This window comes from Zonotrichia leucophrys, chromosome Z (assembly GCF_028769735.1).
Source record: "Zonotrichia leucophrys gambelii isolate GWCS_2022_RI chromosome Z, RI_Zleu_2.0, whole genome shotgun sequence".
In the NCBI taxonomy this organism is placed as follows: Eukaryota; Metazoa; Chordata; class Aves; order Passeriformes; family Passerellidae; genus Zonotrichia; species Zonotrichia leucophrys.
Window position 1 is genome coordinate 2,151,332 of NC_088200.1, and position 66,916 is coordinate 2,218,247.

Consider the following 66,916-nt stretch of genomic DNA (forward strand, 5'->3'; position numbering starts at 1 on the left):
AAATTATTTCTTTCCAATAAGCAAACTCAGAGAACCACAGGATAGTTGGGGTTGGAATGGACTTTGAAGACCATCCAGTTCCAATGCCCTGCCTTGAACAGGGACACCTTCCACTAGCCCAGGTTACTCCAAGCCCTGTCCAACTTCAGTATCCAACTTAGAGTATTTTGTCTTATAGCCAGAGCACACATATTTTTTGTTAGCAGCATGATTAAGGGTGTTTTTCAGGCTCTCTGCTTTGACAGCTCTAGACCTCACACAAGAGGGTTGTAGGCACTGACCACCACTTAAATATTTTTGCCATTCACTTATAATGTTACCTTAAAAAGTACATGACTGTGGGATACAAGAGATGATGGAGAAGCTTAAGGCTGACCTCATGAAATTCCTTCCTTTAAACACAGTACACACAAAACAAATCTACCTTCCACCCAGTCGCCCCAGCCCTGCCTGCAGTTCACACTCTGTAGTTTATTAGCAGCTGGTTAAGCAGCACAGGAGGGGTTTGATGAGGTATAATGGTGATAAAAGCAATTGTTGCAGTCCTGCGAGCAGCTGTAGAGTGGTTTTGTTTGTTGTTTTGGGCTTTTTTTTGTTTTGGTTCTTTTTTTTTAAACGGCGGTGTTTGTGGAAGTCTGGGAGGGTTTATTTGGATGTTCAGATTTTTTTCTGTAGTTAACACAGCTGTGGGAACAGGCAGTGCTTATACAGACATACTGTGCATAGCACTAGAATACTAGAAAAGGTTGAAAACAGGTGGGGCTTTTTTCCCCTAACAAGCCTCAGTTTAGGGGGTAGGTTGCTTAGCACCTATAGGCTCGTTCCTTATCCTAATTAGAGCCTACTGGGGAAGACAAAAACCCCAGTGACTAATTCAGTGATTTTTCTGGGAGATAGTAGTATGCACTAGCTGCCTGGAGGAAGGTCTCCTCCTCCAATGGCTGATGCTGGGCCAAGTTTAAACACTAATGCAGAAAATGCCCAAGAGGAGAGCCTGGGAACTGATTCAGGAGCTGCAGCAGTAGATTTAGTGAGAAGGAGGAGGAGGAGGAGAAGAAGAAAGTGGCATTGCAGATGGAGGTCCAAGAAGAAGCAGAAGTTTCTGATCCCAGAAGAATTTCTGACATTTGAGGTAGGTTTCTTAAAAGTTTGGTGGAAAGAGAAATATTAGGAATGTTGAATTTTAGCAAAGATGACTTGGTAGCTGTGGAGTGTAAGCCTGAAGTTGATGTGTTTGTGAGAAGTTATGATAAAACAGTAGGATTTTGAAGAACTAGAAAAAATTTGAGGAGAACCAAAAGTCCTTTTCTTTTTTTTTTTTTTAAGGATAGGGCCCCAGAGATGTGTTGTAGAAAGGCTGTGAGGGAAAGGTGGAGGAAAACAAGATAGGATGGAGGAACACTTCAGTAAAATACTATGGAAAGCTACTATGTAAGCTCTTGTTATGCATGTGAGATAAATAAAAAATCTTACCCCCACAGATACTGGGGATAAGATGATTGTAATTGTTGAAAGATGTGGTTATGAAGTGATAAGTGAGTGTACATTAGAAAAGAGCTGCCTGGCTCTGATGTGAGCTTTAACACTGATGTCCTTCCTGGTGTGTTTGAATGAAGGAACACTTGAGGTTTTGTTAAAAGAACAAAAGAAGGCTTTGGTCTGGTCATGCTTTAATGATCTAAGGGAGTCTAACCTACAGCTTGCCCCTTTAGTCTGGTATTGAATTGGAGGGGAAAATAAGCATTCGATGGACTTAGGATTTGAACTCATGCAGTGGTGTGGCAGATGGCATGTTTTATTAGCCTGTTGATTCTGATTTTGACTAACAGAAGGGGTTTGAAATTAATGAAGTCCTTATGTTTAAGTCTTCAGGGAAAGGGGTGTCATAGCACCAAGCACAAAAGCTATTAGTGCAGAGGACTAGATATCTGTGCCTGTAGTGGAAAACTTCAGCACATTTAAGGGTTTATCTTGGAGTAAATAATACATAAAAAGGAAAGCATATCTCAACAAGCTGTTGCAAAATTACAACAAATTATGTTAGTTATTGAGTTCCTTGGTGTCCAGATCTTACAGCAGCATTAAATGCTCATAGGTAGTGTGTATGGCAGGTATCAGTATCCTGTAGAAAAGGTGAGCTGTTTGTTCCCAAAATTACCTGCCAGCACCGCTCCTCGCAGAGCCTGCTGCTGACATGGCCTGTCCCTTGGCCCGTAAGTTACTGTTGTAGTTGCTGCTCTGGATGTGTCAGTCGTGCAAAACTAGCTGCCTTTTGGTTAATGCAAGCAAATATGTTTTGCATTTCAGGCCTCTTTTTCTTTTCCAGTGTCTGCCTTCTTGTTTGGGTTGTGCTGGCTGCTTGCCTGTTTGTTGGCTGAGTCTTTCCTGTTTTTTATTGCAATAAATCGGTTGTTTGGTTTTACAGCCAAGTTGCTGATGAAACTGAATATTGTGAGTAGGTAATTATTGTGACTAGGTAATGATCTCTGGCTGCTTTTGAAAACAATATTCTCGGCTGCACCTCGATGTTTATTTTTCTGTAAATGTCTCAACATTTACATTCCTTACAGCAGGAAACCCATTATCCAGTTTTTGAAGCTTACTGCTGGTGACATTTTCCCGTCATTTTTTTATTATTAAAACGTGCTGCATCATCATTATAACACAAATTATGAGTGCTCTTGATTGGGTGGATAAACTGAGCTGTAAAATCACAAGCTTTCTATTTAATCCACTTCAATTGCAAACTGGAGTATGTTCTATTTATTTTATTCTATGATTTGCTGGTTTGGTTGGTTTTTCTTTTTTATTTTTGTTTGGTTGGTTTTTAATAGAACAACTTAGTTAAAGAGTGGAGTATTAATTCTGGAGGGGAAGAAACATGGCAGTGGTGCCCAGCGACTGAATGAAGAGCAGTGGCCACAACTGAAATACAGGAAATTTCACTTCAGCATGAAGAAGAACTTTATGTTGAAGGTGGCATAGCTCTGGTAAAGGGGTTCCGGTGAGTTCGGGGAGTGTCCCTCTGTGAGACATTTCACACCCACCTGGATTTCCTATGCTACCTGCTCTGTGTGACTCTGCCTTGTCACGGTTGTGGTCTAGGTGATCTCCAGAGATCATCTTTATTTTGTGATTCTGTGATCCTTCCGGGATCATTTCCAAAACCACTTGAATTCTTCACACCCTGGAGCTGCTGCAGGAGCACCGTGTAATTGGGGCCGGTACCTACTGGCCTGTGTGTATGCAGCTGGACTAGTTTTCCCTCTCAGTTCCCAGTCTGTACCACCGCAGTTTTCCCTCAGGGTTCCCAATGTGTCGGTACCCCTCTGAGCGTTCCCGGTGTGCCAGTACCACTCTAGCCCAGTTTCCCCTGAGGGTTCCCGGTGTGTCGGTACCCCTCTAGACCAGTTTCCCCTGAGGGTTCCCGGTGTGTCGGTATCACTGTAGCACAGTTTCCCCGCAGGGGTCTCGGTGTGTCAGTATCACTGTAGCCCACTTTCCCACCAGGGTTCCCGGTGTGTATCACTCTAGCCCAGTTTCCCCCCAGCGATCCTGTTGTGTCAGTATCACTGTAGCCCAGTTTCCCCTGAGGATTCCCGGTGTGTCTGTACCCCTCTAGCCCAGTTTCCCCTGAGGGTTCCCGGTGTGTCTGTATCCCTCTAGCCCAGTTTCCCCTCAGGTCCCCCCGCCCCTCCCTGCCGCCCTTCCCGCCGGACCGCCCTCCCCGTCACGTGCCGGGAGCGCGCTCCGGGTGCACGATGATGGTGGCGGTGGCGCCCGGCGGCGGGTAGAAAATGGCGGATTTCGAGGAGCTGCGGGTGAGGAGGAAGGCGGGAGAGAGGTGGCTGCGGGGCAAGATGTCGGTGCTGGGGGGCCCGCGCCATCCCCGGAGTGAGAGGGAGGGAGGAAGGGAAGGAGCGGGCCCGCCGCGACTTCCCGGGGGTCGGCGGGTCTGCCTGGGGAGACCCTCCCTGTCAGTGCCGGGTTCCCCATCCCCGCCGCGCGGGTTGTGCTGCTGCTGCCGCCGGGGAGGTTCTTCGCGCGCCTTCCGACATTTTAAAAGCCATCTCGGCGCTGCCGAGCGGCCCCAGGGCTCGAACGGCTCCTGCTGGGCCCCGCGCTCCGTGCGGCTGAAGGGAGGGCGGTGAATAACCGCTGGGCTGTTAAAAATGCTGATAGTTGTGGAATCTCTGGAAATCCGTGGACCGCTTTCCATCCGGGAAAGCTGTGCTTGCCCAGCGTGAAACCCAGAGCCTCTTTTCAGACTTGTTTTGTCTTCGGTTCATTATCTTTCATATTGTCGTGGTGGACTCTGTGTAGCAGAGTCGGTGTGGGTGTGTGCGTGCGTGTCCTTTCATTTTGTTAAGGTGTGTACACAAAGAGCTGACTGCATAGTTGGTGCTTTTCCTGCTATTTCCTGAACAATCCGCTGTTACCTTTGTGTGGAAGGAGGAGGTTGTCTTTCAGCAGCGTCCACAGCTGCAGAAGTGGAATTCTTCGTGGGAATTCTGCGTGCAGGCCGCTCTCCCGCACCTGGACTTTGTTACAGGAGGGATAAAAGCCAGTTAAATAGGAACCCCTGTGAGCTGGGCATTAGTGGAGAGGAAGAGCTGGTGTTGGTGAGACCAGTGCGAAATGTGCTGCAGCCGCCAGAGAATTTCCCGTGCTGAGGCTTCTTCCAGCACTAACACTGGTAGTGCAACTGACGAGCTCACTTATGAAAATATAGTGGAAAGGACTGAGTTTCTTTGTGTGAGGACAACAGTGCTCTGTCTCAGTTTTAGGTTTAGGAATTGTTGGCTTATTTTTTTGCACGTCAGCCTTGTGTTTTTGGGTTTTTTTCCCCCCCTTTAAATGTATTTGTGTTTACAGATTTTCTTGCTCGGTGTCCTTACCCATTCTCACCCTCATTCCAAGGTGTCTCAAAGGGTTTGGCTGAAGCCCTAGTGTAAACTTTGCACCAGTGGTGACTCTTCTTTTAGGTCTTCCTCTCCAGTCTTGAGGAGGAGTTATGATCTGTCTCTCCCAAAGCACTGGAATCGCTTATCTAGATATCCATAAGTATTGATAGTTTCCCTCAGGGCATTATGTTCCTGAATACCTTTAAAATTGACAGGAAACTTGAGGTGCATAGATAGATGTAATGCAGGAAGTATGGAGGGGAAAGGGAACTGTGTTTCAGACCGACTGCAGGGCTGCCCTTTCATCACTCAAGAAGTGCCACTAGTTTAAAAAAATAAATTCTGAAGACATATCTTTTGATATTCCCATTCATCTTATTTGTAAACTGGAGTGCTTGTGAGATGAATCTGTTAGCCTGCAGCTTCTCTAAATGTTCAGTATTGGTGTGATAATAATTCATGGCCTGTTGTGGGAAAGCTCTAGGTAATTTTTGGAAGAGAATGTTATTGTCTGCCTCATGTCTGCCAGGCCATGGCTGATTTTTTTCCTTTTTTCTTTTTGCATTTGAGGATGCATTTGAATGTGTCTGCTTGAATACTTGGTTTTGAGGCTTAAATTCTTTTTCAGACAACCAAATCCTCCTGCTTTTGACCGAAGATGAGAGAGATTCCCCTAACCCCAGTAGATTTTGTGAATTGACCTTTAGGTGTGATCTGAAATGGCTGCTTTATAGATTAACCTACTGAATGTTTTTATGGCAGTATTGTTTGCTGCTCTCTTGTTGATTGCAGTTTCCTGTAGTATATAATCTCTACCTGCTTTATAAAAGGCCACTTGGGCCATTTTGAGAGTGGAATTTATTTTAGTAATTGGTTAAGGACTGTCTAAAGGCAGGAGATCAGAGTTCTCTCTTAAACCCTGTTTCTTGAGGGAAACAAGCAGGCATAGCTGTGTTGGTGTGGGGGTTTTTTTGTGTGTTTTTTGGTTGGTTGGTTGGGGTTTTTTAGTTTTTTTTTTTTCTGGGCAAAGGAGGATTTTGATATTTGTTAGGACTATTGCTGGTATCCTCTGTATCTTCACAGAAAAACTTCTGTGGAGTTGGAACCCAAGAGTTCTAACTGAGAGGCTGTAGTGAAAGAAACCAGACTTCAGGAAACCTGCTGTTACATCAGGCCTTTTGAAAATCTTCAGTTTTGTTAAAGGATTTGCTACTTTTCAAGATATTGGTGAAAATGTCTGGTCTGAGGCTTACCCTTCTAGACCATGTGATTAAGCTTTTATTAGCTTGAAGTGTTTATTGATTTCTGTAGATTACTGGTTTCTGTAGGCTTTGGGAGTGGCTGAGAAGATGGGGAGAGCACCACAGTGTCTAGTTATAGTTTTGAGGTACCATTTCCAGAGCTGCTGTTCACAGATGTGTTTTTAAACCTGGCTCATACCTTTCTCCATAATGCCCTCTCCAGAGCAGCCCAGTAAATGATGAAGGAATTACTCAGGCACAGGTGGATGTGGAACAGAATCATCAGCCTGGTGTGGAGGCCAGAGATGACGAGCAGACACATTTTTGAGCAGAATTGGCCCAGAAGTGGGGAACTACAGCTCCTTCTGAGAGCCATCTGTGAGGCAACAATTGCAGCTCCCAGCAGATTCTGAACTCACCAGGATTTAGCTTGAAGCTTGTTGAATCTCAGCAAAATACTGCAGATAGGAGGATCAGTTACATATTATTTGGTATTCTTGGGTCCCCTGTGTTTCTGCTGGCGTCCTGACTCTAAAATTGAAACAAAAAATGTGGAGTGCATGCAGTCTTTGAAACAGACCTCTAGTTTAGGTGGCAGTATCAGTCTCACAGTTTGTGTTCAGTCACGTTTTGAAGTAATTTGTTAGTGTCATCTCTGTGGGGCAAAAAGAAGGCGCTTTATAGGCAAATGGCTCTGCCTGTGCCAAAACTAGTCTGTGACATTTGTGATCAGTTTCATAGCCATTCTGGAAAATAACTTGTGTTGTTGAGAAAAAATGGAAGAGTGCTAGTATATCCTTTCTGGCAGGAGAGATTGAACAAAATTTACTGGAAAATCACGTTTATAAATGCTGGAAGTAGGTCCCACTTTTACTTTTTGTTCTTGCACACCCAGTACTGAAGAGACATGATTCAAATGTTGTTTGGATACCATATTAAAATACAGAAGTTGAAGTCTCATACATTGGATCTCTTGTTCATGCCAGACTTGGTGCCTTTCCACTTCACTTGCTTTATTTTTCCAGTCTGGAAGAATGCTGTAAGTGACCGCCTCACATTTACCAGGTGAAGCAGTGCTTAGTGTTTAATTGCTAACAAGAAAATGCTGAGAGCTCTTTTCATGTGTCCTCCTCAAGGTCATTGACAAACACTGTTTTATTTTATCTGCGTTAAATGTAATTTTATTGTCTATGCTGACCAGTTTATGTTTTTGATGTAGAAATTAAATTCCACATCATGATCCCGGTTAAACTTAAGATGGTGAACAGAATGGATGTGAGAAGTTGCTGTTGGTGCTGTTATGATTCTTAGGCTGCAGTTAAGTTGAGTGTATTAAATAGCATAGATGCTGATAAAATACTCCTAATGGCCTTTGATAATTGGGTCAGAATTTCGTACCTGCACAAAGTTCTTGTGTGCCCCATAGTTTCACAGTCACTAAGGTTTGTTGAGACACCTTAAAAGTTTGTTTATGTAAAATCATTAACAATTAACTAATTGTGCTGAGATACAGTGCTGCGGAAAGGAAGGAGATAATGAGTTTTTGGATACTCTAAAAAAGAAGCTGCAGTGAAATGGCCAAACTTTGTTTTGAATGTCTTAAATATTTGTGTTTGTTTAACTTAGTATTTTTGCTGTTATTAAGTGCATGCAACTTTGGAGCTAATTCCTAATAAAGGAGCCAGGCTAGAGTCTGTGCAGAGGAAAATCTCCATAATACTGTGGATGTGGTGGTTATGATTTGCATTGACTCTGGTTTCCTTTAGAGCTGCTTTTGCTTTCCTGTACTACTGACACAGATTTCAATAATGGCATCTTCATTTTTCCCTGTGACTTGCATTTCTTTAGCTATGGTTATATCTGTTTGAGAAAACATTTCCACTCAGCAGAGAGGTCTTCAGCTGTCCCAGGACACAGGTTGTTTTTCCTCACCATCATTACCCATTTCTAGCCTGCTGTAAGTCAGCATGGATGCAGATCTGCTGCAAAAGATGTCACAAATGTACTGCTTTGCTGAATGTCCATGAAAGGGCTTAAAGTCAGGAGAGAGGATTTGTGGAACCTGTCCTTGGTGTGTCCCTTCTGTACAGAGCATCCAGGCACTTTGGGGATTATCTGGAAGGCAGTGGGGCTGAAGCAGAGCTCTTAGGGGCAAGCTGACCAGCCCTTCTGAGCAGGCTGGATTGCTTCTGGCCTGCAGGTGTCCAGTTGGCAGCTCAAGCAGGACTTGCCTTAAAGCCACAGTTGCTACTGCTTATTGGAGGGCATGTGTCAAGAATTAAACAAATTAAACAGGCATTTTCAGTTACCTTGCACCGATCTCTCTCTCTCTTTACATATATATATATAAAAAGAGAGAGCGATGTAGAGTGACAGTTAATATTGCAGGGGAGTGTGGAGAATCACACAGGTCTTGTTTGGAGAGATGTTTGATCCCTTACTTAGCTTTGAAACACGCCTGCCCCTTAATTTCAGTGGCATGTCAGCATTTCCTGGGCTCCTTAACATCATCCTCCCAGGGAAATTAATGCCATTCCAGATACACCTACGGCTTAATGCTGTAGAACAATGTTTCTGCTGATGAATCATGGTTGCTAAAGTTTAACTGTAAGAAACAAAAAAACCTATGAAGCTTCTTGTAACCTTCAAGTATGAATTTCAGGGGGGAAAAATTTCTGGAATACAGCAGTGCTTGAATTAGCCAGTCTGATTTCCTTAAATTTCTGTCAAACTACTTTGTGTTCATGGAGTAGTGTTAAAACTAAAATGGCTTTGGTTTTGTGTTAAAAAAGTGCTTTTTATTGGGCTGTGCAGCTGTAAAGAACTTCTCTTAAGAGAAAATGTCATCTACATGACACAACTTGAATGTCTAATCGTAACTGAGTGATGTGAAAAGCATATCAATAACAAGGCTGCAGTCTTCTGCAATATGCTGGAAAACCAAAAGAAAGTAACTTGATAAGGGTTTGTTGGAAGCAGTGTCTGCCTTGCACCGTAATTTTATAAATATTCTCAGACCTCAGACATAAGATCCCTATAAAACTTTATTGATGATAATGAATGTCCCGTCTATATTTGTAAATGGAGTAGGAAGATAAGTGCAGAATCATAGGTTTGGAATAGATGGGACCTTAAAGCTTCACTCCCATGGGCAGGGACAGCTCCCACTGTCCCAGGCTGCTCCAAGCCCCATCCAGCCTGGCCTGGGACACTGCCAGGGATCCAGGGGCAGCCACAGCTGCTCTGGGCACCCTGGGCCAGGGCCTGCCCACCCTCCCAGCCAGCAATTCCTCATTCCCAATGGGCCAAAATCTGTCCCTGCCCTCTGGCAGTGGGAGCCATTGCCTGGCTGCTGTCCCTGCCTGCCTTGTCCCCAGGGGCTGTGCAGCTCTCCTGGAGCCCCTGCAGGCCCTGGCAGATTTGTTTCATAAATGTGTTTGTTGTTGCCTTGAAGGAAAAGTAGAAACAGGTTTAGAAGGAAAGTGTTGTAAAAGCTATTGCTTAGATACTCCTCTAAACTTCGCTTTTTGCAAGTCGTCTTTCTAAAGCCTGTCTAAGATTTTAACATTGATGGACAAAACAGTGTATATTTTTCATACTTGAAAGCATTTTTAATGTGGGCGTTAATTTAAAATTTTGATGACTCTGGTATTGAAGCCAGGCTATGTCTTCTAGTAAAATGAAAATCCATCTTGTAACAAAGTGCTAGTTTGTGACTTTTTTTTGTATGAAATGTTAGCCATGTTGAGGCGTGACTGACTGCACATTTCACCTTGATTAACTTGCAGGAATGCACAGAAGGCAGCAGGCAGGGTAGTAGACAGTATTTTGCAATACATTCATGCTGTTTCCATAATCTCTGTGTAAAGGATTATTTTACTCATTTGCATTGTGATTATGGAACCCAGCGTCATGCTTTCTGCCTGCATCTGAAATAAAGGAGCTGGCGTTGCTATCAAGCTTATGCAGTTATCTACAGAAGCATGCAACATGAGGTTTTCTGTAAATTCATGAATACTAGTATTATCTTTTAACACAGTTTCTCTTTTATGTCATAACTATAAAGTTGTTACAGTATTTCAAGCCATTTTTTATGAATGTCGGAACACTTTCTTTTCATCACTGTTTGACAGAGTGCAAGGAAAAGTAGAAGGGGAGTCCAGGGTGGAAACTAATATTCTCAATCTTGTATTGTTTTGTTTTTGAGGGAAATTGCTGGGATGAAATTAAGGTAACATCTGCTGTTTGTCTCTTCAGAAGTTTGGGTGAGCCACTCAGTGGCTCCCATGACTTTTTGCTGGCTGCTGTGTCCATGGTGCATTTATAGACAGGGTGTTGGGGAAATACCTGTGTGAATGCCACTGTGTTATCTCTGCTCAGAACAGCTTCTTGATAGAAGAGTCGGTGGATCCAAATGGGCTGTCTGGAAATGTTGAAAATCAGGGGCTGAAATGCAGTAACCTTGTCTCATCAATGATGAGGAAAGGGTGTGCCAGATGAGGTTTCTGCTGCAGTGTTTTAGATGGTTATTTTGATTTGCATAAATAATGTGGCCCTTGAGAAGGCAGGTCCTGGCTACTTCTCCTGCTGTGTTTTAATGGCACAGGAAATAGCCAGTGACTTGGACTTGGGACTGCATGTGTCCAGACTTGGGTCATTGTGTGCCCAGCTGGACAAGGTGCCCATGGTGTCCCAGCCAGGCTGTGACACAGCCCCAGGGCAGGGCCTGTCCCTGTGCCGGCACTGCTGAGGCAGCTCCAGTGCTGGGGACAGCTCTGGGCCCTCAGCACAAGAGAGACACTGAGGGGCTGGAGCGTGTCCAGGGCAGGGAACGGAGCTGGGAAGGGGCTGGAGCCCCAGGAGAGGCCAGGGGAAGTTGGACTCTCCTCTCATGTAACAAGGGGTGGGACAAGATTAAATGGTCTCAACTTATTCTAGGGGAGGTCTAGATTTGATACTGGGAAAAATTTCTTGACCAAGGCTGTTGTCCTGCCTGCACAAGTTGCCCAGGGCAGTGGAGGAGTCCCCGTCTTGGAAAGATTTAAAAGCAATGTGGATGTGGCATTTAGGGACGTGGGTTAGAGGTGGCCTTGGCAGTGCTGGAGCAATGGTTGTTCATTATCTTGGAGTTTTTTTCCAACTTAAATGATTCTGTGATTTAAAGTTCAGTTTTCATCTGATACAGTTCACTGGTCTTAGTGCCAAAAGAATTTTCACAATATTAAAAAGAGAGTAGGGAACAGGCCAGGGACACAGGGACGATTTTGACTTTATTGGTGACTGACTCAGTGTATGGGCAAAAATTGTGTTAAAACTTCAGCTGAGATCAGATCTGTCAGAACATGAGTATTAACTCTCTGTAGTAAGGACTTGGGAGGTAAAGGCAAAACACTGTTTTGAGTTGTGTCTCTTTTGAAATCAACGCCCAAAGTCTTAGTAAGAGTCCAGATGCACTGCTGAACTGTTTTTAAAAATATGTGTGATCCCAGATGTCTGCTGTTTCATACCTTCTGTTAGCACCTTCATCTCCAGGGCTTGAGTCTGGAGTTGTCATGGTGCAGCAGCACAGATTGGAGACAGGTGTTCTTTCACCTTTAAAAACTTAATCTCCTTGCTATGATGAAGGGGTCCCTAAGAAATAGGAAGGAAGCTGGTTAGAAGTATTCTGGACAACTTTATACCTCTGAAATGGAGATATAAACTGCTCACAAAAATGAGAGATGATGCATCTGTGCAAAGTTAATTGTTGGTAGCAGTGGAGCACAAGATTGTTTCCTTTTGTACAGTGAGCTTTTTTTTTTTAATTTCTATTTTCACAAACAGTAGGATTCTGAGGATTGAACTGTTAAGTTAAAAAAATTAGTCTTCCAAAACTCACCCTGGTAACCAAGTAAATAGTATTATTTGTTTTGAAGACACCTTTGTGACGCTTGATGCCAGAATGTGATCTGAAAAGGAGAGGGAGTTTTTTGTGACATTTGAAGAATCAATTATGTTGTTTGTGTGTCATACTGTATGCCACAGTATGCAATACATAATGTAGCTTTTAACTGTCCTCCTTGCTGTGTGCATATCTTTCAGCAATGAAATCTGATATGCCTATCTCTCTTTGTGCTTGCTTTAACAGTGTCCAAAATAAAGGGAGTTTCACAATAAACTGTTCAGAAATTAAGAAATAAAATAATGAAGTGCTTAAAATGGGTTTGAAGACAGGTGATAATACTGATTCACTTGATTTTTTGTTTGGTATTTTGCTTCACAAAGTGAGACAGATTCTTTGTGGTACAGCTTGTGCTGTGAATTTAAGATTTTGTTGTTGCTATTGTTTGAGTGTGGAAACAAATCTTTCATGGGCAAATTCAACCTGCATCCTGGACGCTTTGTTTCTTCATTTTAAACTAACTGTGCTTTTGTGTTCTGTGAAGGTGTGGGCAGTACCCATGACCAAGTAACAAGTTGTCAGGTTAAGTGATGAAAGATGCCGCACCACACTCCTTGAAAAGGCCTCCTTGGGGTGCTGTGGGCTCACCTGTGCTTTCCTCTCTCTCCCTTTCAGAATATGGTATCAAGTTTTCGCGTCTCTGACCTGCAAGTGCTGCTGGGATTTGCTGGACGTAATAAAAGTGGTCGCAAACATGACCTCCTGATGAGGGCACTGCACTTACTGAAGAGCGGCTGCAGCCCAGCGGTTCAGATCAAAATCCGAGAGCTCTATAGGCGCCGGTACCCGAGGACCAATGAGGCGCTGTCGGATTTGTCGGCTATAAGACCTGCGGCGTCCGGCTTGGACAGCAGCTCCTCTCCGGTCGAGCCTGACTTGGCTGTCGCGGGCATTCACCCACTCCCTTCCACGTCAGTCACACCTCAGTCTCCGTCCTCACCTGTCAGTTCCGTGCTCCTCCAGGACACTAAGCCCCACTTTGAGATGCAGCAGCCATCTCCTCCGATTCCACCTGTTCACCCTGATGTTCAGCTGAAAAGCTTGCCTTTCTACGATGTGCTCGACGTGCTCATTAAACCCACGAGTCTAGGTAAGTGTTTAATACCTCTGCAGCTTGCTTAATTCATTAAATAAGCTTTGCTTCTAACAGTACTGAGCCCAGATTTCAGTGGGTTTTTGCAGCTGGGACAAAACGAAACTCCTTTCCTATCTTTACCTTTTCTTTTTCTTTACCATTTTTCCCAAAAGTGCAAAACCACACTTCAGAAAATAGTTTTCTGTTATAAAAGTAATATGATTAAAGACTTCTTTCTTTTGAATATTAAAGAGAAGAGCACGGTTATTCAGTTGGAAGGCACCTACTATGATCAACCAAGTGTCTAACCAAAAGTTAGACAATAATAGTTAAGGGCGTTATCCAAATTCCTCTTAAACAACGACAGCTGACAGCATTGACTGCTTTTCCTTGGGTTTGACCACTCTCTTTATAACAAAATGTTTCTTAATACCTAGTCTGAACGCCCACTTTTTTGGCTGAAAGATTTGGACCTGAAGTTTCTGCTTAGTGCAAATGAGGAACAATTTTGTGAGGAGTAATAGAAAAAGGATTTCAGGGTCAGTTATTTGCAAGTTGCAACAGGGTAGAGAGAATGAGTTCATTGGTTTGCTAGTTTACCCTTATCTCAGAGTTCTTCTGCAGGCTCTGAGATCTGGCACTGCAATAGACACTTTGTGCTGCATGTTCAGTGTTGTGCTCAGAGTAGTGAAGTTTGTCAGCCTGAAAGTTGTTGCAGTACTGTATGTTGTAATATGGAGTGGACATTGTCTTCCAAATAACCTGAAATCAGCTTCATCTTCCCCTCAGTCTTGAAAATTTTGAATTATTTGGAGCTACGTCTTCTGTCTTGAAATTCAGTCTTACCTTACATGTCAAAAAATGTTCCCTATTTAGTAACATATTTATAAAGTAAGTTTGCATCCTCTTAAACAATTTCGTTTCTTAACTGATCACAAAGTCATTTAGGCTGTGACTTGTAACCCAGTGAGATCATCTGCCATCCTCCAGTACCTAAAGCAGAAAACTTTATCAACAAACAGTAATTACAGTGCCTGTTGTCACTTCTCTTTGTGCATAGTGACACTCATTTTTCTTGTGCATTTGAGAGTTAAGTATCTAAATAGCAGCTAAATCACAGATCTAGGAGTATAGTCCACCTCACTGCTTCATGCTTGAGAAGGGATGAGTGTGGTATTCCTTTGCACTGAGAGCCCAGTCGTAAGTGTGGGGTTTAGTTTTAACCCACACTAAATTAAATAACAAAATACTTCTGCTGTCTTTTTTACTCAAGTATTATGCTTAAGTATTCTTATGTGCTCAAGTATTATTGTTAAATAACCAATGTGCTCTGTGGTGTGCGAGTGCATACATGCATTCTGTATCTCGAGGAACTTGGTGTGTGTTTGCTCCACCTAGATTCGTTTTAATGTTTGCCTTCTTCTTGTGTGGCTTTTTTCTGGGTATAGAAACCATCTCCCCTGAATGTCACAGTGCACAAGACAGTCCAGCTCTTCCAAATTTGACCGGTTTAGTTGTGTTAGTTTTTTTTTCATTTGTTGCTTAGATTAGGCATGCACAATTTAAAATAAGCAGCAGGGAGCTGCTGCTTATTTTAAATTGGACATGCCTAATCTGCCTTTATTTCAGGTCAAAATTTTTAACTTCTCGTCAATTTTAAAGGAAGTAAGAAAGTGACATGTGCCTACTGTGGACTTTAAATATGAAAATATTGCCAATTCCCATCACTGATAGAAATTTGTATTCAAAGATACAATGTGAACATTGTATTTCTTTATTTTTTTGTCAGATGCCACTAAAGGGTAACTCCAGACATGAAGTCTTAGATGGCTTCTCTGGCTTGAGGGGTTGTGGTCCATCACTTCTTCTCCCAAGACTTTGTTACCTGTAGCTGTTTGTGAATTTTCCAGCTGTCCATTAATAACTTCTGGTGCACATGTTCTTCCTGTGGTACCTTACAGTAGTTGTTGGCGTCTCTGTGGTATTCCTTTTGTCAGGTATCCAATTAAATACTTTGTTGTGTATTTGTTTGAACCTTCCTCCTTTGGGAGAAAGGATTGTAGCACAGTTTGTCAAGGTGCTTCAGTACTGAAGTGTAATGAGATATTAAACCATCTGAATGTAGTTTAATGAAAGATTTGTTCCATTGCTTTTTTTGTTAACAGTTACATGCAGTTCAACCATCATTTGGGTGACTTAATGCCTTGTTCCAGATCCTGTTTTAATCAACGGCTTTAATCACCATAGTTCAACTTCTTTTGTGTCTTTTTTTCTTCTTCTAGTACAGAGCAGTATTCAGAGGTTCCAGGAGAAGTTTTTTATCTTTGCTTTAACACCACAGCAGGTCAGAGAAATCTGTATTTCCAGGTAAGAAGTAAGAGTGTTGTAAAGTGTGGGTAAATCTCTACACAATTTCAGGAGAAAGTGTGAGGGTTTGGTTCACCATATGCATCTCTTATTCAGCTGATGCAGAATGATAATTCTCACTGAAGTTACTCTTGAGTGTATATCTCTTCTGTTTCCTTCAGGAACAACTGTGCACAGAATTTGTGTGCATTTTTGTGAAAACTGTACACTGTTAAAGAATTAACAATTACTCAGTTCCAAATAATGTCATTGTTCAGAGAGGTGGGAAGCTTCCCTCCATTTCTCCTGGCTGTAGGAATGGAAGCCTACTTTTCTGTTTTTTCCCAGGGTTGATGTTGTAAACTATGAAAATTCATGGGCGTGTTGTCATCCCTGGCAGCATCCTACTTGGCTGTTGCTATGAACTTTTGATGGAGGATGCTGATCCTGAAGTTCTGTGTAACTTGGGAGTAGTTAAACAGAAATGTCAGGTGTTCATAGCTCAATAAAACAAAAACAAGAGCAAAGTTTAATGATGCCGGGGCAGTTGTGTCAGTTGTTTCTCTGTATGGCTCTAATACAAGTCCTGCTAAGTGGGTACTTCTCTTTTTCTTTCTTGTTGTCACAGGGACTTTTTGCCTGGAGGCAGGAGAGATTACACAGTCCAAGTTCAGCTAAGGTACGTTTTGTGCAGTGTTCTCTGAAAACTTAATTGGCTGATGGATGTTTGTGGGGACACTTGAAAATGATGCTTTCTCTTTCTATGGATACAGGCTATGCCTAGCAGAGACAAGCTGCCCTCAAGAGGATAATTATCCTAATAGTTTGTGCATTAAAGTAAATGGGAAGCTGTTCCCATTGCCAGTAAGTATGTATGTATGTATTTGTGGCTTCTTGGTGACTTGTGGAGTGTGTATGTGTTTTTCTGTAGTGTTAGCTTGCCAAAACAGTCAAGCTGTTTGTTATCACTCAGATTTCTCTAATGTTAGGCATGGAGTTTGTACATTTGCTGTGTGAGATAGCCATTACTGCTGTTAATCATCTTACAGCCACTGCACGGACTAAATGTGATTATGCGCCCTACAGCAAACCTCGTCTTTTGCTGTTAATGTAACTAAATAATTCAAAAACAATCTGGTGTCTGCATGGAGAATCCTCCTCACACCTGCTCAGACTCGGTTTATTTGAGGGTGGTAGTCCTTGCTCTGTGGGCTGCCTGTATTTGTGAGAGACTTGAATTCCTTCTTGTTTTGAGGTAATGGCCTCAGCCGCTTGTGTGCCTCTTGTGCACTGCTCTGCGTCTGTCTGCTTAGAGCACAGTTTATTATGGGGATGAAGAACAGACACATTTTAGGGTTCCTAGCACATTGCTGATACTGTATCAGAACGCTGTTGGCAGTCACACTTCAGGAGTGTCTGATGTTGCAGAAATTAGTACGTAGCCACCACAGGGTCATCTGGAGCCTTGGGTATGGACAGAAAGGGAAAAGCTCTCTCATTCTCAAAACATTTCTGGAATGGGTTTCTCTGTTTCTTCTTTCAGTAGGGAAACTCTTGCACAACCCATTCAGAAATACTTCTTGAGGCTATAAAGTGTGGTAAAAGTCATGGAACAGAGGGGTTTTTCAGTAGGTTTGGAAAGTGGGTTTTTTCGGTGGATTTGGAAGGATACCATGTGGAGAGAGAAGGTGTGAAACCTCTTTTTCAGATTGTTTTTGGTGTCTTAGACGTATTGTCCTGTACCCTCCCTCCTCCCATATGCAGCTGTGACTGCTTTTTTCAAATTTTGCCTCTACTCAGCTTAAATGAGACTCCTTAGATTCTCTTCCTCCTATTTCAGTCTTCAGGTTATAAAAGGTTTCTTTCTCATGTTTTCTGATCAGTGTTTTTTGCAAATGCTGGTTGCCTTCCGTGTGATAACTTTGAGGGTTACAGCAAAAAAGAATTCAGTCTGATGTTGTCTTTTGGGCATCAGTGTCAGCTGATTCTCAGTCTTGTTAATATAGGTTACACCCTGCTGTGCTCTCCATTTTGTGTGTAAGGTGTCACAGTTGTAGCAGAAACTACTACTAATCTTGGATTATTACTTAGTTTGGAGACTTAAATCCTCTAGGTTCTTCCTGCACATGATAAGATGATTTTTTAATCTGTTCAGCTGAACCTTAGCTGCGAAAATGAATAAATCACTATTGCCTTGGCAACTTCCCCTCCTCATTCACTATGAGCTGAATGACAAATAGAGTCTCAGTCTGAGTGTTTCTGCAGACTTTTTTTGCTCTCTCTCTGCATCATTGGGCACTTCCTTTCTGTTGCAGGAAGTGTAAGGTAACTTCTTTGCCTCAAAGACCACTGTTTTCACTGCAGTAGTGTTAGTTAGTTAACTTCTGATGCCAGCTTTTTTTGCCCACCTGCACAGTGCATAAGTGAACTTCTGTCTTTGCCTGGTAGGGCAGTTCACACCTCTGCAGAAAAAACTATTCTGTAAATTGTTCTTGGTCTGTAAGTTATTCTTGGTCATCTCCTTGCTTGCAATCCTTACCAGAAGCTTCACAGCAATGCTGCCTGTGTGCCAGTACTGCATGGGATTGTGTGTATGTGAACATCATGTTTCCTTGTATCCTGCATTAGTGTCACTGGAAAAGCCAGATTAATGGGCAGTTATGCTTTCTCCTGATGAATTTCCTTGCTGTAGCAGATGATACCTGCCTTGGGTAGTGTGGTTCTTTGAAGAACCATGGAAGACTTCAAGAACCCAATAATATTGCCACTAGAGTTGGCAGCCTCCCTAAACAGTGCTAGGCCGTGCAGAAAGCTCCTAAAGGACAGGAAGAGAAGGTTCCAAATTGTTGTAGGAGTATGAGTGTGAATCTGTTCTCAAGAATAAACTCTGTGGAAGAAAACACTAAAAGCTTTGCTGAAGCAAATCATGCACTGCAGAGTCTGTCTCTGGAAAAAAATAAAAGGGAAATGTAAGAGAACTTGCATTCACTCTCTTCTGAAATAATGCTGTGTTTTAAATGTGAAATTGTCACCAGTTCCCATATGTCTGTTGCCTCTGTGTTTGGAATAAAGCCCTCGTGGCATATTGGGCTAGTGAGTAGAAAAGGCTGTTTATATATATAATATTTTTATATTTTTATTATTATTGTTTTTATTTCCAGACTTAGCATCTTTCAAAGTAACTCCTTCACCAAACACTAGGTTGTGAATTTGTATGTATTTCTCTGGTTAAAGAAATACTTTTTTTTTTTATTCAGCATATCCTTTCTGGGTGAGTTTTTTGTTTAAAACAGCACTGTCTGGAAATTAATCAGTACTGCCTGTGCAAGAGGCAGAGCTGCACTTGCTGGCATCCTTCATGTGCAGGATGAGTTTGAGATGAGTGGCTGCAGGCTGGCTGTGAGCTCAGAGCAGGGGTTCTCAGGGTGCCTCTGTCAGACTGGCTTGTTGTCATCATGACAGATGCAGGGTGAGAGGAATAAGCTGCAGGCTTATTGTGTGACGAGGGTGTTGGAACTGCATGATCTTTAAGGCCACTTCCATCCCAAACCCCTCTGATTCCATGATCTCTTAAATACAGCTGGTACTCCATGTGCAGTCCTTCTTCAGGGACCTTGGCAGGGGACAGGTGACACCTGTTGCTAATGGGGCCAGTAGCTAACGAGGCAAAGTAGCCACTGAGGTGATGTGGAGCTCTTGGAACAAGTTGTAATTGTTTCTTAATCAGTGAAGTGTTTTCAGTGTGTGAAACACTGAGTTTAGTCTTCATTACTTGCTCTGTTTGTCACTAAGGCTGTGACCTAGTGATGTTTCACTCTGTTCCAGTAGGGCATGGGGAGAAGGAGGACAGAACATCCACATGACCTTTTACTCTTCCAGTGAACTTACCTGGACCCAAACTGTGTTCTCTTTCACCTTTCCAGTGCTTCTGTAAAACCCTTTTAAAACAACAAATGCCTTACAATTGTGTTTGTCTCTGCTGATGTACTGTGAAAGTCTGATATTTCTCAGAATAAATGCTAGCTTTGCTCTCCAGCCTAGACAGCCTCTAAGTTTGCCTGCTTCTCATAAATCTGTTTGAAACTAACAAGTATGTGTCAGCAGTTTCAGAGTACACTGGGGAGACTGAGTAACACATCCATTGTCCTTTTTTCCCATAGGGATATGCTCCACCACCAAAAAATGGAATTGAACAGAAGCGACCTGGACGTCCCTTGAATATCACTTCTCTAGTTAGGCTGTCATCAGCAGTGCCAAACCAGATTTCTATCTCTTGGGCTTCTGAAATTGGAAAGGTAACTTGCATGTTCTGTAGGATGTGGGAAGTCATGTGAATAGCCTGTTTGAGCATTCCTGCTCCCCTGCTGCCTGGTGTGGCTGGCAAGTGTTTTTTGTTAGGTGCCTGAGCTTATTACCAGGAAACAAAGTTTGCTCTAGAGCTGTGGTAGTTTTCAGCAACACATATGAGATTTACATACAGATGGAAAGATTTTCTTACAGGGTTCACATTCAAAAGTCTGCTTTTATAGTTTGCCTGAAATGCATGTCAAAAATAACAAACTTTTTTTGTGATGTGAATAGTAAATCCCCCTGTAGATTTATTAAGGAAAGAGAAGGAGAGTGCTAGGAATTTTTGACTCCATCCTGGGTTTAAATAACTGTTGCAGCACCCTTTCAGCTGTTGTCAAGAACTATTTATTTCTTATCTGTGACTGTTTGTGTTAATTCTGGATGCAGTTATCAAAGTAGTTTTCTCTACAAGGTTTTATTCAAAATCAAATTCTCTAGACTAAAAATACCACATATTTCAAAGAGACTCCAGTATAAGCTTTTATATTAAAATTTTAAAAAGAAATAGGATTGAAAGGTAATGTTCAAAAAATAAATGAATGGCAGTGCTGACATCAAAGGATGATTTTCTAGAACCGGGATGGAGACGAAGATCTGAGCCATTGCTTCCCAGTCAGAGCACAGAATCTTAAAATGGCTCCAGTCCTGTGTGTGGTCTTGGCCTCTCATGCTGAGGCCTGCTAGCTTTCCTCCCTGTATTGCCAAAATATACTCTGATGGAAGCAGATGACTTGGAATGCTTGGACATCCTCCCCTTGGCCTGAGACGTGAAGTGAGTTCTGTGGTTTAGTGCTGATGCCCGAATTTGCTGCTTTTCATCACTCAAAGTGACACCCTGGGGTGCAGCCTGGGGTGTCACAAAAGGGCTTGTTGGCATGGACTGGGCTGATACTGGAGGGCTGCTGAGCCAAGGGGGCATAAACCCTGCAGTGCTGGGCAGACGTGAGCCTCTAGAATCCTCTCTGTAAGGCAACAGTTGGTCGTTCTTTAAGGAAAAAACAAAAATTGTAGGTTTCTTAGTGGCTTCATGTGCAATTAGAATGCTTTATCTGCTGCTCTAGGTAAGAGCTGGTTTTCCTATAGGTGGTAAAGGAGGAGCAGGGCTGTAGGAGTTGTTTGATGTTCCTGTGCAGTGCCCAGGCAGTGCAGGACCCATAGGAAGATGACTGACAGGCGGTGGAAATAAGAGGTCACGAGTTGTTCTTGTTACACAGATGAAACCATTATTATCCTGCAGCACTGGGGCTTGCAGACTTTTCATTAGTGACCTAGAAGTGGGAGTGAACAGTGAACAAAAGAAGCTGACAAGTGGTGTGAGTTAGGGAGGAGTAGAAAATGCTGGGGAACGGGGCCAGGCTCAGTGGAACAGACATGGTGTAACAAGGCTGGGCTTAGGAGTACAGAACAAGCTAAAGAAAAGGTACAAAGAAACTGGGGCAGCTCTGTACCATCTGAAGGTGTTGTTTGTACCATAAAGACCTTTTATCTTTTGTCACGTAATTCTTTGAGCTCCCCACTGACCCTGGAAAAAAGGGGACAATAAAGGAGACAAAATGTGAGAAATTCTTAAAAGATTACATGTATGAAATGTGTCACATATGTTCTTTCCTGCAGGAGAACTCCAGGAAAGAGTCTCTTGGTTGTGAAATTACCTTTTAGTTCAGTCATAACTGGAGTAGGATAATTAGACCTCACTGGCCAGAGAATTTTGGCAGAATGTTGGACCTCCACAGAATTGAAGTTGTCTGTCAATGCTCTTAATAATTACTAATGAAGCAAAAAGTCACATTTTTGTTTTAACTGTATGCTACAACTAGTGTGAATAGTAATCTGTTGTCATAGTGGGGGCATTATATGAAATCAACATTTCATCTTTAATCCTTCTTTTGTGTAGAATTACTCCATGTCTGTGTATCTGGTTCGCCAGCTCACCTCAGCTATGCTTTTGCAGAGGTTAAAAATGAAAGGTATCAGAAATCCTGATCATTCCAGAGCACTAAGTAAGTAATCAATTTGCCTGTCTATACTTTTGGAGGGTGATTAGTGGCGCTTTAAAACTAGAATTAGTAATACAGAAGAGATTGGCTGTTTTTTGAGAATAAAGCCCATGCCCGGGGTTTCACAGGTTCCCTTGGCTGTTGGTGAAGCATCACACTCTTTTTCAGTGGGAGTTTCTAGGAAGCATACCCAGAGATCCCATCTGAAATGTGGTTATGGGAATGCCACAAGCACTCCTTACTGTGCTGGGCTGTGAGGTGCAGCTAGACATCCTGAGTTCTTTTCACCTGTACCTCACTCACTCATAATGGTGTATTTATCTCTTGACATGTCGAGTTGAGTTTGCTCTGTGAACATCAGATGTTAAAACATTTGCTACTTGCTTATAAGTAATGAAACTGTTGTTTATGAACTACATTAATATTTTTAGATAGCTGAAAAAAAAAGTGCATGTACTACTGAATCAAGGTTAGCATTTGAAATAATGACCTCTGTGTATAACTTCTTTATTTATTTTAATAGTTAAAGAAAAACTAACTGCAGATCCTGATAGTGAGATTGCCACAACCAGTCTGCGGGTCTCTCTGATGTGTCCTGTAAGTATGGCTGGAAATTTCCAGATAACATTAATATTTTCATCTGTAGTGCAGAATTGGGCTGCTTTTCAAAGGCCTTGCTTTAGGTACTGTTTGCTATCAGTTTGCAAGCTGTGCACACAATCCCAGTGTTGTGCAGCTTCCTTCTTCACCTTTCCGAAGCTGCCGCTCTCTCGGGCTCCCGGAGATGCAGAAGCGGCTTCTTGGCGCAAAGACGATTGTGCTGGACACAGTGCTCTCCAGAAACTGCACTTGTTTTATATTTTATCAGCAAGTTAAGATAAAACACAGGGGAGAAGCAGCAGTAATCCAGCTTCTGGTTTAGGACTGGATGCCTCAGCTGTGATGCACTGAGTCGAGCTGCTGCTTGTGTACAGTGAGGCCTGTAGAGGGATTAATCTCCTATATTGACATGCTGAGGCTAATCAGGCAGGCTGACAGAATAATTAAAGGATGGAATGATAATTAAAACCTCTTCTCATCTTGGTGGCTTTGCCTGTACTGCAGATACAGAAGCAAGCAAAAAAACAGGCGATCACCTTATAACAAGGTAATGCTGCCTTGGAGGCTCTCTTCCCAGGAAGAACTTGGTCATTCTGAGTGTAACAAATACCTGGAGCTCAGGAAAATGCCTGAAATACTGGGTTAAAAGAAAATTATTGAAGAATCAACTTCAGTTGATTGTTTAATAGAAATGAAGTCTTCCAAGTAATGTTGTTTCAGGTCCATTAGAAGTATTTTTGACTGTTCTCCGTGTGTTGAGGCCTTGGAGCACGGCTTAATTTTTCCTTTAGGAGCACTGTGTGGGTGCTGTGATGGAGTGAACTTACTTACAGCACCCTTAGCCCCAGGCACTTCTGTAGTGAGCAGCAAGAGTTGTTTCACCAAGTGCCTCTGGATTCATTGTTAACCATTCAGGCCTGTTTCTGTGTCTTCTGTCCTGACACCCTTTAAATGCATCTCCTGCAGCTGGGAAAAATGAGACTGACAATCCCATGCCGGGCAGTGACCTGCACACACCTGCAATGTTTCGATGCTGCTCTTTATCTTCAAATGAATGAGAAGAAGCCTACCTGGATCTGTCCTGTCTGTGACAAAAAGGCAGCTTACGAGAGCCTAATACTAGATGGGTAAGAGACTGGCTTTGCAGATTACACAATTACTTAAAATCTTTCATTATGTACTCAGTAGCTGCTTTTGTGACTTGAAGTTAGCCATTTAGTACTATTTTTGGTCAAAATACTTCAGGCTGGAGGAGCCATTAGATTCCATTAGTTTCTCTTCCCATAATGACCTATGTAAGTTTATGTCCTAAGTGCACCATCAAACTCCTGAGTCTCAGTGTATTTCTTCTGGAGAAATACAAATGCAGCATAAAAGGACAGGTCTTCCTTTCACATGTCTCTATCCCTGAAAGGCGTTAACTTCAAAATGTAACTTCTAACTCATAACAATTGCCTAACTTGGTTCAAGAGGTGATGTATTCTGCTTCAGAATGGAGATCTGTGCATTGCAGTAGTGTTGGAGTGAATTATGCATGGGTTGGGATAATCTTATTTTCTGCTATCTGAAAAAGGCTGTAATTACAGGGTTTCAGATTAAGAGGAGCTAGGGGGAAAGACACAATGGGTAGAAGGTGATCATAATTATCTCTTTTTTTCATGTCTCCTTTTCACTTAGAATAAAAATGTAACTTAGAATCAAAAGTGAAACTTTATTTTTTCAGCCTCTTTATGGAAATCCTTAATGAATGTTCTGATGTGGATGAGATCAAATTCCAGGAAGATGGCTCCTGGTGCCCCATGAGGCCAAAGAAGGAAGCTGTGAAAGTGTCAAGTCAACAGTGCACCAAAATAGAAAGTATGTACATCTGGGTACTCGTTACAAACCAGGACAAAATCTTGGAGCTTGGATAATGCGTGTGGATGTTGGTGTTTGTTTTGTAGAGGGCTTACTACTACTGATCCTCTTGGAATTTAAGCTAGAAAAGAAAGGGTTGTATCTCTAAGAGTGCATTTTTTGTCATTGTCTTTGCTCTTTATAATAGCAGTTAAGAAAATGAAAGGTTGCTTTTGCTTTGCATCCTTAAAATGATAAGTGTAAACAAAAGTTTGTTCTTTAATAGTCTCAATGTGACGCAGAAGAGTCACAAAGCAGGTACTGGGGCAAAATATTTTTTGTAATGGCCAGGTGATCTATTATACAGGATCTGGGTTCCTGGTTCTCTTGCAAATAGAAACTGCTGACATCACCATCTTTTGGAGAACAATGGTGTTTTATTTTCTTCTTCAGGTTCCAGCGTTGTTAGCAAACCATGTTCCGTGACAGTGGCCAGTGAGGTGAACAAGAAGAAGGTTGATGTTGTCGACTTGACAGTAGAAAGCTCTTCTGATGAAGAAGAAGATCCTCCAGCCAAAAGGAACTGCATATTTATGTCTGAAATACACGGGAGCCCAACCAAAGGGTTTGTCAATTTTAAAGTTAGTTGTTATTCTGTAATGTCTCAGCTAAACTGATCTGTAGAGAAATGTACTTGGAATCCAGCTCTGCTCTTGCAGAGGAGAATGTCTAGGCCTCTCCTGTAGAAGGTTGTATTGATGCAGTAACTTTGTACAGGCAAAACACTATTAAATAGATTTTTACTTCACAAAAGGACTTTTTTTTTGCGCTGACTGTTGCTGTGTTTGCAGGGACACTTCTCCATAGAAAAGGAATCTGACTAAGCTAGTGGGCAGTGTTCTCCTGAGAAAGTAGATTATGCCAAGTGGAGGAGCTTCATGCATTCTTGCTGAGTTAGTGTCATCTTAAAGGCTTTTCTCTTGCTGTCTTCTGTATCCTCTATCTAATCTGTTCTGGTGCCCAGAGAACGAGACTGTGTTGTGTGTTTCATCCATCCTGTCAGTCTTGGAAGGGAGCCACTTTTCTGTTTTCAATCAAGATGAGCTTTTCCTCCATCTCTCTGTTAAATTTTGGAATGTCTTGGATGCTGTTGTTGGCTGTGGTCATCAGTCAGTCCTGCACCTTGATTAGCGCAACCAATGACTTCCCAAGTCTTTTGGCAACTCCTCCATCTTTGTAGTCAGGCCTGACTTTGGCACTGGCTTGACCACCTTCTCTGCTGCTGTGCCCTTCTGTCTGTCCAGACCTTCTGTCTGTCCTGGTCTGTGCACCTCAGCTTGGGTGCTGCTTGTGGCTCCCATGTTTCTGCTCTTGGCCCATGGGGCACCCCAGACCTGCAGGGAGTGAGGGCCACTGGTCAGGCTCACCAGCACTCACTGCTCCAAGCTCAGCTTTCAGTACTGGCTCATCAGTTACTGTTTCTGCCTGCATGAGGTGTGTGTCCTTGTCTCTCTGTGTAGTGGCTTATGACCTGTACTAAAATAATAATAATAATAATAATAAACCAAATCCCCTTCTGTTTTGAAGGTTCCCCTTCTGTTTCAGAAGTAATGAGCAGGTGTGGTGAGTCTCTAGTCCACAGGAATGTCTGTGTGGTCCTTGGTGAGCAAGTAGTTGGTCATCTTCAACCACTTTCAGCAGTGATGCTGCAATCCTGTTGCTTTTTTGTGAGGATTGTGGAGGAGTCCTTCTGCAAGACTCTTCCTCACTTTTACAAGGAAGTGTAGCTACAAATACATCTCTTAATGAAGTTTCAGAAGGCACCAAGACTTCCTTCCGTGCTCCTATGGTTGAGATGGCTACGTGCAACTGTAATTGTAGGAGGACTGACTTCTTTTCTCTCTATGACCCATGTATTTTCCTTGCTTTTTGGGTATGAATATGACATATTTTTATTCTTCAAATCCAGATCAACGTCAGGCTTTTGGGATATGGCTTATCTCCTTTAAACAGTGTTGTCTGAGTGTTGCTAGTCTTGGGAGAACTGGGGTGTCTTCTTAGAGGAAGCAACAATACTTGCTGAAGTGTGAGAGGTGCCTGAGAAGGGAGGGTCTGAAATCCATGGTTGTGACATCAGAAGTAGGTTAACAGGTAGGAGTGTGGGAAGGAAGATGAGTGGATAGCACTAAAGGCTGGAGGGAGCGATGCGGAGCATGTGGGAACAGAATTCGGTGTATTTCCACCTGACTTGCAGTTCATGAACTGTTCTGTGCACGTGGCTGGTGCCTGGGCACCTGTGGCAGTGTTTGTAACAATGCTGCCAAGAGATCAGGCAGCGTGAGGGGAAGCAGAAGGGTTGTAACATGCTTCTTGAGGGCTGAACTGGAGGCTGTGAGTAAAGGCAGACTTGTGTTTACCTCCCACCTGTGCAATATGTGTCATCCTGTGGGGCAGGATAATGGTCAGTTGTGCCCTTGGTGTAACAGGTGGGCACTGAGCAGCAGTTCTGTGGAGAAATCAGATGGAACACTCTCCTCCTGGCTCTGGTCACCTTTACATCCCTCTGTGGGTGCTCACAGACTCCCCTTTGTCTTTGACTGTTGCCAATGACTCCAGCACTGTACTTTGTTTTAATGCCAACTTGCTCTTATGTCACAGCTGCTGTTGAGAGCCAAGATACGGTCATGTTATTATGAAGACTGTTATGAAAAAGGAAATTAGAGTGGAGTACTGTGTAGTGAGTAGCCACGCTGTAGTTGTGTTGTCGCACGGTGACTTGTGAATGAGAGTGCACAGTAGTGCTTGGTTTCCCTTGTGCAACTAACAGCCAGGTTGTTTGTAATTTCCCATGCTGTTTGAAACAGGGTTCTCATGTATCAGCCATCTACTGCCAGAGTGCCCAGCGTGACGACGGTTGATGCTGCTGCAATTCCTCCTTCATTAACAGACTACCCAGTACCATTCCATCACCCACCAATATCCAGTATTTCATCAGACTTGCCAGGTAGGTGCTGAGTGTTTTTCATGTATGTTCTGACGACGGTATTAATTTATGGGGTGGGTAGAAATTGGAAAAATTTATTAACTCTTTGTTTTTGTTTTTAATGGAACAAGTCTATATGCAGTATGGCACTGATGGGATGTCCGGACAAGCCTAGTACAGGCTGTCTGCCCATTTTCAGATTGCATTTTGCAGCAGTGATGTGACAAGCACTGCTTTTGGGGTACAAACTGGCACTTGGGTGTGGCAGCCAGAAACTGCTCTTGCTGTGCTCAGCCAGACTTTGTGTAAACAGCTGGTAGTTATGTGTTGTAGATGCGAGGGAGAGTAGTTGCTTGTTTTAGTTACTAGAGGTGTGAGGGTGCTAACTCATCCCAGCCCTCAGTGTAGTTACTCTGCTAGCTGATTGTAGTGGTGCTCTGTCTAGACTGTATGAAAAAGGTTAAGGTGAGCTACAATCTGTGAGCTGACCTCTATTGACTTTCTTTACCTAGACATACCCTAAATGCCTATGATGTATTCTTCAACACTGCTGCTAAATATCACACAAAAGGTGGGGATACTGATTGTTTTCTATCCTGGCTCCTTGAAAAGCACAATGTGTAAAGGGACTCTGGGGGTTCTCTTGGCCGGCTGTAACAAACCCAGAGCACAGGAAGTGGTGACTTGTGGTGACGGGTGTCACTTTGGCCTCCTGTTCTTCCCTTTCCCTGCTCCATTGCCTGTCTCCATTCCTCCCCTGCACATCTCTGGGTTTTTTCCTCTTCTTTCAGCACCAGTTTGGCAATGAGATGGATATCATTCCCCTTGTTTCTCTGTCCATCTTGGCTCCCTTACTGCTCCCTCCCTCCACTTCTCCCTTGTTAAGAAATCAGTTGTCTTCCGAAATTGGATAGGAAAGTAAGCTGAGAGAACAGAAGTCTAGAACTGTTGTTCAGCACTTACCAACTGAAGTTCTAGAACTTGCACACACAAAAGAAGCCGTCAGTTCTGTAAATGCAACTGACTTTTTAAATCTCCTTCAAAATTTTTCTCTCATGGAGAAGAGGAGGAGAGATGTCACGGGCCAGAAGAGATTTGGAGGTGAGGGGAGTGGGAGGGAGTATATCATTTCTTTCTGTTGACATAGCAAACACAAGGCCAATATTTATTTAAAAAAAAAAAAAAAAAAAACCAAAAAATGTGGTAATTTCTCATTGGTTTTATAATTCTAAACATCTTGCCCTAAATGCTTACATGCAAATGGTGTTTAAGATGGACACTAGTTGTCACTGGTCTTGGAGGATATACATTGAACTACTTGTAGTTTCCTCTTCTTCATTCCTTTTATTTGTCTAGACACAAAACGGGGATGATATTAGAAATGTTTCCTTATTGGCTGCCCGTGGGTGGAGGAAGAGACCTGCTGCTTGTTTTTGGACTTGTGCATGTTGTGACTTTACTTCATTCCAGCATCTTTATTGTGATGACACTCTTCATGTCCCAGTTTGGCCAAGTCAGGTACAATATGCAGTGAAACTTGCATTAATGAACCAACAGCTCCAAATGGCAACCTCCATCTAAGCAACCACATTGAACCACCCTGCAGTATTCAGTGAATAATACATCATTATGTCATCCTCATTATTAAAAAGAGCCACTTGTACTAGATAATTCGTTTTGCTGCTGCCTGAAGTAGTCGTTGAGAGTGGTGTCACAGTGGTATATTCCATTTAGAAACTCTGTATGAATTGCAAAGTCTGTTCTACAACCACAAAAAAAAAAAAATCCTTAAATTTGTTGTGTGTGAATAAAGGAGAGACTTGTCTACTTATCATCCTTCTCTTCTTCCTAGGTCTGGATTTTCTTTCGCTAATCCCAGTTGATTCACAGGTATGTTTCTGATCTGTTTTGGGGTCAATTTCCAAGCCTGATTTTGCGATGTTGTGCTCCAATAATTGTCAGGGTGTCATCATCCAAACTGTGTTTGCCATTCACTTGCTTAGACCTAACCAATGAATGTGCAGACCTAGTAATGAATGTGCATTAAACAGGATTCAGCTTTTCCATGATGAATCCAGGCCTGGAAGTTCATTCTTTACTGATAGTGTGCCTTTTTAAAGTAAATATGTGCTCAGCACTAACTTGAATATACCCAGAGTGTATTTGAGGCTCTGGCATAGGCTTGCATAGAGCAGCTATGGCTGCCCCATCCCTGGAATTGTCCAGGTTGGATGGAGCTTGGAGCAACCAGGGCTACTGGAAGGTGTCCCTACCCATGTCAGGGGATGGAATGAGATGAGTTTTAGGGTTCTTCCAACCCAAACCATTCTGGAGTAGAAAAAGGGGGAGGTGAGGGAGGAGGCCGGTGGCTGCCATCCCTGCTTGGTCCGTGCAGTTCTCGCTGTGGTCCCGTCGCGTGGGGAAGATGTATCTTCAGAGCATACATTTCCCTCGCGCAGTTAGTCTCTTCACTCTTCATTGTTTGTTTCAAGCAGTACTGTCCTCCTGTGTTTTTGGATAGTCTCACCTCAACCTTAACAAGCAGCACGCCTGGCAGCATCATCACCTCCACCAGCCACCACGAGAGCAGCACGCACGTTAGCTCCTCGGGCCGGGCCGAGGCCGGCGTCATCACCAGCAGCGGCGGCGGCGGCAGCGCGCCCGACATCATCTCCCTGGACTGACCCTCGGGGCACCACGGACCCCGCAGGCATTGCACACAGCTGCTGCTGCTGCTCCTCTTCCCCCCACTCGGAATTCCAGCGCCTCGGAGCTCACGCTGATATTTATTGAAAGGATTTCCCTCCTGGGAGAGTGGGGTGAATTTTGCTGATGCTCGGAAGAGAAGCGATAGGATGGTTTTTGGTTGGGCTTTTTGTTTTTGTTTCTCCTGCTCGTTGAATAGATGGTATAGAAAAGGCCCTTTTGAGAATACATGTTCAAGCTCTTAGTTTGTTCTGGGGATACTGACTTTCTGTTTTGTGGATTCCATAAGTGCTTTTTAATTTTGTTGTAAAATACAGCAATAATGTAAAAACAAATGAGTTTTTTTTTAATAAAGAAAAGCACTTACTTGCTCTAGAACAGCAGTTAAGGAAAAGGTGCAGAAGTGTAGGAATTAGTGAATTTGTAATATTTTCACTGGGGCCTGTAATAAACTTCATTAAGAGAATGAAGCTTTGAATAGCCATGACATGATTTATGTCTTGTTACCCACCTCCCCCTTACCTGGGGACACATAGAACGCCTCTATAAATGGAGTTGTTGGGGTTTTTTTTCCTAGTTTCATGTTCCAAATGCAACAAGAGCCTAAGCTGTGACCTCTTCCTCTTTTATGTTCTTTCAGCTAGGAAGGGGACAGACTATCTATGCAAACCCTGCATCACACAGTCTCTGTGCTGCCATGTTATAATTGGGACACCTTGCCACCACCAAAAACTCCCGGTATGCCGTGGAATGTACAGCTCCTTTCTGTGGCAGCCATAAGCAGATGAAATAGGAAAGACCTAAAAATAGAAAACTCCTCCAGTGCAGGAGTTTTTTCTAGGATCTCCTGATTATGGTTTCTGTCTTCTCAACAACTGCTGTGTGCCATGTGGACTGTAAAGGGAGCCTTGGCTTTTTAGGAAATAGAAGCCATAGCTGCACAGTGTCCCCACCTAATTTTGAATTGTGTGTTTAGGGCTTAATGATGCTTTGCCCCACATTTCCTGGCCTCCTGATTGTTGCATTTCTACTTCAAAGGGAACAATTTCCCCGTTGTACTCCTCTGATGACCGTGCTGCTTTGTTAGTGTGTACGCGGTGTCTGCCCACACACACCTGGGGATAACCTCAGCAGTACTGTACGTGGAAGAGGTTACAGACTAGGAAAACCAAGTCATTTCCATGGAGCTGGAATAATGGTATTGTCTATGTATGCTGAAATAACAGCTTTCTCAAGTGTTGCGTTTCTGTTCAGTAACTGTATTTGAAATTATTCCTTCCCTAATGACCAGATCTTACTTTTTTGCTAATTTTTTGTTCCTTTTTTCTTACCTCTTTAGTTGGATGTCTGGTGCTTTTTGCCTTCCAGTACTGTTACAGTATTTGAACCAAGTACATGGATGAGGTATATTGAAACAGGATGTTTTGTAATTTTTGTCTGCCCTGTACCCCTACTTTTAATGCTGCATTACTGTTCCTTATTGCCTTTTTTGTATGATTTTTCACGCAGTCTTGAGTTCACTTGTTGGTCTTAATAGTGACCCAATCTTTCTTTTATTTTTTCTTATCAGTTTTAATATTTTGTACCTGTTAAGGATCAGTTTTTGGCATGATTTATTTCCAGTAAAACCATGCTTGTTACAAAGTTTTTCTTGATGGCCTGCAGCAGATCAGTGCTTTCTGCATCACCATTGCACGTCGACTTGACCTGTAAGTAGAGTGTGGAAAGAGGTTCCAAGAGTAATTCTGAATAAAAGTTTGAAACTGTTCTCTGCTGAAAATGCTGTTTGTGCTCTTAATGTCAAACTCGAGTGTGGCTGAACTGTCTGAGGGGATGAGAACATCTTGCACGTACATCAGGAAAGTGAAGTAAGGACAAGTGTCCTTAGGATGTGCTCTAAACCACTCAGGGTGTAATCAAGTACAGCTGCAATTTTGTAAATTGCTGTGCCCCATGTAGTAGGCAGTAATTGTTTGAGGGCTGAGGCAAGGTTGTGTTCTTCAAACCTTCCAAAGCCATGACAGCAGCAGTGCAAGACATTTCAGGCTGGATTGTCACAGGCCCGGGTGTGTGTGCTTTTCCTGCAGTGCCAGTTAAGTACAAGGTTTGTGTAACCCCTGAATCCTTCAGCTCTGCTGAAGATGAGGGTGTACCAAGGTGTCAGAGCAGTGCAGTGTCCCCTTCCATCCTCCTGCTTCCTCAAGGGAACAAGGAATTTGTTGGGATGGGTGGGAGGAGGTCAGGGCTGCAGCTGACGTGGGGCTCAGCCGAACTGGCCAGTGTAGCTAGGTGTGGCTTTGGTTTATTTCCCTTTCTGCAAATCCTAAAACACATCAGAATGTCAATCCAAGAACTTCCAACAAGAAGCCTGGAGAAAAGGTTAAGATAGGGTCTTGCCTGTTTCTTTCCGCTGTGTGAGTTGATGGTTGCTGCTTTGGGTGGACTGTATCAAATACACATTTGAGCCAGCTGCAGAAGGGCAGTAAAGCTGGTGAGGTTAACACACAAATTCCCCCCACTGTAGAGATAGCAGCATGCTGTGAAAGCCTGCCTCCACACACTGGTCTCCTTCCCCTCACCCATTTCATTGCTGTGATTTTCTCCACAGTGTCTGGAAGTGAGCTAGCTGCTGAAATTCCAGTGACAGGAAGGCTCAGCCTGAACTGGCTCCTGTGAGCAACAGGGACAGGAGGTGTTTGCTAGGTTAAAAATAATTGTAGTCTAGGCAAACTGTACAGAGCACCATTAGTCCTGGGTGGCTTTTTTTTAAAGTGGGCTTTTGACACAGGCAGGAGTGTCAAATAGGCAACAACAACCACATATATCAAATTTGGATGTAATTTTTTGGTTTTTTTTTAAATTAGGTGGTCATGTCATCACCGCACTTTGTTAACGCTGTGTGTATCCAATGTGTCGATCTAAAAAATTTCCATTTCCTTCCTGGTTTCAAGAGGAAACTGTCAGGACAAAACTAGGCAGTTTTGGGCAAAACTGGGCATCACACACCATGAAACAGATGTGATTACAACTTACCTAGGAAGTTACCCAGAGGTGGAACAAAGTCCTTGAAGCCTTTGCCTTTACCTGTTTCAGTCACAACTTGCCAGGGATCTTCGTGCAGAATCTGCCAATGATCAAAGATGCACTGGGAAAACCTGGCTGCCAGTGTTGGATCTCAAATTGGCAGTAAAATCCAGCGGGAAGGAAAAAAAATAAAAAGGGATGGGCCAGCTACAGGAAAAAATAGGACTGGCTTATTGTGAGTTTTTGCATAGACACAACCCTAGAACACCCTGCTGGTAGCCAGGAGACAGCTCCTTTCCAATTATTTCTTTGAAGCAGGTAAAAGTGAGGCCAGCTCCCACTTGCAGAATGCTCTCACGTGACCGAGTTAATTGGCAATAAAAAGTCAAAAATTCAATTCAGATAGACAAAATGGGATATGGAGAAAAAGGTGTTTCACTTGTCACAGGAACTGACCTGGTCAGCTTGAGCTCCTTGGGCTCTTACAAGCACCCAGAAGTGTTAATTCAGTGCTCAGAAGCAGCCAAGGTGAGAAATGGAGTGCTTGCACCTGCCAGCAAAGGAACAGGACACAAAACAATATGTTCAGTGGCAGCCTGTCCTTCATCACAGTGAACATGTGCAGTGTGGCTCTATTATTATCACAGCAATTACTGCAGAGAAGGTTCCAGAAGGGGAACAGGAACAAAGCCCTCGACACACTTAGCCAGGCTCGGGCCCTCCAGTGTGGGAAGGGCAGCAGGTACAGAGGGCTAAAAATCAAACCTGGGAAAAAACCTCCTAAATAATCAAAACCAGCCATGCAAGTATGTAGATCATTATTTCAAGAAGTTAGGTTGCCAGTTTAGACTTTATAAGTTGGCCATCTCTCATTTCACCACTGATTACTTAAGCAGGCACCACACTGATGCTTTGAAAGGAGCCACCTCCGAAATAAAACGTGGCATTTCTTGGAGTTTTTCCATGTGAGGAGTTCCAAATGTGCCCCCCTGAAACCTCCCCATGCCACAGGACACTCCAGGAGTGCATTTTTAAAAAGGGAGGAGTGAAATGGGGCTCACAAACAAAGCACAGTATCAGAGGAAGGGCTCTGTTCCACAATGGAAATTATTTCAGTGGCAGCATAAGAAATATCACATTATTTTAAAGGTAGGGTGGGGGTGTCCTGTCATGGAAGCTCCTTTGGCTGGCACGGTGTCCTCCTTTTAAAGCTTCAGATTTCTACTAAATTTTCTATTCTGCTGCTGCTGGTGACCAACTCTTCCTCCCGGGCTTGCTGCAAAGGAAAATCTTTGCTTAAAATGATGGAAGCCCAACCTGAAAAAAAAAAGTCTGAGTGTGCAGGAGCTGCCGCATCTTTCTGGCACCCTCTGCTGGCACCAAAGCCTGGAGGAGCTGGCTGCCAGGAAAAAAGGAGTAAATTATCTGAACTGGAGATGCTTTGAACTGAGGATGTACAGTACAACAGACTGACAAGCAGTCTGATAAATACTGTACCAAAATAACCATCAGCTTGGCTTAGAAATATCTCTACAGCTGCAAAACTCCACTGCTCTGCCCAGATAGGTCTCACGAGTCATAGAGGTGGAAAATATTCCCCATTTTGCTCTTTTGTCCTTGCACTCACATCCTTCAGCCTGATGGCCAAGACATTTTTTAAGCAGCTGGGCTGGTATACTGCCCACCCACCACCCAGCACTGGGGTCTGAAATTAATTTTTAAAGCAGGTTTTAAATCTTCTGATTGCTTTTAAGATAGTTAAGACAAATTGGTATGTGAAAAGCTGGGCTCAGTGATAAACAAATACTTTTAGGATGGAATGTGTTTTCCAGGCTTTTTGTGGAAAAAGTTAATTTACTAAGAAAATCCAGTTATTCAAAGGCCAGAAGTTAATGTTTAAGCAGTTCAAAAAGAGTTTATTTTAAAAACCCCATTCTTTCTGCTCTTTCTGGTTTTTGGCTACCTATTGCTTGTTATCCTAAAGGTTTAGTGACATAAAGAAAGGAGAGAAGTTATCTCCAAATAGTAACTTCCCCAAAGGAAAAGTAATTTATAAACAATTTACCTATGAACCTACATTTTGCTATTTCCATTTAACCTTTTCATAACTTTAGAATAAAAAGCCTCCAGAATCACAGAATGAGGATGGTTTGGGTGGGAAAGGACCTTCAAGTCCATCCAGTCCCACCCCTGCCATGTGCAGGGACAGCTCCCACTGTCCCAGGCTGCTCCCAGCCCCATCCAGCCTGGCCTTGGGCACTGCCAGGGATCCAGGGGCAGCCACAGCTGCTCTGGGCACCCTGGGCCAGGGCCTGCCCACCCTCCCAGCCAGCAATTCCTCATTCCCAATGGGCCAAAATCTGTCCCTGCCCTCTGGCCCTGGGAGCCATTGCCTGGGTGCTGTCCCTGCCTGCCTTGTCCCCAGGGGCTGTGCAGCTCTCCTGGAGCCCCTGCAGGCCCTGGCAGGGGCTCTGAGGTGTCCCTGGAGCTTCTCTGGTGCAGCTGAGCAGCCCCAGCTGTGCCAGGCTGGCTCCAGAGCAGAGGGGCTCCAGCCCTGGCAGCAGCTCCATGGCCTCCTCTGGACTTATTCCAACAGGTCCAGGTGTTATGTTGGGTGCCATAGAGGTGAACACAGGACTCCAGGTAGGAATGCTGAGTCCAGCCCCTCTCCAATTTTCTGCATCATTGAACAAAAGACATTGTTCAATGTTCAACATCAGAACAGACCTACTGTGGTTTCCTGGAAGTGAATGTGAAAACACATTTAGGTGCCTGTCTGTTGCATCTCTGGTTTTGTCATAGCTAGGTTTACAGTTGAGTTTCATGATCTTAAGGGTCTCTTCCTCCTCAGATGATTGAATGATTTGGCAATCACAGGCCCAAGTACAGGCTGGGTGTAGAATGGATTGAGAGCAGCCCTGGGAGAAGGAGCTGGGGGTGCTGTGGGTGAGAGCTGGGCCTGCCCCAGCCTGAACCCCCTGCCCTGGGCTGATCCCCAGCGTGGGCAGCAGGGCAGGGGGATCCTGCCCCTGTGCCCCTGGGCTCAGGTGAGAGCCCACCTGCAGAGCTGCCCCAGCCCTGGCTCCAACAGCACAAGGAGCTGGAGCTGCTGCAGCCAGTGCAGAGGAGGCCACGGAGATGCTGCCAGGGCTGGAGCCCCTCTGCTCTGGAGCCAGCCTGGCACAGCTGGGGCTGCTCAGCTGCACCAGAGAAGCTCCAGGGACACCTGAGAGCCCCTGCCAGGGCCTGCAGGGGCTCCAGGAGAGCTGCACAGCCCCTGGGGACAAGGCAGGCAGGGACAGCACCCAGGCAATGGCTCCCAGGGCCAGAGGGCAGGGACAGATTTTGGCCCATTGGGAATGAGGAATTGCTGGCTGGGAGGGTGGGCAGGCCCTGGCCCAGGGTGCCCAGAGCAGCTGTGGCTGCCCCTGGATCCCTGGCAGTGTCCCAGGCCAGGCTGGATGGGGCTTGGAGCAGCCTGGGACAGTGGGAGCTGTCCCTGCCCATGGCAGGGAGTGGCACTGGATGAGCTTTAAAGTTCCTCCCAACCCAAACTACTCTGGGATTAGAGGAGAGCTCTGTCTCCTTTACAAAAAATTAGGTGAGCTAGAATTTAATCCTAGCATTTGTCCATCATATTCCTGCTGATCTCAACCACGCATTCTCTGAGTCTAAAATAAATGCAATTTAGTTTCCCACACATCAGCATCCAGCATATAAAGATGTAAGCCAAACTTTGTGTGGTACCCCAAGGCTTTTTTGTTCTTGTTTTCTCTTTGCAATACTCTGTTCAACAGTGCCAAATTACTAATTATAACACAGAACCTAATCTAAATCCATTTTAGGTAGTTTTGCTCATGTGTGCAGGAGGAGTGCTGTATTTTTGACAGCCCTTGGTATTGTGGGGATATTTTTTTTTTCCCAAAGCAGCTTCACTGTCAGGTGGCCCCTCACCTTCACTGTCAGGTCCACCGTGGTGCTTTTTTTGCTGGTGCAGGGTAGGGTAGGTGAATGGTGATCACCTGAAGCAAGGCATGTCCAGCAGGGAGCCATCAGCACATCATGCATGGCCTAGGAATCCAAAATTCACACTGGAATTTAAACTTGTTTCAACAAACTTAGCAACAAACATCAAAATAAACTTCTTGGATTCCATGCAGAAGGCCTCACCTACGGATTAATTTCAATTAAATTCAATTTAATTCTATTCAATTCAAAAAGTCATGCCAGCCATTTGAGATTTCCTTGTGACTACTTAAATCTTTTAAATCTTAAAGCTATGAGTAAAATACTTATTTGGAACAAGTAATTTGGACACAACTCTATGTTTGAATTGCTAAAAACCCTCACTCATTGCATTCTGTATTTCCTTGGGCTGGTGGCTTACATTCCAGCCAAAGGTTGGGATCTTGGATTATATTAAGCTCCTAAAAAAAAGCCATTAATGCCCTTCAAAACAGTACTATACAGTACTAAAAAGGAAAAGGTCCATGGATATGGACCATATTTTATGGTTGTATTTTCCATATAAAGAATATTAAAAATAAACCCAAACGTTTTATTAAATCTCTGGCCACTTGTCACAGTGATGTGTTAGAATTTCCCTTCTCCAGTGAAGAGTTAAAGAAATTTACACGTCCCCTGGAAACCCTTTTCCTATGGGTTTTAACAAATCTGAGGAGAACGTGAGTAACAAAGGGAACTAGTAGGTTTCTTAATTTCTCTTCTCTTAGCATTCGGTGCTGCACAGAAAGTGCTGATGTGCTTCCAGGCATTGCTCTTCCAGGGGCTGACTGGAATTCGATCTTTTTGAGTACACTGGAATCCGTGAAGGCCCACAGAAATCTCATTTTGATTGCACAGACACAGCATTTGTATCAGCATTGCGCTGACACTGACACCTTGAGAAGAGGCAGGGAGGCAGTGCTGGTGTCTCATTCTAGTAGGAAATAAAAAATTCCCTCTTTTCTTAGACCTGGTGTGTGCTTTGTGTGCTGCACCACGCTCACATCCTGTTATCTCCCTGCCAGATCCAGTGCAGTACATTCCCAGCACATTATTTCAGATTGTGGCATTCCTGACACACAAATTTAGCTCTGACCAGGTTGTAAAAGGACAATTGGATATGTTATTGCAGGTAACAGACTGCTCATATTCTTCTTCTGTCCCACATTTTTCACACTGTTCTTTTTTTTCTAATATGTACAGAAAGCATGGGCCTATTTAAAAGAAGGTTGGCTGTCCTAAGGGTTAGCGTGTTAAGCTAAAAAAGAAAAGTCTGTGCTTACCCTCTTGCAATCAAATCAAGAAAAATAGTGTTTTACCTTAAAGACAGGATCCAGAACTAGCTGGCAGAATGTCCTCAGCAACTTCTTTCCATCTGGGCTAGAGGCTGATTCGCTGAGTTTTCCAATTGCTGGATCAAAATATCTGAAGAAGATGTTTATTTTTACTCTTCCAGTTTGAACTCGCAGAGTATCCACTTCCCCTGCAAATTTCCACTCAGTTACTTTTAAAAGAAAGCTTTGCAAACTTTCACATTTAAGCAGAGATTCAAATAACAGAAGGTGGCTCATTTCAGTATAGAATAACTGCTGGAAGTCTGTGGAGGCAAAGGATGGCTTTTTGTTAATTTAGGCCTTTGATTTATTGACTGATTGATTGATTTTACTATAAACACTCATTTTTCCAGGTTGGACAGGGTTTGGAACAACCTGGTCCAGTGGGAGTGTCCCTGCCCTTGGCAAGGGGGTCGAATAGATGACTTTTAAGGTCTCTTCCTACCCAAACCATTCTGATATTCTTTAATTTCTTGGCTTTTACAGGGAAATAGGCACTTAAAGTAACTTTGCTATCCAGAATTCTCCTAGTCCACCCTGCTATCTCTAACTGCCTCTTGAAGCCTTGCTAAAATAATTTAGAAAGAGAAATCCTGGAGGAACCTATGAGCTACATGAGTCAGGGCAGGCCAATTTAATATAAGACATCAGAAGACAAGAAAATACATTGAACTTTCACACCTGTATAAATCATTCTGTTAACAGCAAGCTGTGTACACAGCTAATAGCAAATCGAGCCTGTTGATTTCCACAATTTCAGGTTCATTAAATTCACAAAAATACTCAGTGGAATCATAAGACTGGATTTGGTCCATAATCTTGCGTTCATACATTAATTTTACCTGTGCAGGCCAATGAAATAATTTAGGTTCTGAAGCTGTGAGAGTGAATTTTTCTCCCTGCTCTTACAGAGAAGAGAAGGCACACTCGGAATATCCGCACGACAGGAAATTTCCCATCTCAGTGTCGCAGTTAAACACTCAGATGTTTAAATATTCTCGTTGCAGGAGTTCCAAACTCCCTGCAGGGGCTGCCTGTGGGAGTTTAGCTCAGCAGAAGCACTTGTATGCACCGCTGACATCCTCAGAGTGTCACTGTGGTACCTCAGCATGGATCTGTGCACAGCCTTCCCTCTGCCTCCTCTCCACCCCAGAGCCCTCTCACCATCTCTTCTGCTTCATTCCAAGCTCAACCGCAGCTCTGGAGCAAGAGTTTCCTTCCATACGGCGGGAATATTTATAGCAAAGGTTAAATTGAAACTTGAGAAATGCATCTGAAAGGCTCCGAGTAGGATCTGGGGGATTATAGCTTTGTGGTGAGTGTTAATTGAATTGTTGGTGAACTTTCTCTGGCATTTAGAATAGGGGTGGCTCATTCCTGCCACACAGATGGAACTGGCCTGAATTTGGGGTGGCTGAGATCAATGGAATGTAAGAATCAGAGTAAAATCCTTAGCTCAGAGACCTTTGTTTCAGTAACTGGGTATGCTGCAGTCAATTTTAGCCTTAAAACAAGCCAGTATGGGAGAATTCCATCTGAACAAAGGGAAACAGAGCTCGAAACTGGTGAGAAAGTTGGTCTTGTACCTATATGCTGAAAAAAATAGTATCTGAACCAGCACAGTTCTGATAATTCCTCATCTTAACAGCTGGACCACCAGAGAAAACTTCCAATTGACTTTACTTTTTTATTTTACAGTCCTCATCTGCAACACAGGAAATACTGTTTGTCTTTTTGTCCAACTATGCTTCCTGAGGTATCCAGCACATTATCACATAATTACTGACAGAAAAACAGGGACTTACATCTTCAGATCAGAACAGAGCAAATTAAAGGTCCCCTCAGTCAGGAATAGCAGAAAGGCCACGTTTCTTGTTGTGCAAGTGACAGAAGCAGCAAAGTGAGGCACAGAAAGCCAATCTTATGGATCTAAAGACCTGCAGCTCCCCTTCACCGTTTGCCCCAGGCAGATGTCTGACATTTGGGGTTGGAATGACACTGAGAAACCACGTTGAGGATACACAATTCGTCACCAGAGCATGGCCTGCTTTGTGAATTCTCCCCTCCCTCCCAGTTGCTTTCACTTCCCAGCTGCTTGGTCTGAAATAACATCCCCAAAAGAAAGAACGTGGGACAATGAGGGGGAAAGGGGACTGAAGAATGACTCTGAACTGCATTAAATGCATGCAGTTATTTTTGCTTCAAGGTTGGTGCTCTCCAAAACTCAGTTTCAACCACAGCAAAGTTTTTATATCTTCTTCACCACAATATCACTCATTGGTCCAGTTTCACCTTCTCCATATGTGGGAGTGGTGGCAGTGACATTTTCTACACCATTCTGGTAAAGTTCCTCCAGGTCCAGCTGCAATCCCAGCAAAAAGAATGATCCATTTTGTTCATCATCAGTATGGGTTTGATGTGTTCTGCAACAGCCTGTCACAGAGCTGTCTCTGTTCGAACCCAAACCCCTTAATAAAATACAACCACAATTAAAAATGGTATTATATATGGGCACGACATCTAATCTGCTTGATAAGAGTGGTGAGAGGGAAAGTCAAGCTGGTACCAAATAATTTTCTGTTGTCTGTACTTCTCTAATGGAAGGAGAATAGAGACAGGCACCTCCACTCTCCAGGATTTTGCTGAAAGATCAACTTTATTTCCTGCATTTCTTCATTCCTACAAACATATATTTACTCTACATTCAACCCACATGTTGGGTATGAAGTGCTACAAGCTCCTAAGAGAGAGGAAAGGCCGTGGGCTAAAATTCATGTCAGAATTCATATCATTCAAAGTTAAACTGTTAGAGAAACCAGCTTCCCCCATCACTTGTGAAATTTTTTCCTCTTAAGAAGATAAAAGTAAAATACACAGAGTTCTTTCCAGCAGAAGAGCATGTTTACCTGAAACAGCCAGTCACAACAGGGGCACCATCAGCGACAGGAGGGCTGCTGTGAATTCAGAGAAGAAATTGACATTTCCTGGGAAGCCAATTAAGTTAATAAGAAAACTCAAACCATCCCTGAACTGTCTGATGAAGGTCAAGGTGCTCTCTGAGAGTTTACAATTCCCAGAAATTGCCCTGTAAGAGTAGAAAATAAAAATAATGAATTAATAATGTATCATTTTGTGCTGATTTTTATAGGTTTCATTGGTTGGGCAATTACTGTGCCAACAGTTATGGTGCCAGTGCTTCTCAATATACTTTAATATTTCAATTCCTGAAGCTATTAGGAACTAAAACTGGTTTTTTGTAATTAATTTTTATTCTTATTCAAAACCAACACCCTAACCTAATAGTCACAGCAGGACATCACTGTGAGACACTCGTAGAGCAATGCTCCAATTCACTTTAAAATTTATTTACTTTAAAACTTTGCAGTTGCAGGCTTCAAATATAGAGGAAATAACAAGGCACAGCCCTCCAGAGTAAGAAATCAATGAAAAAAGAAGGATACTACAAAGAAACTCTCCAAAAGCATTTTCCTCCATACAGAGGAGCAGGTGGGAATGGTCACTGGGTACCACATAAAAGCTCAGCTCCAAAACTGCTGAGATTTCTCTCTGAGGACTGTGAGCTTCTGTTCTGTAGTGCAGAGCTTGAGGCACATGTCAAGTTAAAAAAGATCTGGCAAGAGGTAAGGCTTTCAGCAGAGCCCTCTTCTGTCTTCAGGTTTTAAAGAAAAAGACAGGAAGAGAAGATACAATCAGAATTTACGTAGATTCAATTATGACACATCTTTCTTGCTCTTTTTCTGTGTCTGTGAATCAGATTCCTCAAGCTCTGGCTGAAGAAATCGTGCTCTGCACACGGAGGAGTCTGACAAGGTTGATTTGTTCTGCTCTACTGCGAAATTCACCCTGAGGAGGGAGGAAAAAAATAATGAAAAATCAGCTATTGCTTTCTTTCAAAGTATACAAATGATATGAAGCTTTAAATTTTTACTGTCGTTAAATTCACAACCTAAAGAGGAAATGAGGCTGCTCATGATTTTAAGCTCAGTATTACAAATACCCATTCACATTTTTGGCTTGTTTGTGCGAGTACAAAGAGCGGAGGCATAACTTAAACTACATCCCTGGTTTTGTACCACGAAATGTCAACCAGCACAGAAAACGAGGAGCCCACTTGCAGAGACAGAACAGCTCATCCCTTCCAAGTGTTCCTGGAGGGTTTGAGAGCTGCAGCTCTCTCTCTGCAGAGCTCCATCCTTCTCCTCTGCTCTCCTCCCACCCCTGCTCCTCGCCGTGCCAAGCCCTGCTCCCTCTCCAGTGCTGGAATCCCTAAAGTTAGAGGGTTTTTAGGAAATGGTTAAAAGACATACAGGCCTTTGTCTGAAGTTCTGTTAGCATTGCAAACACAGCAGAAAAGGTTCCCAAGCAAGCAGAAAAGGTTCCCAAGCAGTAGAGCATACGTGACAAATAACAGTAGGCCTCTATAGAATTGGCTTTAGGATGGCAACAAGGTTATTTAATGTATATCTTTAGAAGGTTAACATGAATAGAGCTCTGTTTTTTGTCTCTTATGAACCAGTCTTTGTTTTAACTACCATTACGTATGTTTTATAAGATTGGATGGAAAGCTTGTCAATATGTGTTGTTCTGTGTATGATTAGCTGAAATCTAGACTGAGATGATTTTATGTCCTTCTGTACTACCCCACCTTCTGGGGCATTTCCCTGTAGACCAGCGAGCTGTTAACATCTAATTCCATTGTAACAACGTTCTGAGACTGATGTGCCAACAATAAAAAAAGGCTCTTCCGTGGTCTGGTTTTGTCCAGTGTGGTCCATATTTGGACTTTTTGCCACAGCAAGTGGGTTCCTCTCTTAAGACGTGGGTTCCTGGCACAGTTGGACCTCTAGTTACCCTGTTACCCCAATACTCCAAATCCCCATCTCCCAGGACCCCAGGTGAGCCCAGCCTCCAGCACACCCTGGCTCTCCTCCTTTTGGGGACAAAACCACCAGATCCAGAAACTGGTGGTGCAACTCAGCCAAAAAACTCTTAAATAATTAATAAGCCAAGAGCAGATTTTTTAGAGCCCCTTTCACAAATTTCCCCTGAAAGAAATAATTCTTATTTCCATCACTCTTCTATCTCTTGCTAAGAGCATCTCCCCTCTTTCAGCTTGTAAAAAAAAAAAGAAAGGAAAGAAGAAATCTTGGCCCCCAGAAGTGCTGGTGTTTATCTGTTAAGCACATTAGACACCTTAGCAAAGGTAGGTGAGATGTTTCTAATCTTGGCCTGTCTCAGTCTGTCACAAGCACCTCTAATTGGTTATTCCTGCAAATCCTCTTAATGCAGGAAGCGCTTCACAGGGACAGGGAAAAGGACAGGAGTGGGAGGGAAAAATTATAGGGAATAGCAAACAAACAAGCACAGAAATCCCATGTTGCAGCAGTGGTTTGTACTTGTTGATCAAGAGAAGGAAAATGCCCCATAAGAAACACCTAAATAGGCTCCTTGTCTGAGCTGGAGTCACAAATGACTGAAAAATCAAATTAAACACGCTTTTCTATTGCTACACCAACAGAAGTTTCCAACACAGCTGGAGTGCTAATGAGCACATCTTCCTCCAAGGATAAGATATTAATTTAAAATATCAACCAGCCCAGCTCAAAATATAATTAAATGTAAGAGACAAAACAGGATTATTTTGTGCATAGACAGATACACTGCAGAAATAAATTACTGCATGTTCTCTTACTAACTTTGGATCTTTAGTTCCATTTTTTTAATTGTATGTTTTCTCAGAAATTGGTTCTCATTAAAATAGCCAAGTTCTGTTTGGAAATGAGAAATATCTAAGCAGCAGCTTGGCCTCTTCACCCAAAAATGTGTTATTTCCCCACAGTCCTTTTCATTTGTAGTTTTTTTCCTACTTAAAAGTCTGTACAAAACAACCAACCAACCCCTCCCTCTTTTGCCACCAAGAAAAACTTAGTATAAACAAGACAATTTTTACTGTATGTTTACACTTTTGTCAATGATCCACTTCATATGAAGGTACCTCATTTCTGAATTTGATTCACTGGGTTATTTTTTAGCTTAATAAAGAAACAATTGTATTCCTTTTCCATAAAGTTCCACAGTGTCCTTGCATCCAAAGTCTCACTCACAGTAACACTTACATACTTCTTCTGAACTTCTTTGAACTGTTTCTTTCTTCTCTTTCTTTTCCATTTACAGATGGCACCACTTTTCTACTTTTATAGTTTTCCCTGTTTATTAAGTTGTGCTGTGCTAAAATAATACAAAATCAAGACTCTTAGCTAGAATTATGTATAGTTCCATAAGTATGCTATGTACACTTGTTTCATAATGCAAATAAATACCTAAGTGTGGAAAAATGCTCTCTACCTGCTCTTTGTTCTTCCTAATTTTACACTTTCGTGATGGTACAACTGAAATTTGTGCCAGATAAATATTTAGCTAGCAAAGATAATTGCATTTTTTCCATTTGCTTTAAGTTTCCACCACATTTATTTGCACAGGCCACACTGTGGTTTTCTTTTGGGATAAGGAACAGAGATGGCCACAGCTGTTTGTTTTTATTTCATATTTTAAGCCTTCTATAAATGTCCATTTCCATTAATTCTAAATATAAACATCATGAGCATATTATTTCAACAGGGCTGGTGTTATCCTGTGGCAGGAACTTCAGGATTATGTATCAATAAATGCTGTCCACTTCCAAACATTTTATTTACCACTTCATTTACACAAATTCCAGAACAGGCCTGGGTATGTGTGCCGCTCTGCAAGAGAGAAAAGCACGAGCAGCACAGTTTTTTTGGTCTTAAATACAATTGAAAACACATATTCAGATTAAAAATTAACAGCGACTTAAATTTTAAATGATTCTAATTGAAGAGAATTTTACAGAATTTTTGTTCTGCTGTGTCAGTCAGCAACCAGATCAAAGGTATCTTGCCCTCAGATGCTTGCTGCAGAGGGATTAAGATCCTTAACCAGCAAGCAAGAAATAATTGAGGTGAAAGCAGTATCTGTAAAAAGGAGAAATATTACCATTTTATTAAAAACAGAACTTCACTTTTTTTTCCAAAACTCCCAAGTTTCATGGCCAGAATGGGCAGAAAATTATCTTCCTTCCTTGTAACTTCTATCTGACATTTTTTGGTTATCTCACATTGCAGTGCTGCCTCCAGACTGGACTTCTTCTGCAAGGCATCTTTTCCTCTTAAAGATGTTGAAATTCTTATTGTTTTGAACAATTACATGCTTCACCTCAGAAATAAATATCCTGAAAGCCAAAGAAAAATGAGAACACTTACAAAAGCTGACGTGGGTAACTAGAATGTCCATTTCAATAAAAAGTAACATTAATACAAGGAAAGACCACAAGAATTTGAGAAAAAAATTTAAGAAGGGAAGGAATTTTAATAGCATTAATTCTCAAGAAATGCAAAGGTGTGCAAGCATCTGTTTTTCCACTGGTTCACTGGAATAAAAAAAAGCTCAGAGTGAGCGAAACATATTACGAGAACTGCAGTGATTTAAAAGAATCGTAGAATCAGAGAATCCCAGAATGGTTTGGGTTGAAAAGGACCTTAAAGCTCATCCAGTGCCACCCCCTGCCATGGGCAGGGACAGCTCCCACTGTCCCAGGCTGCTCCAAGCCCCATCCAGCCTGGCCTTGGGCACTTTCCTTTGCTTTTAGTTAGCTGAGGCAAAGAAGTTCCCTGGACTGTGGTTTTTCTTTTTCTTGGAACTTTCTCACACCTGTTCTGGACTGAAAACCCAGAAGAACACCAGGAGTTCACACCTGGGGCCCACTGGAGCCTGGGACGCAGCATTTTCCAGCACAGGAGGGACTGATAAGAGACTGAGCGAGCTGAGCTACACCCCACAAAAAGGACTTTCTAATTTTGCCATCTCTGCAGAACAGCAAGTGGCTTTGTTGTTTAATATTAATTTTTTACACTTGTAAATACTTTGATTGCTAAATAAACAGGATTTTTTTTTTTTCTCCAAGGAAATATTTTCTTGAATCAGCTGGGGGACGGGGCACTTGCACCAGCTTTCTAGAGAGATCCCTTTGGAAGTTTCCTCTCAAATTCGCCCTAAACCAGGACAAGAGCCTTTGCTGCTATTCACCCAACCCTATCCTGACATAACCCTATGCTGTGGTGTTCCAAGGGCCCCCTCTTGCTGTGAGTTTTCCCTCTGAGGATGTTTAGTTTTGATTCCTGGCTTGGAGCAGGTAGTCAGTGCTGTAACCCCCATTAGTTACCTTTAAAAACGAGTTATATGACTGATCAGCTCTCTGTTGGAATGCAGGGATGACACCAAGTCCCATTAAAAATAACTCGCTGTCATGGAAGGCACTAAAGTAATAACAGCACTTCACGTTTCTAATACAGACTTTCATCCAAAAACGCCTTTTAGAAATATTGGGTAATTAAATTGTCAAGCGCAGAGTGAGTGTGTGAATGGCTTCACTGAAAAGATCCAACTTCAGGGACCAAGCTAAGGGAACATTTATACAGGAACACTTCCTAAGAACTGAAGGTCAGGAAAGATGAATATCAAATCAAGCACATTATTATATTCGAAGGGCAATGGGTGGGATAAATGGTTGTATCAGCTCTACAGAATGAAAGGTCCTTTTTAATAGGACCTGTCAGCCTTGGGCATGGAAAAATGCTGCTGTAGCTTTCCACAGACCTGCCAAAGGAGAACTTGCAGGACTTTGCTCAACTGGATGAAGCTTAATATGATTACATATGCTTAAGATAACAAAATACCAAGAGTACACATTCAGAGAGTGTCAGAGTGTGAGAATGTGGAAATTCTGGCCTGCAGCATCAGAATTTTTTTAAATTAAACAGCAATTTCAGTGGTCATAAATGCTCAGCCTGAAGTTCAAAATTACATGTTGCCTCAAGGGCATTATTCATTTTATTAGAAAGCAGGTATTAGTTGCACTGTGCTCCTCAAAGCAGTGCCATAACAGAGGAAAAGCTGGATCTGAGAGCTCCAAACTTTCCTTGGCCAGACAATTAACAACTTCACGTTGAGCAGGCTGTAAGCCCAGCGTGTTTGATGCCTTGTCAGCACCTGTACTCAAGACAAAATAATCTAAATAACCAAAGCCCTTTACTTGCCAAGAAAGAGGACTCCTTTGCTCATCTCCTTCGCCCCCGATAAGAGGAAATGTTCACAAGTCACTTCTCTGCCAAGTCTTTCCTGCCCAAAGGCACATTTTTCTTTCAGCTTATCTTCAAGGGGTTATGAAGCAGATATGAAATAGCTTCCTTTAAACAAGCAGGTTGTGTCACAGCAGAGGGAAAGTGCTGTTGTGTTGTTCTGAAGAGCTGAGCAGCGCTTGTGAGGGCCCTGCTTGTGCAGTCTGAACGTCAGCTCTGTGCACAGTTCTTTGTCAGCATGAAGAGTTCTTTCTGAAGACTTGATGTCTGGTAACAAAACCAGCTTTTCCTTGGGTCTGTGTGCATTTATGTACACAATTTTTGGACCATTTTGCTGAGCTGGTGCTCACACACAGTCCTGTACATATAACTGAAATTTATTTTCCTCTGCCTTTTATTCCTTTCCAATTTATGCCAATCTGTGCAGGAAAACAAAGCTCAGAGAAGTGTTGAAATTTTCCAAGTTAACAGGTTCCTGGAAAAAACCACACAGTGTACACTGGCATGCCATTTTCATGGGCATTTTATTCTTTGTATGACCTCAATTCCATTTAAAAATGACAGCTCTTCCACAAATTGTCTTTCAGCTTGTTACTTACCTACAAAAACCTTCTTACAGGCACTAACCATTCCTCTTCCCACATTTGTTTTTCTTTTTTTTGCTAGAAGCATGGTCTTTTGTGTTTCTGGAGCAATTACTGTCCTTATTCTCTCCTCCACAGCATCGCCTTCAGCCCTGGATGTGGAGAGTGCTGTACTGAACCCCCTCCTGGCTGTATCTTCAATCAATATAATCATGTAAATTGTTCCTGAAGAATGAAAGAGCTGTGTGCAATTCAGCACACATTTTAAAGGCAGAAGGGAAATTGAAGAGGCATTATTTTTGTGCTTGCCTTCTGCCAGACTTGATTTCTTTAATATGCTGGGGTTTGCTTAGGAGGAGAGTCTAAAATGATTCTGGGTAAGTGATCAATTGTTCTGTGTTTAGACCACTGTAAATAAGAGCAGGCCAGCAGTTCTGGAGGATTGGAAAATGTTGAAAAGAGAGGTTTGTCAAAGGGTAGCTGAGGCTTCTCGAGGAGAAGTTGGTTCTAACTGCACCCAGTATTTTATCACCATTGTACAGTGGGTACAAAGACCTAGAGCCCTTATTCAGTAACATATATTGAAACAACTAAAAAATTGCTTGCCTGTTACCCCATGTGTGGCTATGATGGGACAGGGGGAGCCATTTCCTGTGTCCAGTGCTTCTCAGAGGTTTAATCCATTTGCACTTACCCTGTTTTGCCCTAGATCCACCCTTTCTCATGCATATATTCAGATTTTTCCTCTGAGTTTCATTTTGGTCTAGGTTCTACTTTCTATTAATTTCAGATAGATAGGTTTGCCTTGCTTTGTAGTGCATGGAGTACTTGGTTTTCCATGCCTTGTCTATTCAAATAAATTTTGGTGTCGCAGAAGAATGAGGGCCTTTGCCGGGGTCGAGCCATTTGTCGGTGAGGGGAGACTCAGACACTCAATATGAGTGATAAGCAAATTCCGTTTATTGAAGAGAGCATCAGACACTTATACAGCGAGTAATAAGCTTATGAATATTCTGTAAGCTAAGCAATCTATTGGTTAAACTATACTATCAACTCTTCCTCATTCCTTAGGGGTTACATCTCTCTTTTCTCATGTCTCTTTCACTGTTTGTGATCCTACCACAGCTAGGCCCAAGGAGACTGCTATCTGTGCAGGTGCAGGACTTGGAATTAGCCATGGTTTTGTACTTTTCCATTTTCTAGCAGCTAAATTCCCAACATTTTGGTAACATTCAGTGGCTTGGAGGATGGGTGTTTCTGAAGTTTATTGGTACATGGGCTTGTGTGGACAGGCAGGACCCTCCCTGGCTATCACCCAGAGTAGCCAAGCAGAAGACAACTCAATTATCATTACTCTATAGTTTCCACATCGGTGCTGCCTCAGATCTTGAGAATTCCAAGCACATCTGAAGAGCTCAAGCCTGCCTTCACCTGCTTGTGCACAAGTCATGAAAAATTCAAATTTGAACCATCCCTGGATAAAAATAGCACAGCCTTAACTTAAAACATATTTTATTCTGTAAATCAATGCATTGACTAAAATATTTTCTCATTTGCAGTATTTTCTCATTTGCATTATTTAAGCACTGCAGTTAGCCAAGATCAATCTGCAGCCTATTTATTTTATTTGCCAATTGCATTTCTCTATACCCACCACTAACAGCTCTGAGGGATCCTCTGAAGACAGGTCTTATCCACATTTCAGTATATTACCTGTTTGTATTTCTAGTAATGATGATTGAGAACTAAAAACTTATAATTTTATAACACCTAAAGTCAATCTACAACAAAATATTTTACTGTTGTAAGATACCTGATGGGGGCAACAGCTTCTTTTCAGCTGGTAATTCACATACTGTCAGGGAGCAATCCTGCAGGTTTCTCATCAAGGAAGTACTGTCTCTCAAAATACTGAAATTATTTATCTCAAAAATACCCAAAATAATATTGTAAATCTTCTGCCTTACAACCACTCTGTGAGAATAAAAGCCTGTGATGGATAAATTCATGGGAATAAAAAGGTACCTGACCAACACAGTGTTAGAAAATCTGCACAACTGATGCCAAAGCAGAAAATGTCTAAAATGTTTGATTTTCAGGAGTGGGAAAAGAAAATTGTGTTAGTTGTAAGTTGAAGTTGTTTTGCTTAATAATCTTTGAAAAACAGATAATTTAAACCCCGAGTATTTGGACTTTTCCAGGGTAGCACTGAAAGTTTCCCTAATATGTTGCCATAGTATTTTTAATTTTTTTTCCTTTTTGGAAATCTGTTACCTCAAGCAGCATGTGTGTTTGAACCTTTGAGCATGGAACTTAAATTAATCTTGATAATCAGGTTATAGAGTTATAGATTGAGTGTGTGACTTTAACTTTTCTTTCCCTAGCAGAGGCTTTTTCCTAACAGCACAGCAGTCCTTTACAGGTATTAATCAAAAAGCTGGTGAGTTATTTTGCTGGGTTGTTTTGACGAACCTTTTTTTTTTCTAATTACGCATTGGCAACAGTCAAGCAATTTCCTTGGATTTTGCCTTCACTTCAGAATCACCTCTGTCCACCTCACAAAATATGAGGCATTTGACAGAGAAATCTTCCTTGGAGGCCTTACTTAGGGATGAAGAGGACAGGCACTTCAGGAAGGCATTTCAGCTTCTTGCTTGCCTCTGATGTGTTGTGACTGAATGACAAGAAGGATGTGCCACTTGATATTATTTCTGCTTCTTCACTGGATGCTGTGTGAGAACATCTGATATTAATTTTAACACATAAAAGCAGCACATATGATCTTGAAAAGTGCTGCATTTATTCAGTTCTCCTTAAATCAGTGGGATTACTCTTGTCATTTTAAGCAGTTTGCTCCCAAATGACTGTTTTTGAAAAGCTGTAAGAAAAAGAGTGTTAAGCAAATATAATTATGTGTAAATTTGAAATGGACTGTGTGATCATTTGTGCTAGTGAAACACGCTTGTCTGCCTGGACCAAATGAATGAATAGGTAACTCATCCAAGCTTATTTAGAGTTTAGGGCTGGCCTCATTAAAAGGCATCTCACTACATTTGGGAAATAAATTGAAGACATTACTGAAAATTTACATAATTTCTTTTCCAAAAGGTCCCTGCTTGTGATTGAAATTAACAATGCTTCCTTATCTTAAAATAATTTATTATTATAATATATTTTACAATTATGTATGATTATTGTTAATTATAATATTCAATATGAAATGGATGTAGAAGTAGTTCTATGTTATCAAAGATTCAAAAGGGATACATTTTAGTGTTAATTCAATTCTGGTTTCAAAAGACAGTGGAAAAGAAGGGAAAGCACAAGGAATTAAGTGGTTTTCTGCTTCAGGAAGGATGCAGGCAGGTTTTCTACAGTGTATTAAATAAGGGCCATCACTCAGCCTTTGGTATATTGGGAACATCTGCCAAATTGCACTGGGAAGGTCACACCCTTTTATTGGGAGCAGGATGTGTCCTGTGATGGATTGAAAGGAGCGGTGTGGGCCAAAATGTCTGGGCAGGGACCCTGTCCTGAGCAAGGCCCATCAGGGCTCAGCAGGCATCCAGGAAGCTCCACCAGGAATGAGCAGTCACGGGGGAGCCCTCGTGCACAGGGCTGGAAGTATCCAAGGAATTCGTGAGTCTTTTTTTCAGGAAATGAAGAGATTAAGAGCTCCCAGTCTGAGCTAGGCCCAGAAGCCATGGTCCCTCAGCTCAGAAAGGCCTGGAGGGGCCAGAGCGTGTCCAGGGCAGGGAACAGAGTTGGGAAGGGGCTGGAGTCCCAGAAGAGGCTGAGGGAGCTGGGAAGGGGCTGAGCCTGGAGCAAAGGAGGCTCAGGGGGGCCCTTGTGGCTCTGCACAGCTCCTGACAGGCAGGGACAGCCGGGGAACAGGGCTGTGCTCCATGGAACAGGGACAGGAGCAGAGGGAACGGCCTCAGGCTGGGCATGGGGAGGCTCAAGTTCGACATCAGGAGGAATTCCTTCATGGAAAGTGTTGTTGAACATTGCAAGGGGCTGCCCTGGGAGGTGTTGGAATCCCTGTCCCTGGAGGTGTCCAAAGAAGGCCCGGACAAAGCACTCAGTGCTCTGGGCTGGTGACAAGGTGGGCATTGGGCACAGCTGGGCCTCCATGGTCTTGGAGGTCTTTGCCAACCTGAATGATTCTGTGACTCAGTGGTAAAACAACTGTGACCACTTTAAAATCTGTGATGGAGTAGTCACTTAGCAGCCCAGCTGGATCAGCTGCCTGGGGCAATCTCTGGTCACAGCCTGTTAAGGCAGATGAGCCCCTTTGAGGCAGGGAATGTCACAGGGCTAAGTTTGGGGTGGCCAGAGGAAGGGCAACCTCCCTAAAGAGAAGTGGAACAACCTTCAGAATTATATTAATCAAGGCTGGTGAAATAAATACCGAGTTTCACCATATTCCTCTCATACCCAGTGGTGGTATGGGGAGGTGAGACTTGTCATAATCAACTTTATGCAGATTTTCTTTTTAAATATAGCCCTCTTCTAGCAGAAATGATCAACATACCTCTTTCAGAGCTACTGTGAAAGGAGGTGAAAAGCATTACTGCTACAATAAAATCACTGTTAAAATATTTCTACTTACCCGAGTGATGAGAGGGTAGTTATAAGAGCTTTTTGTGTGGTTTCTTATTCTTACATCTTTAAACATAACTACTGCTTCCCTCGCCCAGCAGCAGTCATGAGTAGGTTCCTGTAATGTTGAATGCGCTCTCAGTAAAAAATGGCATTTTGAGACTGACTGTAATTAGGGATAAAAGTGACTCTTGCTGGGTTGAATGTTTGCTCCTGGTCAGTTCTTTACAAAAGGTGTTTTTCATTTCATAAGCAGAAGGATGATTTTTGTAAGGTCACACTTCCAGGACAATTTTTAGCATCCCTGCCATAACTGTGAGGCACCAGGTTTCTGCAGAGCAGGCAATTTTGTCAGTGATGCATGAGACAAAGTAGTATCCATGCCTTCAGATTTTCATTTGGTCATAATACCAACAGGCCAATGGACCTGTTTTTGTCATTAGTGGGAAGAGATAGGAAGACATTTTTTCATCCTTGGGCTGAGCATGTTTCATAATCAAATGTTCCTTTAAAGCTGGGAAATAACATTAACATTAGGAAAATAAAAAAAGAAAAAGGAACATTTTCTCTCCTAGGCACTGCCATATGTCTTTCCAGGTGGAAATACAACAGGGTGCAGTAAGGCAAGGATTGTGCAGGGGCCCTGTTGTGCTTGGCTGTTGGAAAGCATATGGTGCAATAATGTTCCAGTTCTGACTGTGAATTTTTCTTCTCTTGTCTTCTCTGGCAAATATGATTGTTCTGATGTGTGCTCAGCTTTTCTGTTTGTGGCTAGGAGTAGTGTGCTCCTCCATCTTCAAACCTACCTGTAAGGTCAGATCCCACTTCAGAGAAAACCCCAGAAGAAAAAGAGAAAATGTGTGAAACCTTTTCTCACTAGTTGTTTGAACCAATTTTACAATGTTGAAGAGTTTGCAGAGACTTGGATTTCACCAGCCTTAATGGAGACTTTAGGATACTGAAATTCCAGGAGAAGGAACCTTTCCCCATCTTGAAAGAAAACAATGCTGGTCCTCAGGCAGTTTTTATGCCTTTGCAATAACACTGACCTGCAGCTGGCTTGGTCTTATTGTTTCCTTCCTACCCTTGGAGTTGATTGCTTGGGAAGTATTGCATTTTGGAATTTATCGTTTGTTGTTCAAGTTTCTCAGCACACTCCTCAGGCTGTAATGATGCTGCTGAGGTTTTAGCACTGCCTGAGTGCCTGCCATCCTGCTCCTCTCTGCTTGGCCAGGCATGCCAAGAACTGTACAGAGAGCTTCTGCATCCCCAGGGCCTGAATTCCTGTGGGATGTGGTGAAATGCTTTGGACACGTGTGTGATCAGAGATTATGGCAAAAAGCAGAAGCAGTTGTATTTGTTTCAGTCTCATACCTCAGTATCAGGTCAGCACACAGTACAGCTTCTGAGGAAGGCTGCTGCTCATGGCTTCTGAGGAAAAAGGCATTAATCTTGGGCATGTGGCAGTTTTGAAATAAGAAACTCATGCAAGGAAGTTCATCTGGAATCATAAGCAGTTTAATGACTGGCTTCTACTCTGAAGATGGAGGGGGCTACATCTCTCCAAAAATTATCTCTAGAGCTCCTACTTCTATTGTAACTGTGTGTATTTCCATTGAGCAGTCTTTTTAAAAAGCCCTATTAGGCTATTGCCCTCTGTGATTTCTGTCTGCAGAAAATCCCTTGGAGCAAAATGAACTTCTCACAAAGTTCCCTGCATGGAGGATATTTCTACACTAGGTTTCCACCCTCTGGTACCCAAACATTAAGAAGCCTCAAGATATGTTTGGCAGCAGGGCTGAAAGGAAATTGTGGATGCCTGTTTGGGCAAGGCTGTAACTGCCAGCTTTGCAGTGTGGTTGTAGAATGGCTGTGACATGCCTAAAATACTGAGTTGTTCACTATATTCCTAAAAACTAGCTGTGCCTCCATCTTGCTTCTTCCTTCACTTCTCTTACCTTATCTCCTTCATGCCTGTTGTCCCTAGGGGATGAAAATGCACAATGATGCAAACAGACTCAAACTCACAAAACAAGTAGAGATGCAAAGCAAATACTCTGCAGATTCTCCTATTGACTGCAATCCAAGTTGTACTTCCAGGCAGTGACTTGTGAGTGTCACCCCTCGTCAGTGGAGCACATGGAGCACCCACCAGATTGTTTATCTGCCCTGCTGCTGTTGTGCCTCTGTATGCTGGTTGAAGAATTTGGGTTTCTTCTTCATCATCATCATCATCATCATCATCAATCATCATCACGGTGTTCTTGACAGAAAGCTTTATTTTATTTCTCAAATGCTGAGCAGAGCAGAGCTGGCAGTGTCTATGACAATGTCATTTGTGGCATTAGAGGCAAAGTGGCAGCATCATCTTGCTTTCCCAGTGCGTGCTCTATTAGCACTCTCCATGTGCTGACTGTTTATTGTATTTTGTGTTTTAATGTTTTTTCTCTGCGGTCAGGGTGCTGCTCCACAACCAGAGCAAAAGAAGGTAGCAAGGTTTTCTGAAGGTGACACTGGACACTGCTGTGTTGATAACAATATCCCTTGGAAGCAGTAGGATCTCATATTCTCCCTGCTCAGAAGCAGCAGATCTCTTCAGTAGCCTGTGCACGAACATTTACAGCATTTCTGAAGCCAAAGCCTTTTGATCTGCTTTGTTTCCTTGGGATTAAACTCTCTATGAGTTCTCACTCCTGAGATACTCAGTTTGAACTTGCCACTTCTCCTTGATCTTCGGGACTGGGTGAAAACGTTGTTCTCACTTTCTTTTTACTGCCTTTTCTGTGTGAGGAAACAAAATTTTATTCCTCCTATTCCTGTATATCCCATTGAATCCTGCAAATATATCTGATCTGAGAGTTCTGAAAGCTGCAATATGGTACAGCCATTAATTTCATTGAGTCAGAATCTAGATTTAGTGGTGGATTTTAACAGAGCGAGTTGTTCAGAGCTTGGAAAAAGCATTCTCCAGCTGCTTTCAAGTCAAGTAAACTGCTAAATTACTACAGAATTGCAAAGGTCAGGTACAGAATTGCAGAGATCTGGCACAGAATTGTACAAAGGGTGTAGTCCTGCAATATAACTTCTCTTCCACAGTCTTATCTGCATGAATGTCTGTAATCAAGCTCACACATTCATCCAGCTTTAAAACTTCAAACGCAATTTGTGGTGCAAAATGTGATGTAGAGTTGATGAGGCAGGGACATTTCTCCAGAAGTCATCAGCAATCTGCTGTGAGTGCTCAGTCTCACTGCAGATCTGCCCCCAAGGCCTTTTGCAGGAGCAGAAAACTGCTTTGTGCAGTGTGTTAAACAAACAGCAGCAGTCAGTCCCGGCCTCAATCAAATATTAAGCTAATAACCCAGACTCTGAAAATTTTAACCTCTTTTGTGTTGCCACTGTACACACCTGAGTGACTCCAAACAGGTCATTGCTTGAATCAAGTTGCTCATGAGGAGGTTTGCAGGATTACTCTGTAGATTCAGCATTTAACTAAAAATTATGCAAGTAGTTTATTTCACCAGCACACCCCCCACCCCTTGTTTCCTTGGTTTTTTTCCCTTTTATTTTCTTTTGGGTTTTTTTTTTGTTTTGTTTTTGTTTTTTTTTTGCTTTTTAGCATTCATGCACATAAAAAAGTTGCATGGATTTAAAATTTTAGGTTTAGAATCACGTTATTTTGAGAGAAATAATCCTCTTTAAAAGTGGTCTAAATATTTCTTATGAATATAAAAATAAAGTCTGATAGAAGAAATGCTCCTTTGAGAAGTTTTATTGACTCCAGGGGATTTCAGTCCCACTGGAGTAACTGAGAGATCTGTTTCTAGAAAAGGAAAGGGATTTAGCTCAAGAAAGAGGCTTCCCTCCACACAAACAGCTGTTTCTTGTCACATAAGAGAGAAAAGCTGCAAAAGAAATGGGGCATCAAGCACAGAGCGAATAAAACTGCTGCTTCTCTGCAAACATCCCTTGCAAAGTCTGGAGCATAGGAGGGTTTTCCAGCTCATGATGCAAGAGCCGTGGGCTGGGCTGAAACTTGACATGAGGAGGAAGCTGAAATCCAGCATTGGTGGAAGCTGCCTGCGATGCAGAGGTGAGGGCTGGATCCGGCTCGACAATCCGGGAGGGAAGAGGCGCACATCCCGGGATCCCAAGAGCCAGAGAAGCCGGAGGAGCCCGTGAGTGGCACTGGAGGAGAAACACAGAGAAAGGGGCAGCCTGGCAAAATAGGAGGGCAGCCACAGCGTGTGTGGAAGGTAAATAAGCAACCACAGTCAAATAAGGGTCAGTTTGATTGCAAAGCGCCAGGTTGCTGCTCTCCTGGTCTGGCTGGGTTTCTTGCAGAGGGTATGTGCTGCTCTCTGCTCGGCACGTTCCTGATCCATTCCCACGAGTTTTACGGGAAACCTGGCTCCACAGCCATCTGCATTGATCTGAATGCTGGGTTAAAAACTGTGAGTCAACTCCAAACACAGAGAAATTAAGTTTTTTCAAATGGTAATTTTTCTCTCTAAAGAAAAATACACTTGTTATGTCAGGAAGTGGGAGTTCAGAGGCATGCATCTGTAAGATGCATGCGTGCTATGGGAGGGGAAACTGAAGATCTCTTGCAATTACGTGCAGAACTTCACCGTGGACTTTAGATTGCTTCCTTTAGATGTGCTAGCAAGCTGCTAACACCTGCAGGTAACTGAGTTGCCAAAAAATCCTCGGAGTACTTGAATAATTCTAACAATAGTTTCATATATTAAGAGAATGGTGTGAAATTGTAGAAGTAGGAAATAAAGAGGGATCATAATGGAGACTGGCTGTGTGATGAAGTGTAAACAAATCAGAAGTCAAATTAAGTCCTATTTAATCTGACTCAGAGCTGATTTGCCTCAACATGATTTCTGTGGGGTTGTAGGGTGTTTTCTCCTGTGCTACCTAAATAGAATTTGAGCACTGTGCAGATGCTGACAAGTTAATCAAAGAAATGTTCATTTGAGCACGAGCATGAGTTTTCAGGGATGAGTGCTCAGGGTGTTTGCTGAGGCTGCAGGTCACGCAGTACCCCACGAAAACAAATAGCAGGCAGGTGATCCTGCGTGGGGTGGAGATGGGAAGAAAAGGAACCCGTGTCTTGGCACCTGACCCCACAAACGTGACACTGGTTGTGTCCTTGCACAGAGATTTAAGATATTGTTCTCTGGTTTCAAGTAAATCTCTTATCTAGGATCCATTATCCACTTTCCCCCAGTTTGCTGGGAGATTGCAGTGATAAATCTCTCCATCACGCGCAGGGGAGGCTGATAGCAGCACTGCACCTCTCTGCCATTACACGCTCTAATTGCACGCAAGGTTTTCAAGGGTGCAGAGACATCATGGAACAGAGAGAAAGACAAAAGCAAAGATAAAAAAAAAACAACTCCAAAACCAAGATGAACCAGGAGCAGATCAGATAAAACACAGCAGAGAGAATGCAGCTTGTTTCATGGACAGAAAGAGAATACTCAGCTCTCCCTGCAAGTGTGTCAGAAGCCACAAACAGAGGCTGCAGTAATTGCAATTAATTGCACTCCAGAGGGATGATGCAGCACCCACGGCCTATTACAGCTTTATTTTGAAGAACAAAATGACTCCCCAGCCACCCACTGCCCTGTGCTCAGCACTGTTTGCCAGGAGGGTTATGCACACAGCTCCCTTCTCAAAAGACTTTTCCACAGGTACACCAGTTTGAAGGATTTGATGGACTAATTCTTTGTATTATTTTAAATCACAGTAACCAAACAAGTAGATTTTTTTTCTCAAAAATTATCCAAATTTCAGACAGAGACCAAATAAGCTTGCTTTAAAATCAGTGTACAGAAGCACCTAAACTTGTTTCTAGAATAATTCTGATATTTCTAGAGCATATAAATATGTGTATGAATCATGTTTTCGAAAGACTGCAACGTTTTTAGATTAGGCTGTTTAAGGAACAAAGGGATTTTTGACCACCAGTCTTAGTTTCCTCCAAATCTAAATCTCTGCTTTTACAGAGTGATTTTATTCTTGGCTGTTATTATGTTTACTTTAATATGAACTTATTTTTAGGAGTTAACTTAATATTTCAGTCATAAGTGTTTTTTAAAGTATTGAAAACCGGCAGTGTTTTCTTGTCAGAAAAAATGACGAAATGGGAATTGTCAGTATTTGCATTAATATAGCTTCTTCCCTCATAGGACATGGAAGTGCTTTGAAAATACCAAGTTGCCCAGGATGAAAAGTTTTTGTGGTAGCTACAGATCTATCACTAACTACAATGCATGCACCCAGAAGTCTCAGAACTCCAGGATTTACCTGGAAACAAACCTTGGAAAAATGGAAAACAGCCTGTCTCATTAAATAAGTCAACTGTTCACTCTCTGACCCTTGGTAGGAGGCTTTGGATGGCACCTGGGGAGCCATGCATGGAGAGAGGGACTTAAGTTGTTGCAAGGTTCCCAGATAGCTCAAGTCTAACTGTGTAGAGCTTCTAAAGACCTATTGTTATAGGATTGAATTAGAATAACCTTCTTTTTTTTTTTTTTTTTTTTTTTTTTGTTGGGTTTGATGAATTTACATCTACCTCATTTTCAGAACAGCTTTTACTTGGAAACTATTTTTTAAATTGGTGTGTGGGAGGCTTGCTAGGTCACTGAAAATGACAGACTAGAGGTGTAATCAATAGTTCATTTCTGGGAAAGAGTGAGCCAAAGGAGGTGATGCAGGGCAGTTGAATTGCTCTAATAGGATTCAGAGTCACAGAACAAGAAAATTACTTCTTATTGCGTTTGCCCGTCATTATCAGTTCTAACTTTTAGTGCTCATTTATTAACTTTCCAACTATTTCCTAAAGAAACAGGATGTAATTGCCTTACAAAACTCTCAAGAATGTGATTCTTGCTATTTGGGTATTAGGACATGCTGTAAAATATTTAAATTTATTGATTATAACTCAATGCAGTCTCTATGAGGAAAATTAGGTTTAATTAGTACAAAAATCCCACCTCACTAATGTTCTCACTGAGTCTCTCTGGGTCTTACCAGCAAGGATGTGGAGCCATCGAGGAGCTTCCTGCTCCCTTTTCAAGAAGAGGAAGAGAGGGACAACTTCTGAAGTGAAATCTCACACTAATGTCTTTGACCTTTAAAGTCTAAACTTCTGGTGTGACAAGTTTAAATGCTAATAATATTTTTAGTGTTTTTAGCTAGTTGTGTAGTTTCAGCAAAATGCCACTTTTTGAACCTCTGAGACTGGGCAGATGATAATTTCTGGTTTGTGAACTCAGTTATATATATCCCAGCTTGAGATCTGAGAAGGAAATAGCTGTTGGCCTGTTTTTCCTGCCAATCTGAGAACTGTGTGCTCAGTTATCAGTTCTGTTTTGCTGCTGCTCCTGTCAATATCTTGTAAGTGATTTTGCAAGTAAAAATGATGTGTGACCATCTTTGTTGGAGGGAATGTATGTTCCATGTGATCCTGGCAAGCTGTCAATATTTTGTAGCTCCTAAACTATCAAATGCTATCTTTTAAAGAGCTTTCTTATTTTTTTCAGTAATACTCATTTTGCAGTTAATTCTAAAATTCTATTAGTTTAAATATTTAAATTCTGATCTATTTTTCAGCGTCCTAGTAAGGGACTTTTGTTGAGCAATGGTCTTTCCTTGCTTAAGTAATGTAATTATGACATTTCAAACGTGTAACATTCTGTTCTGAAAAGTATCATGTTTTAGTGGATGTACATTCTTGTACTTATTGATGTAAAGGTAACCATAAAAGAAGAACCTCAAGTTCTTCCTAAGTTCTTCATAAACTCAAGTTTTTCATAAACTAAGAACCTCAAGTTCAATGGGTAACTAAATTTTGGGTAACTAAATTTTGGAAATAAGACCAACAAATTTTGTCGTGAAATTTTCTTAGCATGGGCGACTTCCTAGACCTGCAGCTGAAACTGATACCCTTCCCAGCATTAGGCAGCTAATGAGAAAAATATCAGTTTCAAAGAGCAGATTCAGAGCAGGGCAGATGCCTGTCCACTTCACACTCAGTAGATCTGTTTGGCAAGGTTTTATTCTTAATGATGAAACCAAAAAACACTGCTGTGTTATATGTTGGAGTAATTCACAGCTTCTGGTGGCCTGTGCTCCTGAAGTAAAATCACCAAAAAAACCAGGATTGTTGTTATTTGCAAAAAAGATTGAGCATAGCACAAGTGACATGACTCCTACTCCTTTTTCAACCTAAGCTTTTGATGTGTCTCAAGGCTGGACCAGGATGAGAGACAGTATAAGTAAGGTAAATTAATATCTGCACTTTTCAATATCTGACCAAAAAAAAAAAAAAAAGGGTTTACTTAGGGCTGAAAGGAAATGGCTCATGGTCTACACTACACCAGATTTTCTGGGCCACAAATCAAACTAGTTTTTATATTTTTTTTTTCACTGAAAAATAGATAGATAAATGGATAGATGGAAAGGAAAGGAAAGGAAAGGAAAGGAAAGGAAAGGAAAGGAAAGGAAAGGAAAGGAAAGGAAAGGAAAGGAAAGGAAAGGAAAGGAAAGGAAAGGAAAGGAAAGGAAAGGAAAGGAAAGGAAAGGAAAGGAAAGGAAAGGAAAGGAAAGGAAAGGAAAGGAAAGGGAAGGAAAGGGAAGGGGAAGGGGAAGGGGAAGGGGAAGGGGAAGAGGAGGAAAGGGAAAAGGAAATCCATCCTGAGAAAATTTACTAAAGTTTTGTGAAATTTCAAGGCAAATTTAGTAAGTGGATGCATTCATTCAATATTACAAGAGGCTGCTAAGGTGAAACTGTGGAATTTCCTTGGAGATACCCTGACCTTCACTGGAAAAGGCTCTGAGCAAACTGCCACAGTTTCAGGGTGGGCCTTCTCCAGATGGCACTGAGTAGGAATAGAGGATCACCAGAAGTTCCTGCCTTCCATAAATTGTCCCTGCCTGTGGCAGGGATGGATTCAGATGGGATATTGGGAAGGAGTTCCTGGCTGTGAGGGTGGGCAGGCCCTGGCCCAGGGTGCCCAGAGCAGCTGTGGCTGCCCCTGGATCCCTGGCAGTGTGCAAGACCAGATTGGACAGTTCTTGGAGCAGCCTGGGACAGTGGGAGGTGTCCCTGCCATGGCACGGGGTGGTACTGCATAAGCTTTAAGGTCCCTTCCCACCCAAACCATTCTGAGATCTATGATGAGCTCAGAGCTCCAGCTTCTTTACAAAAACTAAGTGACTAAGCTAGAATATCCTCCTAACATTTCATCTAAATCATTCATCTTTTGGGTTAAAACCATTCCTCTTGTCCTTGTAAAAAAATTGCTCTCCATCTCTTTTATCAGCCCGTCTCCTGGAGGCCCTGGCAGGGGCTCTGAGGTGTCCCTGGAGCTTCTCTGGTGCAGCTGAGCAGCCCCAGCTGTGCCAGGCTGGCTCCAGAGCAGAGGGGCTCCAGCCCTGGCAGCATCTCCGTGGCCTCCTCTGCACTGGCTGCAGCAGCTCCAGGTCCTTGTGCTGTTGGAGCCAGGGCTGGGGCAGCTCTGCAGGTGGGCTCTCACCTGAGCCCAGGGGCACAGGGGCAGGATCCCCTCCCTCAACCTTTTGTCATATCTGAAAGGATAATTTAAGCAGTTTCTGGAGTGAGTGGGGCTGATGAGCGCACCCAAGGGCTGAATTGCCTGACTAGCTGCCTTAAAAAGAAACTTTTCCAGAGATGCCTGTTCTCCTCTGCTGTTTATAGCATATATTTTCTGAACAGTTTTCTACAGATCTATCACCAGATAGATCTAACAGTCTATCAGAAGAACTCTGGCATTTATGCACCACTTATGTTTTGTACAGGCCCAGGGCACATTTCAAGCTGGATTGAAATTTTTATAAATTTTTGGTTCAGAAAAAGCATACAACATATCCTTAATTAGATGTACATGTAATATACAATTATATTGTATATAATAATAATAATAATAATAATAATAATGATATAAAGATAGAGCATTAATCACATTTTTTTATTTGCCCCTTTTAATATAATATGCCTTTTCTTTTAAATTCTTTCTGTATAAAATGACATCCAGAAAACTGTTTTCCACCTATTTGCAGTAAACAGAGAACAGAGCAGTGAGAGGTAAAGCAATCTGGTGCCTGAACTCTGGAAGGTGAACATGTGAAGAGAGGACATTGGGATCGTGAACTTTAGGATCTGAGTATGTTTCTTTGGTTTGTTGGTTTTTTGTTCTGTTTTGTTTTGTCTTTGTTTTGTTTTGTGTTTTTTTGTTTTGGTTTTTTTGGTTGGTTTTTTTTTGTTTGTTTGTTTGTTTGGGGTTTTTTTGGGTTTTTTTTTTGAAATGCAATTTTTTTCGTATAATGTATTATTTGGAGCTTAGATATTTGAGTGAATAGAAATTGCATTACTTTCTTCTGTTAAGAACTATCAGAGTAAAACAAAAATAGTAGTTCTCCTTAATCTACATATGGGACATTCTGTTGGTTCACAGAGAAACCATTAAGGTAGGATTTGAAGAAAACAAATGAAAAAACATAATGAAGCAGAGTTGGAGGCAAAATCTGTTATAGAAACCTCTGAGGGTATGTGAGTAACCCTAAATACTATCTGGATTTGAGGTGGAGGTTCTCATTATTGATTGTGAACCTAAGAATTCAGCCCAATAGAATGCAGAGTATTAAATGATACAAAGTAATTTTAGAGATGTGACGTAGTGTTTTCAGCCTACATAATACTTTAATCCTCAGACCTACTATTCTAAAAGTATCAGCTGGTGTTAATCAGGAATGCTCACAGCAGGGATTGAAATGGCCAGTTCACTCCTTTTTTTTCCAATCAAATTCTGCTCTCAGCCACACTGCTGTCCTGTGTACTTGTGAAGGTAGGATTTGGTACATCATTTGATCTTCTTTTTGACTGCAAGCCAAATGAAAAACTGTATTTGACTCGCCTGCTGTACAAGCTGGTTAGATTTCCCTTTAGATATTCACTAGCCTGTATAAACCCAACCATTTTATAGGTGCTTTAGAATGTGTTTTCAGTGTGTTTTTAAGGGATCTGGACAAAGCTGAGTCATTATCCCTAGCCTTGTCCTGTGTTGGAGTGGTTCCATAGGATGGGGGATTTTTCAGTCTGGCTGAAAAGTCTGTGTTTGTGCCTCTGACTCCAGGTATCCTCCTACCCTCTTCCAGCTTTTCCCTCTGAGTTTCCCTTATGCAGGGCAGGAGAGACCATGCTGGGATTCTGACTTAGTCCCTCCTAGGGAAGGCAGGAAGGCAGGCAGTGTGTCACTTGCTGTGACACAATTTTGACATCACTGTCTTTAGGTTCATCTCTTTGGTGACTAAAATGAGGCACACCGTCCTTCCTGAGTCAGGTGAACTCTTTCCCTGAGGCTGTAAGGAGCTGCCTAAGTCTGAAGATAAGCAGAGTCCTCGCCTCTCCCGACAGCTTGGTTCTGCTTTTGCTCATAATAGATGGCTCTCCAGACTTTTAGAAAGATCTATTTCCTCTTAATGTGAGGCCAGCACTTGGGCAATTCTCACAGTCAGTGCCTGTGAGTTGTTGTGTGAGCCCTTTCCCAGTCAGACAATGAGTTTTCTGTCTCATTTTGCTGGAAGGGAACAAATAATAATAACTTGCCATAGCCAGGGTCGACCATTGCATGACCACACTAAAGGTCTTTCACCCCAAAGATGGACTGAAAGCCTCATAAGCTTGATACCAGTTCTGGATGTTGAAAGTTTGCCCAGCTGGACCTGCTGTGACACAGAATCCCAGAATCCCAGACTGGATAAGTTTGGAAGGGACCAGAGGGAGACAATCTGGTGCCGCATCCCTGCTCCAGCAGGATCATCCCACAACACAGGGCACAGGATTGTATCCAGAAGGGTCTGGAATATCTCCTGGGAGGGAGACTCTACGCCCTCTCTGTTTCAGGGCTTGGACACTGCCCAGGGTAGAGGTTGTGCCTCCTGTGAGGGGAATGCTGGGCTCAGTCCCTGCCCGTGGCTCTGGTGCCATTGCTGGGCCTGGAGCAGATCCTGGGCCCTGCTCTGTCCCTCCCTGCACACAAGGACAGCCAGGGACAGCCAGGGCTGAGGGTGCCTCTCAGGTGGGGCTCCTCCCCAGGCTGAACAGCCCCAGCTCCCTCAGTGTTTCCTCACAGGAGATGCTCCAGTCCTTCCATCACCTGTGTCACCCACCCATGGACCCACTCCAGGAGCTCTCTTTGCAAGGATGAAGTGAAGGACACCTCTGGCTGCCCATTTTCCTGTGCTGGCATATCTCTTTCTGACCCATATTAAAAACCTCCACTGCACACTGGCATGCCCTGAAATTCCCAGGGGATGATGTGCAGTTTTCCATGTGCAGGGATGCTGGGTGGACAGGCAGGAGCTGCAGTGCAATAGACCTTTGCAATGGGAAAGGTTCATAACCACAGTGTTTTTGTAAAGGCCTTTAGTAATGGAATGTCATGGGTGAATTTTTTGTCCCCTTTATTTAGATGATATTTCATTTATGATCAGAGATCCTTGCTTTTCAAGAGTTGATTACTTTCCAGCTCACGGCTGAAGACTTAAAAAATAAAGTTCACATCTTGTTAGCTTATTGTCATTTTGAGAGCTCATCCTTCTGAAACCCAGGGTTATAATTTTGCCTGAATCTCACATTGTATAATAGGGAAGAGTTTGTGCCCTTCAGAATGGCCTTAAATAGCAGTAGCACAAAGAAAGCGATCAGATGCCATTAGCAGCCTTCTGTTGGATTAATGGCCAGCAAAATCTGGTGAAGATGCCTGGAGCTTTCTAGCATCACTGTTGTGACTTTGTACACAATTGCCCACGAGCAGCTACACAACATCCAGCTCTTTTACTCAACATTCAGCCCAGCACAGCACAGCCCCCTGCACATCCCTCCCCACTGCTTTCCCAAGGAAATGCAGTGCCTCTCCCAAGGGGACACGGCGAGGCAGAAGCTCTCCTGTGCTTAAAATCCTCCGTCCCTACATGGCTCTTGGGCTTTCTGTCCTGCACACTTGCGTGACTCTTCTTTATCCCCCTGCCTACTTGAGCTGGCCTGGCTTTGCTGGAGAACCAAGCCTGTGATGTGCAAAAATAGAGAGATGCGATGCGATGCTGTCCGAAGATTTCAGCGGGGCTCGCTTGAGAATGCCACAAGTCACGTTTCCAGGCCATCACTTTGCAAGCACTTTCAGCTCACAGAAAGCAGCACCACTGCCAAAAGCATGCAGCCTTCTCACCCCTTCATCTCCAAATTCCAGTGTAGCATCCCTTCTCCTGGATTTGGGTCTGTTTGTTTCTTGGGCAGCTGAGCCATCTGACAACTAACCTTTAAAATTCTTTTCCTGCTGGGCTTATTCTAAATTGGATTGCCTCTCAGTTAATCATGGAAAACCCATGCAAACACTAATGCTGTGCAAGATGAGGAGCAGTGCAACAACAAACACAGGTGGCTGAGAGCAGGACAGGTTTGATTTTCCATTGGTATTCCAGTTTAAGCCAGGTTGTAAGTGCTTGTAGCTTCATGTTTCCTTCATTAAAAAGCCACTCTGCCCTGGCACACCATGAACTTTTCCATAAAATAATGTAGTCTGGAACAGCTAGTTAGAGCTGTTTGACAAAGTGGTGGTTTTTAAAATTTTTTTTTTAATTAGGGCCCATTAGACCAGATGCTGCACTTTCATTAAACAACTCTGCAGATGTAGGAGAATCAAAGAAAACCCTATCCGCACAAAAAAATAAAATATTATTATATAATTCAGTCTCTTCCAGAGTCAGAAGATGCTGTTTCACCCCGGGGGTAACTTGCAAGCAAGTGCACAGACCAGGCTGCAGAGGCAGAAATTGTGAGGGGAGGAGGAGAGGCCTTTGACAACCTCCCCAAGCTGGGAGGCAAAGGTCAGAGAGGGGAAGGGAGCTGCTGTACTTTGGATGTTCAACTTGTCAGAGTTTGTTTAGTGAAAAAAACAGGAATATTTCCCAAAGCTCCTCTTCTGGGCACATCTGTTATTTTTTCAGTAAATGAACTGAAATAACAAAGGCGGAGGAAAGTTAACTCCCTAACATCACACATGGAGAAGGAGTGATGTCCATTTCTGGTTATCAGATTCTGATTGTGTTGGGGGGAAATGTCAGCCCCTAGTTCACCCTGAACAAAGAGATTCCCAATAGCAAGTTTAGAAGAGGA

General features: G+C 42.7%; 1 protein-coding gene across 10 annotated transcripts; it reads left to right on the plus strand.

The window, feature by feature from the left end:
* The first annotated feature begins 735 nt into the window (after positions 1–735).
* On the plus strand, positions 736–31,758 carry PIAS2 (protein inhibitor of activated STAT 2). Of its 10 annotated transcripts, none has more exons than XR_010443010.1 (15): positions 737–1,132; positions 12,702–13,176; positions 15,444–15,528; positions 16,136–16,186; positions 16,281–16,371; positions 19,668–19,802; positions 21,752–21,857; positions 22,378–22,451; positions 23,421–23,581; positions 24,178–24,311; positions 24,744–24,915; positions 27,155–27,294; positions 28,630–28,791; positions 29,126–29,163; positions 29,769–29,869. XR_010443010.1 is itself a non-coding variant. In XM_064735174.1 (14 exons), the coding sequence occupies exons 1-14, from the start codon at positions 938–940 to the stop codon at positions 29,955–29,957; spliced, it is 2,049 nt and encodes a 682-aa protein (XP_064591244.1). In that variant the 5' UTR covers positions 736–937; the 3' UTR covers positions 29,958–31,758. The 10 variants fall into 10 exon arrangements, 5 of the variants coding, with proteins under 5 accessions (XP_064591244.1, XP_064591246.1, XP_064591245.1 ...); XR_010443011.1 differs by having other exon boundaries at positions 29,795–29,815; XR_010443013.1 differs by lacking the exon at positions 28,630–28,791 and adding an exon at positions 27,786–27,844 and having other exon boundaries at positions 738–1,132; positions 29,795–29,894.
* The last annotated feature ends 35,158 nt before the right edge of the window (positions 31,759–66,916 follow it).

Excerpts from the sequence above, each read along its gene's own strand:
- PIAS2 (XM_064735174.1), top strand. The coding sequence starts at position 938 with ATGGCTGATGCTGGGCCAAGTTTAAACACTAATGCAGAAAATGCCCAA. Across the intron at positions 19,803-21,751 it reads GGGCTTCTGAAATTGGAAAG|AATTACTCCATGTCTGTGTA; the intron begins GTAACTTGCATG and ends TCTTTTGTGTAG. Across the intron at positions 24,916-27,154 it reads CACGGGAGCCCAACCAAAGG|GGTTCTCATGTATCAGCCAT; the intron begins GTTTGTCAATTT and ends TGTTTGAAACAG.